General features: G+C 39.5%; 2 protein-coding genes across 2 annotated transcripts; one reads left to right on the forward strand and one right to left on the reverse strand.

Annotated features, from left to right (window-relative positions):
- Positions 1-539: 539 nt before the first annotated feature.
- Positions 540-5,192, reverse strand: LOC306761017 (aquaporin-11-like; the record flags this gene model as incomplete). The annotated part of the gene is made up of 3 exons (XM_079247090.1): positions 540-646; positions 2,673-2,789; positions 4,601-5,192. 3 exons carry the CDS (start codon positions 5,190-5,192, stop codon positions 540-542), a joined length of 816 nt encoding a protein of 271 aa, XP_079103216.1.
- A 13,537-nt stretch (positions 5,193-18,729) lies between these two features.
- On the forward strand, positions 18,730-35,876 carry LOC306761795 (hepatic and glial cell adhesion molecule-like). The gene is made up of 6 exons (XM_079248081.1): positions 18,730-18,858; positions 20,298-20,639; positions 26,717-26,998; positions 31,127-31,220; positions 31,336-31,409; positions 35,736-35,876. The coding sequence occupies exons 1-6, from the start codon at positions 18,732-18,734 to the stop codon at positions 35,750-35,752; spliced, it is 936 nt and encodes a 311-aa protein (XP_079104207.1). The 5' UTR covers positions 18,730-18,731; the 3' UTR covers positions 35,753-35,876.
- The last annotated feature ends 36,213 nt before the right edge of the window (positions 35,877-72,089 follow it).

The raw sequence follows: 72,089 nt of genomic DNA on the forward strand, positions 1-72,089 counted from the left end.
CTGATGCTTTTAGATTTGAGAGAGTAAGTCCATAAACATATCGCCCTGTAGTTTGTCTCGTTTCCTTCTGTTAGCTGTTGCTATGGTAACAATTACCCAGATTTCACCGTACAAGCACAAATTCCTTAAAAAGATATACATCTTATCCCATATTAATAATTGCATAGATGTTAAATACATTTTTCCTCGCAGAAAAAGTGATTAAAGTTTAATTTATTCGATCTATATTTTAGACCTCTTTGATGCACCTTATAGAGGGTCACCCTGGACTGGGATCGAGTCCACATCAGACCTTTCAGATCAGCGAAAAAGTCTCTGGATGTGACTCAGCTAATGGCTCATCTCGAGTAAGATGAAGCCACAGAGGTGAGCAGATGGTATGAAGCTCCTCCGGCCTGTTCATGTTGGACTCCCATCCAGCATAACGATCCAACATTTATCTGGAATACCAAACTTCTGCTTCGTGTATTCTGAGATTCCAACATGAAACTAAAAGATTTCTACGGTAAACCCGAAAAGACATGGCCTTCCTCTCCCTGCTACTGTGTCTTTTGTTTGTGGACAGCAGGGACATCCAGACTGACGGTGCTCTTTCCAGAGAGGAACGGGATGATCTTCTCGAACAGCAGGATGCAGCTTGCCATGCCTGCAGAAACACGTGCACGACACAGGAGGTTATTTAGCTAAAGAGCCTGGAAAATGTGTCCGGTATCAGACTCAAAATGAGCTCACAGATAAAAACTAGAATGAAGGACATCAATCCTGCTATTAAATTATCACACTGCTTTGCTCCTGAGCTTTTAGTGTAAGTGATTTTTTTCCCCAACATTGATTAAAAAAAAAAAAAAAGGAAAAAATCTGTCATTAAACACTTAAAAGAGTCATAACCTGGTATTTTCATGTCTCCACTGTCTTCTAAGTGATTTTAAATAATTGTTTAAAAACTTATTAAACCAAAAAATGCCTTTATTCATTATAAAACTTTTCTTGTGCGATTTTAGCAAGATTTTGATAAACACAGATGTTAGTTTAAATAATGTTAATGAGGTGCGCGCCGATTGATCGCTGGAAGCCCAGCAGCAGAAAGGGGGGCAGCTACGTCCGATGCTAAAAACATCAACAGCAAGTGATAGCAAGCTAACCTGACAGCAGCAGCTTTCTGAATTTAACCACTTATGTATGTTTTATTTTTAAATTAGCATAAGAGTAACATTTCTTTGCAGATAAATACATATATATGTACCCACATAGTCACATATATACATACAAAAATATATACATACACATGTACATACAAACCTACATAAGAAAATAATAAATAAAACAATTTAAAATAAAATATAACCGCAAAATAATGCTAATGTTTAGACATATACATATACCTGAAATTTAAGTAAGTTGTAGGTTTTTTTTTTTTAAATTTCCTACAATACAGGTGATCATATTTCTTGAAATGTTTTAATTCTAAATTGTAGTCTTGCAACAAGATTTATGTTGACTCTGAGCCTGAGAGAGAAGATACCGAGATGGTGGAAGAAGCACGTTTACAACAAACCGTCTCTGAATGGTAAAGTCGTCATTTTAATGTCTGCTCACCTTGCTTTGAAGTCAGACGGCATGTAGACAACGAGGCATATCCTTCATGTTAATATGTCTCAATTTATTCCATTTTTCAAACTACGAATGTACTTTTTTTTTTTTTTTAGAAAAATCCAGAGTTAGAGACGTTAAAAAAAAAAAGAACTAATGTTTACCGCTGCATGATATTTCCCAACCAAACTCACACACACACACCACACCAAACTTACCGGCAGCCAGATAAGCACACACACATTTTACTGCACAAAGCAGCGCGTTTACTTTAGGTTTTATTTACCATCAGTGTTTATCTTAATTAGCCCATTTAGATGTGCTGTTTTAGTCAGGAGTCTGGAAAATTCCTGCATAGCTTTGCAAGTTTTCACATAAATATTTACTCTGTGTCATAATTTTTAAATAAATTCACATGTCCCCTGTGCAGACAGCATACAGATGCACCCGTTTATATACTTTTCATACATGTTGATGTCGATAGAACAAGCATCAAACCGGTTTTATCCTCAGTTGATCTTGACAATGTCTAAAATGTGTAAAACTCTGATCCTGCAGATGTGCTACCTGTGTCCTCTCCAGGACACCTGAATGAAATGGATGTCTCATTACCAGGTTTCTGCAGAGTTGGATGACATGTGCATCGGGGAATTCAGCCATTTAATACAGGTGTGTTGGAGAAAGGACTGCATCTAAACATTGCACAGTGATAAGTCTTCTGAACTGGACTTTGACACTCCTGCTCTGAATCACTTTAGATCAAGATTTTCATAAAACTAGCGTCCTGGACGGCATCCTTTAACCTGTTGATGTTGAAAAACTGGCACAAGCCTTTATTATTTCCAGGCTAAGCTATTGTTACTCATTATCTCAGTGTCCTTTGAGAAATCTGTTCAATCCAACATACTGCTGTGAGATTCCTGACAGGAACCAGCATGAGGTCATAATTCTCCCATTTTCAACCCTCTTCACTTGTTCTTTAAATTAGAACCATTCCTTAAATCTTTCACATCAATTTTACATTTATTCAGTATAAATCAGGGGGAAACAAGCAGTCTAACTGCCTCAACATGGGCTCTTACCTAAAGCAGGTCCAAGCCAGTAAACAAAACTGTACTCCAGGTAAGTGTGGCCGCTGCAGGGGAACTGGATTGAGAAGGCCAAGGCAGGGTTAAAAACAGCTCCTGAAATACTTCCACCTGCACAAAAAGAGAAACAAAACATGTAAACCAGGTTTTCTAAATCTATGTAGTAAATGTAAAGTTGTAACTCATGGAAAAATAAAGGCATCAGCTGAAAGATTGTGGTGGAATTAGAATTAAAAAAATTCCTCCAGAATGGTCCAGACTTTTCTGTCAATAAGACCTGAAGCATCATGATTTTTCTGGTGTGACCCTACAACCAGGTCAGCAGATGTTTAGATGTTTAGATAGATAGATAGATGTTTAGAAAGATAGATGTTTAGATAGATAGATGTTTAGAAAGATAGATGTTTAGATAGATGTTTAGATAGATAGATAGATGTTTAGATAGATGTTTAGATAGATAGATAGATGTTTAGATAGACAGATGTTTAGATAGACAGATGTTTAGATAGATAGAGACAGATGTTTAGATAGATAGAGACAGATGTTTAGATAGATAGATAGATAGATAGATAGATGTTTAGATAGATTGTTTAGACAGATGTTTAGATAGACAGATGTTTAGATAGATAGATGTTTAGATAGATAGATGTTTAGATAGATAGATGTTTAGATAGACAGATAGATGTTTAGATAGATAGATAGATAGATGTTTAGATAGATACAGATGTTTAGATACTTTAGATAGACAAATGTTTAGTTTAGATAGACAGATGTTTAGACAGATGTTTAGATAGATAGATAGATGTTTAGATAGATAGAGACAGATGTTTAGATAGATAGAGACAGATGTTTAGATAGATAGATAGATAGATGTTTAGATAGATTGTTTAGACAGATGTTTAGATAGATAGATGTTTAGATAGATAGATGTTTAGATAGACAGATAGATGTTTAGATAGACAGATAGATGTTTAGATAGACAGATAGATGTTTAGATAGATAGATGTTTAGATAGATAGATAGATGTTTAGATAGATAGAGACAGATGTTTAGATAGATAGATAGATAGATGTTTAGATAGATTGTTTAGACAGATGTTTAGATAGACAGATGTTTAGATAGATAGATGTTTAGATAGATAGATGTTTAGATAGACAGATGTTTAGATAGATAGATAGATGTTTAGATAGACAGATAGATGTTTAGATAGATAGATGTTTAGATAGATAGATAGTTTAGATAGATACAGATGTTTAGATACTTTAGATAGACAAATGTTTAGATAGTTTAGATAGACAGATGTTTAGATAGATAGATGTTTAGATAGATAGATGTTTAGATAGACAGATGTTTAGATACTTTAGACAAATGTTTAGATAGTTTAGATAGACAGATGTTTAGATAGATAGATGTTTAGATATATAGCTAGTTTAGATAGACAGATATTTAGATAGATAGATAGATGTTTAGATAGATAGACAGATAGATAGATGTTTAGATAGATAGATTGATGTTTAGACAGATAGATCGATAGACAGATGTTTAGATAGATAGATAGATGTTTAGATAGATACATACAGATAGATAGATGTATAGATAGATAGATAGGACTTTATGCACCCCTAAAAGGGAAATTCATATTGCCCGGCGACTCAATAACAAACCCTCACTCTTCCACCTCTCACAAGTGCGTATTAGAAATAAATAATTGATCAGGCAGACATATGTTAAAATCACATTAAAAACAACATAAGCCACTCTCTCAGAATGTGCCACTCTCTCTAGTAGATGCATGTACATGTGGGGGTACAATTCAGGAGGTTTTATTAGGCCGTGGGAATAAAAAGATCTCCTGAAACGCTCTGTTCTACAGCGTAGCGAGAGAAGTCCGGGTCACCTGTAACCCTCCCACCTGAACACACCTGTATAAACCACTAATGTGATGACAGCAGCCAAGAAAGGAGCTCTGAGTTTCTCCTCCAGCTTGTGGACGTGCATGGCTGCAGCCTGGACTGTGAACGCGCACGCCAGCTCCACGGCTGCAGCCTCCAGTAAGGTCCCCCCTAAGGGGTCAAAACATCTGAACCCAAATCTCTGGTGCCGAATATGGACGTCGGACAGACCCAGAGACCAGACGGAGGCTGCGACAAACTGCGCGGCGACCGCAGCTCCGAAGTGACAAGCCATGAGGACGGCGGCCGCCTTGATGCTGGTGGTCCCGCGGAAAACGCTCTCCAGAGCCGAGCAGGGGTTGCAGCTCGCCTCCCTGAAACTTAACAAGTGAACCACCGTGATGGTGAAAGTGAGAGTCAAGCTGACCGACGGGTCCAGCCGGGTTGTTTCTCCCAGAAGTTTGAGTTCATGCGTACAACAGCAGAGCTGAAAGGTGGACACCGCTTCCAGCAGGTAAATCCAATAAACTCCCGGGAAAAGCCGCGCTGCTGCTCGCCGAGTCGCCTCGCAGAGAAGCACCGCGGCGGCCAGAACCCCAAGGGAAGCCCACAGCGCCGTCATGTCCTTGGTTCAGCTGTCCACGGTTTCACCTGAAGGAACGAGTTGATCTGGCGATGAAAACAGCTTTTAGTACTTCTGCCCCTTTGCTGTCAGCGTCAAAGTCCAAGTTGATCCACGCGCGCGGCGACGTCAAAGATGCTCATTATGACGCCGGAAGTAGTTCTGCCAAGCCTTCAAAGTAAACAAAACATAGACCTTTATATGAAAGATGGACGGAGCCTCCGGAGATAAAAAGTGAAGCCTATGTGGAAGTGCATAAAACTGCAGTTCCCCCTTCATCCACTAGGGGCTCAACAGAGCAAATCCCCATAGACTCCCATGTTAAAAAGACCAACTTCACAGCAGAAATAAACATGTTTACAGCCTGGTTCAAAAATCCATTTTCCATTTTCTGTGGGGGAAGTGAATGTTTTTCTAACTCGCCTGTTTAAAAGTAATTTAATCTCAAAATTCTGCATATTGAGGGGGCGTGTCCTTTTGATTGACAGGTACCCAATCTCCTGCTTTAAGTTAGAAAAACGTAGAACCGCGGTTTTTAGCCGGTTAACAACGTGACTTAGCTTTAGCCCGCTTACCTCCGTTAGCTGATTAGCTCCCGTTATCTCTGGTTTAGCTTGATTAGAGAAAGCTCGGCGTTCGCTCGATGTCAATCATCCACCATGACGCTCACAGCCTCCATCTCAGCTCCACCTCTTTGTCCATATATGTATTTTCCAGGTGAGACGACGCGCATGCCCCTGCCAAGATGGCGATGGTAGGATCCGCCCACCGAGCTTCAACTCAACTCTTCAGAAACCTATGGGTAACGTCATGGAGGCTACGTCCATCTCTTTATATACAGTCTATGAAATACAACCAGGGGCGCCGCCAGGATTTTTGGGCTGTATGAAAGACAATGGCATAGACCCCACCACTTTTGTTTTTACTTCAATTGCTTCAAGCTGATCAAAAAATAGCTTTTCATGGGAATATTAAAGATCTAGGGCTGTGTTTAACCCTTTATGGGGCAAGTGACTATTTTTGATCACTTTGTTTTCTTTCATATTCAGCATGAAACTTTTTTTGTTTGTGTGTTAATGTAACAACATAATGGAGGTCTTGGTTCATACCAGAAGGACAATTTTAGGTTAAAATGTCTAATTCGAAGGTATTTAATTGAGTGCCCTATAAAGGGTTAAATCACAGTGCATACATCTAAGTAGGTTATTTTAATGTAAATGGTTTATCAGTTTATATTACTGCTGTATGTTATTACAACCTTTGAAAGAAGTATTTATCATTTTTAATGAAAGTTTGATGATTTTCCTATATAGTTTGTACATCTTTTTGGGCCCCTATCAAATCGTGGGGCCCTTAGAATCTTCCAAACTTTCCCCCCATATGGCGCCTCTGAATACAACCAATCAAACTACAAGTTTACGTATCTAGGCAACCGCTACTAACGGCTAGTTTTTAAGCTATTAGTTTAAAACTACAGTGGAGTTCGCAAGAACTGCACTCAAACAAATGAGTATTTCAGTGGTTGGTGTAAAACAATGGAACCCACTTAAAAGCGATTTTAAAAGTTCTTCAAATCCTTCTCAATTTAAATTGAAATATAAAGAGTACATACTAAAACTGTATGCAAAAAACTGATTAAAAAAAAAGAGTATTTCATACCTGTGTTCATTCTTAGTGTTTGCCGTAGATGATGCCATCCAGTTGGTTTACATTGAAATGAGGATGGGGTAGGGTTTATAAGATTAATTCTTCTTCCTACTCCAATTTTCTAGTCTTTTCTTTTTTTTTGCATGAAATGTACTACAATGGTTGTGTAGAAGTTGTTGTAAGTGGAGTATATTTTCTCCTGTTGTCTTATTGGATTTGCCAGTATATTATGGAAAAGAGAAGAGATTAAAAATGTTGAAAAAAGTTTCTTGTACATGAAAACAGCACAGTGTTTTACATATTACACACACACACACACACACACACACACACACACACACAATACAGTCAGTTAATCTGACCTATTTTCTTTTCGGGATCTGATTTACTAAAACTGCATTCTCATTATTAGGGAAATCCAAATTGAACAGTTATGTTCAATAATGAACCAAATGTGATGTTATGTTTAAAAGTTGGATACAAACACAAACATAAACACAGTAAAATAAAACATTTCATTTTAAATCTCCCTTCATGTGGTTTTTCTGTGAAGAGAATAGTTCCACCTAAGTTTGTTGGTATGGTATCTTCATTTGACAATGTGGTTTGTATATAATTTACTTTTAAATTATTTATGGTCATGTTGTCAACGAGCTGGTTTTATTTTGGAGGCTCAAATAGGAAATGGAATTAAATAGTTTGAAATTCCTTGATATTTGAGCTTGTTGTGAAACGGCTTAAAAGCCTGGTACAGATTGGACAGAGGCTCCATTCAACATGAAATCATTCTTGCTCGTGCAGTTGGACGAGTTTTCCAACTAAATCAGCAAGATTCTCAGCAGTGTGTCGAAAGTAGGTGAAACTGTGAGAAAATAATCATTTTTTGCCTTAGATTATCATTTACCAGACTGACTAAAGACATTTAGACCAGTGTTTCTCAAAATGGGGTTTGAAGGAGCTTTTCAGAGTCACCATACAATTGTAAAATATAGGCTTTAGCCTAGTTTTACTGAATAAATTTATGATTTTTACTGGGGTTGTCAAATTTAAACCAGCAATGCAGAGATAAACTTGTAAATTTAGCACTTTAACTTAACACATTTATGCATAAACAACAAAGTTATTACTCATGTCATATTAAAATCTGAGTTTGGCATTATCTCTGCAAGAGAAGCTGATTTTGGCCATTTAGGTGCTTTGTCACAGCAGTAAAATGAACCCACTAAAACCAACTTTGTCTTCTATTTATGAATAAATGGATGCAGGAGCTCTTCCAGTTTGGAGGGGCCATGGCTGGGCTTGCCACTATTGACCTTATATGAAAGATGGACGGAGCATCTGGCGGTAAAAAGTGAAGCCGATGCAGAAGTGCATAAAATTGCAGTTCCCCCTTCATCCACTAGGGACTCCAAAACAGAGCAAATCCACCTGGACTCCCATGTTAAAAAGACCAACTTCAAAGCAGTAATAAACATGTTTACAGCCTGGTACAACAAACCATTTTAGGTTTAATAGATCAGGTTTACCTTCATGACATCTGTGGGGAGTACATTTTTTTCTAATCCCTCCGTTTAAAAGTAGAAGTCTTCTCAAAATTTGACTTTTTTAGCGGCGTGTCCTTTTGATTGACCCGATCTCATGCTTTACAGCATTTGTTTGTGCATAAGTAAACAAACAATTGACTGCTGGGGTGTTAATACAATGCACTAAGTCCAGTTTGATTACACAAATTAAAGCTGGATAAGTTAAAAAAAAAAAAAAAAAAAATCAAATGAACAAAAGGTAATGCAGACATTAATTAGAAGCATGGTCTACACAGACCAGTATAATTAAATATTGATATTAAAATGAGTTGTTGTTGTTATATTATTAATATAAATAATGAGGAACATGGTCTACAAAGACCAGTATAATTAAATATTGATATTAAAATGAAATATTAAAACCAGGCAAAATTTCTATCTCCTGGGGATCTTATAGACCAAGATCCTTCCTCAATCCTGATTTAAAAATTGCTTGCAAAGCATTAGCAAGACGTTTAGATAAATTGGTGCCACAATTGGTACATTGTGATAAGAATGGCATTGTTCAAGGAGGATATGGTTTTCATAGTATCCGTCATGTTTTTAATTCTATTTTTGAAACCTCTGGTCACATGGATGCTGCTATTTAGTCCCTTCATGCAGAAAAAGCTTTTGACAAGATAAAATGGCCTTACTTGTTTGAGACCCTTCAAAGATTTGACATAAAAAATTACATTTCTTAATTAGATTAAATTACTTTATGCAGCTACAGTATTAAAAAATTATAATTATCTACATCCTTTAAACTTCACAGAGGTACCAGACACGGTTGTCCCTTGTCGCTTCTGTTGTTCACATTGGCGATTGAGCTTCTTGCATTAGCGATCCGAATCCATATTGGTATTAAAGGCATAAAAATAATGGATATGGAGCAGCAAGTTGCTCTGTGTACTGATGACGTAGCATCGTTCTAATCCAACCTGAAACAAACAATTACTGCCCTGTTGGACTTAATACAACATTATGGCAATTTTTCAGGTTATAAAATTAACTTTTCAAAATCAGTAACCCTATATCTGAACAAAGACAAGCAAATAAACCCTCCAGTACAAACCCCATTTGTGGTTTCAACCTTTTTAACTTATCTTGGTGTTAAAATGACCTCTACAGTTGACGACTTTGTCAACAATAACTAAATTAATCTTACTAATAAAGTCACTCGGCTGATAAATATATGGAAAAGTTTTACTATTTCATTAACTGGACAAATAAATATATTAAAAATTCCAATTTATCATCATTTTTTTTAAATCTCTTCCAATCCATTCCACTTGCTCCACCAGCTTCACTCTTTAACTTACTGAATAAATTCTTTTCTGATTTTATATGGAAATAAATTAAACCTCCCAGGATTTGACTTTCTCTGTTACAATTTCCATAGGAAAGAGGAGAATATACCAATTTTTTGTGGTATTGCTGGGCACCCCAAACTAGAGCTGGAATGTTCTAGTTTGAGAAAGAACACCCTCCAGCTAGGATTTCAATAGAAACACATTGTATTAATATTCCTCCAAACCTTTATATATATATACTCAGCTAATAAACGCAAACTACTGAAAATACTACAAACTCTTTTCTCAGAAACACACTATCAGTTTGGCACACCTCTCTTGCTTTTTTGGGAGAGGTTTCTGAACTTTCTCAATTTTCTCTTATATTTGGAAAGAAGCAGGGCCGGATTAAAAGTGCAGAGGCCCCTGGGCCCTGAGTGTTCCAGAGGCCCCCTTCCCCATCGCAACATTGTAAAAATTGTGAATTATATACACTGTGAAACGACATTTCTAACATCTCTCAGCCAGTGGTACCAATACAATAGACACTGTGGTGTAACTATCTGGCTTTTATGTACATTTTGTTTCATGTCCAAACTGCTGGTGTATGCCCTACGTGGGCCCCAGGTGGGCGTTGGTCCCTGGGCCTGTGCCCATAATGCCCATTGGATAAACTGGCCAGGATAATGAAGATTCCTGGCAGAGCAGACTCGGGGTTTAAAATTTGGGCATCGTAGGGTACAGCAAAGATGGCAGATATGTATAATGATAACATGACCCTAATATCATTTAAAGAGATCAAAGCTAAATTTGGTGTCCCAACATAACATTTGCAGCTTAGGAGGTTTATTCTTTGCAAACGGAAAAATGATCTGTCACTTCCCTCTTGGTCCTCTCTTGGTAATGGCACTTTGAGGTCTTTGCTTTCTAAAGGGCAAGTCTCTGTTTTATAAAAGCTTTTTCTGAGTGCATCCAAAGAATCTTCATCACGTATAAGCATTGAGAACAGATTTGCAGGTTGCCTTAACAGCTTAAGATGGTCACAAGCTTGTTTTATGGCTCAGACACAATCAATAAATACAAACTCAAAATTGTTGAAATTTAAATGGGTTCGCAGACTGTACATAACACTGGTGAAACTGCAATACTTTCATCCTAACATACTGATACTTGCTCGAAATGTACTCCACTGCATGTGGGAATGTCAACATATTTTTTCATTCAGGGGTAAAATCATGAAGATTGTCACTCAAATTAAGTTGGCAAGGAAGTTTCTATAAATCCAAAGATGAGTCCTTTAACATTTACCCAAAGGAATTCACTGTTTCAAAATGTTCAGTTTTTATTAAACATTTTTCTGGAAAAAAAAAAGAATTGCAATGTAACTAACTGCACTGTTTCACAATGGCTGAAAGGAATGACTTTTTCTCCTCTCGATTTGGAAAAGCAAAGTCATATACAGACTGAACTGAACTAAGAACAAACTGGACTGGTTTAATGAAATATGCACTCTCTTTTATAACTTTCTGGAGAAGAATAATATCTCTGTTGATGGTTGGTTGGATAGTATAAATTAAGTGAATTAGTTATTTGTATAATGTGCCCTGTTCATGTTGTGTTTGATTTGTCATTTGTCAATATAATAAATAAATTTTGAATTAAAAACATGAACAATTTATTAATGATGTGTGTGACCAGAGAATTTTTGTAATTAATTAAAAAAAAAAAAAAAAAATCTTTAGCTTCTGCCTCCAATAATCTAACATGTTTAAGGTCCACTGGAGATGAGGAGCCACATTTTTATTGTTGTTTTAATCAGAGTTACATTTTAAAATTATAGTTGTTTTTTCTTTTTTCCTGAAAATAGGGTAATGCTGAGGAGTTTATGTCTGCTAGTCAGGAGGAGTTTTTCTGTACTGTGTAAGTTTTGTTGAGTATCACACATGGATAAATTATAATGCCCAGCTTTCCAATGCAATGAAATGAAAAATGCGTTATTAATCCCCAAAGGGAAATTCAATATTGTAGTATATAATAATAACTAATTTGAGGAGGACCTGAAGAAGCCTCTCACTGAACACACTTTGTTGTTTCTTTACTGTGTTGTGGAGAGGGTGTGAAGAATCCTCCATCATCTTCATCAGCTTGTGCAGCATTCTTCTTTGGACAATCAGCTCCAGCGGCTCCAGAGTTACTCCAAGCACAGAACCAGCTTTCTTGATCAGTTTGTTGATTCTTTTCAAGTCTCTGGTTCTGATACTACTATCCCAGCAGATGGCTGCAAAGCTGATTGCACTCTCCACAACAGACTTATAGAAGATAAGCAACATCTTGTTGCAGACGTTAAACCATCTCAGCTTCCTTAAGAAGTACAGTCTGCTCTGACCTTTCATGTAGATGTAGTATAGCAGTGTTGCATTTCCAGTCGAGTTTGTTGTCCAGCTGAACTCCAAGATACTGGTATTCCTCCACCACCTCCACCTCCTCTCCCAGGATGGAAACAGTGCTTTGTTTATTCTTCTTTCTCCTGAAGTCAACAATTATCTTGTTTTGTTTTTCTGGTATTTATTATAAGATGATTGTCACCGCACCATTTAACAAACTGACTGACCAGTTCTCTGTACTCTGCTTCTTGTCCATCCCTGATACACCCCACAACTGCAGAGTCATCAGAGTATTTCTGCAGATGACAGGACTCAGAGTTGTACTGGAAGTCTGAGGTGTACAGCGTGAATAGGAATGGTGAGAGTACAGTTCCTTGTGGTGCACCAGTGCTGCTGACCTCCATCTCAGACACACAACCTTTCAGTCTCAAAAACTGTGGTCTGTTTGTGAGGTAGTCATAGATCCAGGTGGTTGTGGAGGTATCCACCTGGAATTTATGGAGCTTCTCACATAACAAAGCAGGCTGAATGGTATTAAAAGCACTTGAGAAATGAAAGAACATGACCCTCAGAGTGCTGCCTGAATGGTCCAGATGAGAGTGTGCTCTCTGGAGCAGGTATATGATGGCATCTTCAACCCCAAGTCCATTACGATATGCAAACTGTAATGGGTCCTGAAAGGTGTTTTCTTGCTTGTTGAGGTAAGCCAGTAAGAGTCTCTCCAGGACTTTCATGATGTGAGATGTCAGGGCAACTGGTCTGTAGTCACTTGGTTCAGCTGGTTGTGTTTTTTAGGCACTGGAACAAGTCAGGAGGTTTTCCACAGCACTGGGACTCTATTTTGTCTCAGACTGGTGTTGAAAAGGTGCTGGAGAATCGGACATAGTTGTTTTGAGCAGGTCTTGAGAACTCTGGGACTGACACCATCTGGACCTGCAGCCTTGTTCTGGTTCAGTTTCTCAAGTTGCTTCATGACCTGATTGCAGGAGAAAAACAAGGTGGAGGTCTCAGGATGTCCTGATGTGGAGGGAGATGAAGCTGTGTTCTGGTCCATCACTGAGCTGCAGGGTGACAGATTGGAGGCGTGACAGGAAAGCAGTGGGCTTATGGAGGGTGTGTGGTCTGTTGGGCTATGTAGGGAGTGAACTGAACCTGTTGAAGAATATGTTCAGCTCATTAGCTCTGTCCAGACCTCCATCAGGCTGGTCCTCATTTAACTTGAAGCCGGTGATCTTTTTCATTCTAGACCACACATCCCTCACGTTATTCTGCTGGAGCTGACTTTCTAACTTCTTCCTGTAGTCCTCCTTGCACTTCTTAGTCTGTGTTTTAAGTCATTTTTGTGTTTCCCTCAATAACTCCCTGTCTCTATCCCTAAAGGCTTTCTTTTTGATGTTCAGCAGGTTTTTCAGGTCCCTGGTGATCTAGGGTTTGTTATTGGGGAAGCACCTCACTGCTCTTGTTGGGTCGATGCTGTCCACACAGAAGTTTATGTAATCTGTCACACACTCAGTCATGGCGTTGATGTTGTCTAGATGAGGTTTACAGAGGACGTTCCAGTCTGTAGCCTCAAAGAACTCCTCTAAGAGCATCTTCAGCTTCAGCAGACCAGATTTTGATAGTTTTTGTGATGACCGGTTGCTGCTGAACAATGGGCTTGTAGGTGGAGGTGAGAAGAACCAGATTATGGTCAGATCTTCCTAAAGGAGGCAGGGCAGAACAACTGGATCCATTATTCATATTTGCATAAAATACGTCCAAGATCTTATTTTTGCTGGTGGAGCAGCTGACATACTGCTGGAATGTTGGAAGAGTTGCAGAGAGGGAGACGTTGTTGAAGTCTCCGGAGATCGCCATGAATGAGTTTGGACACTGTTTGCAGCCGGGCAACGACGGAGCTGATGACGTCACAGGCTGTGTCTGGTGCGATACCAGGTATTATATAAACTGCTACCAGAATAACACAGGTAAACTCTCTGGGTAAATAATATGGACGGAAGCTCACAGCTAACGGTTCGATGTCCCTTGTGCATATCTTCTCCTTGACAGTAACATGTCCAGGATGACACCAACGCTGGTTAACCAGCACTGCAATTCCACCACCCTTTAGCTTTTGGCTGTGTTGTCTACTGCGGTCTGCACGAACCGTTTTAAAGCCCGGTACAGACACATTACAGTCAGGGATGTGTTCATGCAGCCATGTCTCGGTGAAGCACATAATACTGCACTCTCTGTATTCTTTCTGAGACCTTGTTAGCATCTTGAGCTCGTCCGTTTTGTTAGCTAGCGATCTCACATTACCCATTAAGACGGTCGGGAGAAATGGTTTAAATCCCCATCGCTTTTTCCGCTCTCTGACTCCCGCTCTGCATCCTCTTCTCTTTCTTTTCAACTCCATCGGGATTTGATGTGTTGTTTCGCTGATAATCCTGATTTGGGAGAGGTTAATCAGTTGATCCAGATTGTAAACAAGTCTTTCGTTGCCATGGAGACTCATCATAACAAGGCTTGAAAGAGCAAAAATATGCAGAAAAATCTTCCTTGCAACACACCCTCCGAACCGGCATGAAATCCTCAGAAAAAAAAAACAGCCTAATTTGAGGCAATATTAAATATTATATTAAATGCCAGCAAAACAAACAAGATAATTGTTGACTTCAGGAGGAACAAGAATAAACAAAGCACTATTACCATCTTGGGAGAGGAGGTGGAGGTGGTGGAGGAATACAAGTATCTTGGAGTTCAGCTGGACAACAAACTGGACTGGAAATGCAACACTGCTATACTACATCTACAAGAAAGGTCAGCGCAGACTGTACTTCTTAAGGAAGCTGAGATCGTTGAACGTCTGCAACAAGATGTTGCATATCTTCTATAAGTCTGTTGTGGAGAGTGCAATCAGCTTTGCAGCCATCTGCTGGGATAGTAGCATCAGAACCAGAGACTTGAAAAGAATCAACAAACTGATCAAGAAAGCTGGTTCTGTGCTTGGAGTAACTCTGGAGCCGCTGGAGCTGATTGTCCAAAGAAGAATGCTGCACAAGCTGATGAAGATGATGGAGGATTCTTCACACCCTCTCCACAACACAGTGATGAAACAACAAAGTGTGTTCAGTGAGAGGCTTCTTCAGGTCCGATGCAAGACTGAAAGATACAGAAGATCATTCCTGCCAGCAGCCATCAGCCTCCAGAACAAGACCTCCTCAAATCAGTTATTATTATATACTACAATACTGAATTTCCCTTCGGGGATTAATAAAGTATTTTTCATTTCTTTCATTTCATTTCATTTCATTAGACTTAACAGACCAGAAAATAAAATAAGTGAACCTGACACTAGAACTTTTATGTAAGAACCAGTTTCCTTGTTTATATTTGATTTTTTGTCTTCGTTTAAATTTTTGAACCAAAACATGAGTTGTCATGACCATATAAGGTAATTGGCGATGAAGTCAGCAACCATTGCGTTTGCAGTCACGTGTTGATAAACGGAACGCTGGGAATAGGCAGCTAAGCAGCTGTCAGACAATCCCACACTCCCTCGGAGACGTGAAGGGTCGCCAGGTCTTTTATAATTATCATTATTGGTCACCAATATAGAGTTCCCTCCTTTTAAAGCAGTGAAATAGATTTATTTAGGGAATGAAGAGGCCTTCAAATTGGTATGTTGCTACATGGTGCAATAAAGCTAACCAATAATAGGTTTTATTTAATAAATTAATTTTTTATTTTTTTTTATTTTTTTTTTTTTACCACAAAAGCAATTGAATTTATAAAATATAAAGTAGATAGTAGTAGGCCCACTTCAAGAACTGGTCTAAAAGCTGAAGTTGCTGCTAGTTAGCATGCCGGTTAGCATGGATATGTTTACTTATCGTTTCTCCGTCAAGTTAGCTCCGTAGCAACAAGGATACAAAAGGAAATGAAGATCATTCATTCATAGATTCATTGTCTGTACCGCTTAGTCCAGTTCAGGGTGGTGGGGAAGCTGGAGTCTATCCCAGCAATTAGCAGGCGAGAGGCAGGACACATCCTGGACGCGTCGCCGGTCCATCGCAGGTATTTGCTTGCCTTTAGAAAAGCTGCTGAGCTTCAATTTCAAAGCAGAACACAGCTTTGCTTCAAAGCCGAACTGCTATGACGTCAATGTTAAACGGGCCAATCGAAACGCTTCTCAGATCTCCGTCCGTCTTTTCTTTTCGTTTATTTATTTATTTAGGTGGGGGGGAGGAGGGTGTTTATTTTCTTTTAGCTTTTCATATTGTCTTTTTTTCAGTTTTTTTTTTTTTTTGTTAAATCAGAAAAAAACTCCATCAGCTGACCATGACAACAGTCGGGACTGCACTTTTTATAAGAAGGATGTCATCAGGTCACAGCCCGCTTCTGGTTGCAATGGTTAACTTTGTAAGCATGGCCACCAAAAGTCATTTTAATTTAGGAGGCATTTGATGACACATGTAGTCTGGTTAGTATGTGTGCGTTAAATGAGTGTGTAAACATGTTATATTTGCGCATGCAGCTTATTTATTTATTCATTAAATTAAAAAGCCTTCTGAATATGTGGCACGTGTGAAGCGGACGATGTCCTCCACCTTCCTTGCAACTGTGCTTGGATGGGGTGGGTTGATGTTCTGACCATTTCTAACCTCTAGATGGCACTACTTCTACAATAACTGATATTGGGTAAAACATTGACCTCCAGATGTTTACTGGCTCGTAAGCCAGTGATGTTGCTCAGTACTGGAACATCTGGGAACTCTGGTTCAACAGAACAGTTTTACTCCTAAATCTGGTTAAAGAGGAACCAGGCATGTAACTATTAATGATTATTCTGTCCAGTATTTTTAATCTTATCTGTTTGCTTGTTTGGACAATCTGTGATAATGTTTTATGTCTTCTTGATCTGCCTGGAAACTAGCCGCTTGCTAATTCTGGCATATTTACGTTTTTATGTCTTTTATGACATGAAAAATACTTTTTTAATACTTTATTAATCCCAAAAGGGAAATTCGATGAATTCAATTACCAATTCAATATATAATATGTAATCTATATAATTCAATATAATTCAATTAATGATAAATTAAAATGCATTGTCCCTGCAGTAAATACATTTAAAAAGAGTGAATGTGAATTGTACAGTGTAAGTTTACAAAAACTGTTGAATTAGTTAAAAATACACATTTGACATGAGCAGGCACACACACGTTAGTGCATGTTGGTTCCCGTTAAAGGAAATTAAAATCATCAGGAACATGTTGAGCAAACCTGATGCGTAAACTAAAATCTCTCTTCTACAAGATACTTTAGTCAGCAGTTCATCTGATTTAATATTTTATCTCAACAGTTTAAGTTATTTTTAGATCTGTTTTCTTACTTTAGCCGTGTTTTTTCTTGTTTTTCTTTTTGTTTCCTCCCTCGGAGGGAACAATGGATGTGACCTTGGGGCGGATATACATTTGTGTTTCAGCCACTGAAATCCTCCCTCCACTTGTACTTTCGTACTGCCCAGGCATCAAATTTTTCCATGCTGGAGCTGGGACTCCTTAGAGAATATTCTCTAAGGCCAGTACTTGTACACTGCAAAAACTCAGCCTCAAAAAACAAGAAAAAAATATACATAAATTAGGTAAATGTTGCTTAAAATAAGAAAAATCATCTGCCAAAAGAACAAGAACATTTGGCTTGTCAAGACTTCCCAAAACAAGTAAAAATACTCTTAAAACAAGAGGAATTCTCTGGCATAAAAACTAAGAATTATCTTACCTTTTGAAAATAAGCATATGTGTACTCGTTTTAAAATTTTTAATCTTACTTAGATTTCAGTTTTTGCATGCGCTAACCCCTGGATAACACTTCCTCTGCCTGTGTACTCAGGGATACTACAGTGTCCCCCATTGGGATTTATTTTGAATTTTGAGTCTTTCTTGATGTTTCTGGTCTTTATTTTGACAGTATACCATTGCTCTTTTTCCTAAGTCCCTTCCTGTCCTGAAGTTTCAGATGCAGAAGTAAAATTCTAATAGAACTACTCCAAAAGCCTAAAACAGTGTATTAAATGTGTTTTTATTTAGTATTGGTTCCTACAATATTTTTCTACATACTGCAAAAATGCCCTTTAAGTACCTACATGGTGTGGTGAGACAGGTCTTCCCAGGTGAAAACGTTTAGTGCGGCTCTCCTGACAAATCCCATCCGGCTTCATTTGGAATAAAAAGGTAGTGGCTTCAACTAGTATTATCACGCTGAACGCACCTGTGTGCATGTCCCCGTAAATGCTGACCATGTCCATCCCTTTCTGAGCACAGTGTAGCATCTTCGGATGGAAGCCTTCATCTCAATATGACACAAAATCTCTAAGGAAAATTAGCATATTTGCAACACTTTGTAACAATTACACCATGTAGAATTAAAGCAGTGCTAATAAGGTAGAAGAGGATTCACAGGTGCATCAGGTGAATGTATACCTGTTTGTATATCACATCGTTTGAGTTTTTCTAACATGATGTAAAAAGCTAATAACTCACTAAATGGATATGCAGACACAAACACTTTTGTCCTGCGTTGCAGTGGCTTCTGGGAACAACATGTACCCAGACCCAGCACGGTCTGAATGAATGACTGTGTCCTCCGTCCTACCCAGAGTGACAAATCATGCTGACTTGTCCGGGAAAGCAACAAAGCTTGAGCCCCAAGATGCAGGCAGAGACACACACTTCTCCAAAAACCACAAAAATTCACTGGATTTTCTTGCTTCTTTATTGTGGTTTCTTCAATGCGGGTATGTAGCACTTTATAACGTCATTTTCTGCAAGCTGATAAATAACTAAGAAGAGTAAATAAGGTTAATTTCATAGCGTGCAAAATGTGTTTATTTAACAAATGACGCATATTTTTTCTAATAAGTGTGCTTAATATTGTTGCTGGCTTTGGAAACATTTCAAAACGACAAATCAAATTAATTTTTCAACCAGATTTGCTTCTTATTGATGTTGTCTTGCTAAACTAAAGGAAAAAGGAATGCTATACATGATGTATGTGGTACAGGAAAGTTTATTTTTACAAGGGCAGTTTAACAACAGTGATTTGATGAGCACCACAGAGACATATAAACATTAGAAAAAGCATAAAATAATATTTTAAAAAAGAGAGAAAATGAAAAGAACAATTAAAAACAGCATTAACACTGTTAAATGACTGAAGCAGCTATTATAAGTGGGTTGTTGGGTGTAAAAGACAATATAACAGGCATGTTATCTTTATTTATTCTTTTAAATATTCATTCTTTCTATGAAAAAAACCCATAAAGGCTTGATACAGTGTATTATTGTTGCAGAATTTACATAGTTTGTGCACTTTTTGCATTGTACAGTCTGTTTAAAAAAAAAAAAAGCATTGAAACAGACAAATGCTTTTTTGTCTGTTTCAATTTGTTGTTGGTGGTATTTGTTGTTGGGGTATAGGACTGTATCAGACTGTGTGGGTGTTTTTCCAGAGTACTGCACACCCTTTGTAAGTAATTCCATAATCGTCCCTACTGGCTGCACCAGAACAAGTGTTGTCAGATGTTTTCAGCTGTGCATGTGTGCCATCGCTGTCTTGCTTGTGTCGTGGTTCGCAGCAGAGTCACTGAGCTACTCTGTTTTTGCAAGGCTAGCATGGCATCCGTATAGCTCCAAGCGCTCTTTTCATTAACTGCCAAGAAGGAAATTTTAACAAACAACCCCACTTTTGTTTGTTCGTGCTGGGTCATCCCTAACAAAGCGCATGGCAGTGTGGGTCCAGTTCTACTGCAGTCTAATGTGTCTACATCACAGTTTCTCTTTAAGTTTTGTTGGATCTACGGCAGATTATAACCCCCAACATTTGTTCACGACTGTTCATGAAGCTACAGATACGATAGTTTGCCTCAGAGTTACGTTAACATCTGATTATTCACAAGTGATTAATCATAGAAGGACAGTGCAGTGACTGAATGAACAAACTGAGGCTCTTAATAGAATTTTGTTACCAATTACTTTGTTAAAAATGGTCATTTAACTGGAGTTTCTACTCGTACCAGTTATGGTAGATGTACTCCAGCTTAATGCATTTTAATGAAACAGCTTAAATATTCAGATTACTGTTCAATGTGCCATGCTGTGCTCAGATCTGCAGATCTGCAGAGACGCAGATCTGGGAGCTTGTGGGATGATTTAGCATGTGTATATCTGTGTGCAGGTGAGGTGCTGGCAGTAAATATGACCATCCCTAACACTCTGATCAGAGGAGCAGTTGGAGGTGAAGCCCTTCTCTCGGTCCGGTATAACAGCTTCAGCTTTGACCCACCCGTCATCAAGTGGCAGCTCAGGAGGGAAAAGTTGGTCACCGTTGTCCAGTCCATTGGAACGGACATCATTGGAACGCTGAGGCCTGAGTATCGTGACCGCATCCTGGTGTTTGAGAATGGTACTCTGCTTCTCCACAACCTCCGGCTGTCTGATGATGGAGTTTATGATGTGGAGATCTCCATCACCGATGATACCTTTCCAGGAGAGGGGAGCATAACGCTCACAGTGGATGGTACGCATATAACCACTTTATACAGTTTTATAAGCTTTCAACCACATTTCACTGTCTTCAGTTTCCCCCAGCAACCATGCAAACACTAAATCTGGTTCTTGACTTCACTCAGATTTAAGATTTAAAGTTGACTGAGGGTTATAGTTTAATCAATTATATTGTCAGAGTTAATAACCAAATACATAAAAAAAAAAAACCAACGTGTTAATAAAAAAGTGTAGCACATTTTAAGGGCTGATCTGAAACAAGTCTGATAAGAGGAAGGAACCATGTCTGCTGCTCGTCACTTCATTTTTGTCTCAGTTTACAGAGAAATCCTGACTGAAAGACGTTATAACTCCCATTTCCATTACATCTTGCTGTCTTTCACACAGAGTGTAAAAACATTCCACATTATCCCAAACAATGCAGAATTGTTCCACATTCCTGAAACGTTGTGAAGTCAGCTTGCTTACTGTGCACATTTGCAGCTCTTACACGTCCACGGAGGTATTTTTTCCTTGGCAGATGTGGCTTCTGTTCTGCTTGTTGGTGGGAGAAGCAATGCTGGGAATTTCATGAGTTCACTACAGTCCATTAATCATTTGGCTTTGCTGCTGGCAAGTTTGTTGCATAGATGGACACATAAGACTTTCCCATGTGGGTTACGGTGCAGATGTCCAGTAACATCATGAATATTCATCAGTATGTTCATACATTGTTGGAAATATTTGCATTTTTCCTTTCGTTACAAATATAGTTTAATATGTTTATGGTGTTATTTTCTTACTTGCCACTTGTCGGCTCAAAGTGGAATAATGTGTTTTGAATCTTTATATTGTATATTGGTTGGGTAAGAACAAACAAAACATTGAACTAAACATTGTGATGTGCTGATGTTCATGTCTCGTACACAGAAACTGTTCCAGTCAAAATGATAGACCATAAACATTTAGCCATTTTCCAGTTTAGACAGCAACACTGTCCAGTTTTCTACTGAACCTGAGATCATTTTATGAAAATTACTGTAATGCAATTTCAAATATCTTCACACCTAAACAAAATAACATGAATGAGTGGTTTAAACAGTTGGATGTCATCAATGCTCCTCTGGCTGATCAATTTAATGACAATATCTTAATTTCATTTTGATTATACCTTTAAATAATAACATTATGTTTAATTTAATTTGTAAAAATTTGGTTTTCAAACAAATGCAGTTGGAATAAATATATCATGATGTGTTTTTTATGTGTAGTCTTTAGTTTATGTTTCCTGTTTTAGTTAATAGATTTTCTTGTTTTAGCTCCCTTGTGAATTTTTCCTGCTTTGCTTCCCGTTCATTAACTCACCTCAGGATTTCCTCATTTACTTCACCGTCTCCTCATCAGTCTCAGTGTATCTGTACTCCTCTGTCCTCAGTTTCCTTTGTCAGATCTTTGTCATGTTACCTCCGTCCAGTCCATTTGTTCGTTCTGGATTAAACTATTTTTTTTTTTATTGTGTCTTCCTCCCCATCCTGCATTTGGGTCCCAACATCTCCACAAACCCTGACAAAACAGAAATGTGTATACAAAGCAGTTACAGGGCTGACATGGATCTCTGAGTTAAACCACAGACAGAAGCTGCAGAATGAATATATATTCAAAATAAATAATTAAAACAACCGTATAAACATTTATTAATGCCAAAACTAACAAGTAGAAGAGGAACACATTTAATAAGGATTACCTAGAAACCAGAAAGATTATCTAATGATTAATTAATGGTCAGTTATTCATGAAATTGCAGGAAGCTTAATCAGGACTTAATGACTCATTTATGAATAATTATACATTAATTATTCCTTCTGGATGAATTTTTTTGCCTTTTTTTCCAGATTAACAAAATCTGTAACAAGTCAGTTTTACTGTTTGCTTAAAGGTTAATCTTGATTATACCATGGTCTGGGTGAATACTCGATTCTGATTGGCTGCAGGTTGTCGTTTAAAAAGTAATACTGGATACCAGTTAAAAAAAAGTTCCGTCAAAAAGCCTAATAGTTCTAAATCAGTGCGCTGGCTCAAGCCGCAGTTGGTAACCCTGGCAACAGAAATGTTAGCGACAAACGGGCAGAAAGAATATCTGGACTGACAACGTCAGACATCACATAAACATGATAAACATCCTCCTCGATTTCCTTCATATTGTGAAGAAATATGCATTTCAGGCAGAAAATAATCACATTTTTACTGGGATCCGTTAAGAGGTGGAGGACGGCACTTCCGTTCAACATTTTCATATTTCAGACTCGATCACCTGACGGTGGCGCGCACACACACACACACACACACACACACACACACACACACACACACACACACACACACACACACACACACACTTTCACGTTCATACACACTGAGCTCCCCACAATTACCCCTGGCCGCAGTGTGCGGACTGAGGCGCATTATCATACCCCATGATGCGCCCACGTTGAGGCGCATCATTGGGTATTTGTTGCAATAGTATCTGCTGCCGAACGACCAACAGGTGCTCTCAAAGTCAGTTACCTTGGAAACGCCACAACAAAAGACATTACATTGTCTGCTCTGCCCTTTCTTGTGAAAAACAATATTTTAACAGCAAAAATAACATTAGTAATTGATCTTATATTATTTCCTTTGTGAGTGACCATGGTAAAAGTGGATTAATGCCCTCCGAGGTTTCCATTATCAGAAATTAATGGACTTCGAGGAGGCCCCCGCATCTTCCATTAATTTCTGATAATGGACACCTCGTCGGGCATTATCCCTTACTTAACAGTCGTTGCAAAGCAGAGAAGAGAAAACTCAAAATGAGTGACGAATCTTTAACTAAGCATCATTAAGTTATAATTAGTTAGCATTTATTAGCACTTTATTCTAGTGTATCATTTGCTGAAGTTAGGTGCAAACTTTACATTGAGCACATTGTGCATAAATGAATAAAATCAAATTGGGGGATGGGTGGGTTTGTGTGTGTGTGGATGCTGGAGTCAGTTCCAGCATCGGTTTGGAAGCTGCCACCGTAGTTGAACCTGGAGACTGTGTCGGTGTCAGAACCGACTCCAGCATCCTGTACTGGCACCGTGTTGAAGCTACAGCTGGACAAGCATGTTTAAGTTCAACAAATTTCTGTTTTTCAGCTTCCTAAATACTTATTTTAAGTAAAACAAAATAAAGCTTTTTAATTTCCTTATTAGCAGAGGTGGGAACTCCTGGTCCAGAAAGTAAAAGTCTTGTCCGGCAGCTATTCTGACCAGTCACCAAACCAGTTGAATTTAATGAGCAGAGTTTATTTGCCAGGTAAACCTGCCTGTTAGTGAAAACACCTGTTCTAAATGTACAGGTAGATCCAACAACAAGGCAGGACTTTTACTTTCTGGACCAGGAATTGCCACCTCTGCTTATTAGTCGCTTGAACAGAGGTTGAGAGGACAGACTGAATGTGTTTCCACAGCTGGCTTAGCAACAGTCAGCAGCTGTCTGGGATCACAGTGATGAGGATCAGGTGTGTCACACCTTCCCAGGAGGTATATACTGAGTAAAGTGCACACAGAAGACCTGAGAAAAATCAGTTTAAAACAAAAAGTTGTAAAACTGGAGAAAACAGGCGCCTGTTCATTCCCTCTGAAATGGAAACTGCTGTGGCTTTTAGACGTGTAATTCATCCAACAGGACATGGATCATGGAGGACACTTTTAGTTTACACCGACAAAAACACAACATTGAGTAGACTCAAAGAGATGAATCAAATAAAAACTGAAATATAAAAAACATACACAACTCTTCTCTCTCAAACCAATTTCTTGTTTCTAAAACTGTACTGACTGGACTGGTGAGCTATCCAGCTTGTACCCCACCTTTCGCCCAAAGAGTGCTGGGATAGGCTCCAGCTTCCCTGTGACCTTTTATTGGATTAAGCGGTTAGGATGATGAATGAATAAATAAAACTGTAATTAGCAAGATATGATCAACATAAAACCCAGGTTACGTCAGTGAAAAATGTTTGCTCGTATACTGCCATCCAGTTATTTAGGCTGAAACAAATGATTCTTTCTCATGTGTTTACTCCATTCTTTACTTTTCTTTGTTTCTCCGCTCATTATTCTCCTTAGCATTTTACATCTTTCCTTTTTAGATTGCTGGTAACTGTCGGCCAAGGCCGGATTATCCTATGGGCATTATGGGCACGGGCCCAGGGGCCCACACCCACGCCCACGTAGGCCATACAGCAGCGGTTTGGACATGAAACAAAATGTACATAAAAGCCAGAGAGTTCCACCAAAGTGTCCAGTGTGTTGCTGGTACCACTGGCTGAAAGATGTTTGAAATGTCATTTCACTGTGTTTCATTCACAATTTTGCGGTGGGGAAGGGGGGCCTGTGGGACACTCTGGCCCAGGGGCCTGTGCACTTTTAATCCGGCCATGCCGTCGGCTGTCTATATTTTCATACGTGTGTTACATCTGCTCATGTTTTTCACAGTTATGGCAGATAAAGAAAAGAAAGAACTATTTCAGCTCATAAAGGAGGTAAAAAAAAGTTCATGTTTATAGGAAACTTACAGGAGTGATGTAAGGAGATCATTTACTCTAGTATATAGGATACCATCCTGTAGATTAGAGAAAACATTTAAGAAATGCGAGAACAAAATACTTGGTTCTTTAAAAAGAAAAATACAAAATACTTTTAATTTTTTTTTAAATTTAACACATAAATTTAGACAGAGCAAAATCCAAGTCACTTAACTGTTATCACAACTAAAAAATGGTCTTTAAACATACCCAAAGAAATGTGGGCAGAAAAAAAGCTTTTGTCGTAGTAGATTAAACTTAACCCCAAAAGCCCAGTCAGTGTGAACATAGCTTCAAAGCTACTTTGTCATAAAAAAAACCCTTACTTTATAAACAGGTTAGCTTTAAATAAACCAGAGCAGTTATTTTATAGCCATGTGCCATCTTCGTATTCACATTACTACAAGCAGGAGTACTTTATGTACTGCTAGCTCAAACTTACGTGTGTTTTTATTATTAAATGACAAAAAAAAGTGTTTACTTTTTGTTTCTACAACATAAAATGGAGAATTTGTAGCATTAAAGCAACCGCTTTTCTTTGCTAAGTACTTTTATCCTTTCAAATGTTCCTTCTCTCAGGAAGTAGCAGTCTTCTTTCATTAGTGGTGTCATGATGTGTTATTTTGTGTTTCTCCTTAGTTCTGGTTTCATGTTTTGGTTTGTAGTTTTCCTTGTTTAGTTCTCTGACGTCTAGGTTCCTGTTCATTAGTTTAACCTGGTTTGATTTTCTGATTAGTTTAACCTGGTTTGATTTTCTAATTAGTTTCACCTGGTTTGATTTTCTGATTAGTTTAACCTGGTTTGATTTTCTAATTAGTTTCACCTGTGTATCGTTGTGTTCTGTATATTTCTACCCTTCAGTTTTTGTCTTGAGTTGCGGGTTCATTTTGTTAGTTTTGCCCTCGCTTATGTTCACGGCATTAAATTACATCTGATTTCTGCATCCTGGCTTCCCGACTCCTGCATTTGGGCCCACATCCCCACTGCCACCTTGACAAGTGGCTCCAACAGGGCAAAACGTTCAATAAAACAGGTTGCTGTTTGTTGTGCTGGTGCAAATAGGATGGTTAGTTAGTGTGGATTACTTAAATGTATTCTTGTAAGAAAATTATGTAACCCATAATAAACATGCTATAAGCCATCAATCTGGTCCTCAAGGGCTGGTGTCCTGCAGTTTTCCAAATGACCCCACTGCAACATACCTGATTCAAATCAATGTGTATTTAGCAGACGTGTGCAGAGCTGGTCTGAGTCTGTCAGGCGTTTTCCAGCAGAGACAACTGGAAAACCTGCAGGGATCCGGCTCTGCAGGACCTTTACTTTTGTGTATATATTTATATATTTATCAATCTCACGTTCATCTCATAAACATAAACATTAAACGTCAACCCCCACAGGTTTTATAATTTGAATGTTACTTTTTGCTCGATGCGGCTAAATAAATTTTTTTTTGTGATTTACATGTGTCCTCATATGCTGTTTCTCTTGTCACCTTTACTCAGAGCCTATATCCAGGCCCTACATCCACATGGAGTCTTCATCGGTCCTGGAGCTCAGTGAACATGTCGTGCTAAACTGTTCCCATGACAACGGGACCAAGACAACATACAGGTGGTTCAAAGGTGGAAAGCCCCTCAGCAATCAGACAAGGTTCTTGTTGTCACCTGATCAACAGCTGTTGACCATTACACGGGTGCTGATGGGAGATGACGACATCTACAGCTGCCTGGTGGAGAATCCTGTGGGCAATATGACAAGCCTGCCTATCAGACTGGCTGTGTACAGTAAGTTATAAGATGTCTTCAGTACAGGAAGCATTAAACACATCAAGGGCAGAAAAATGACTGGTTGATCTGCTCTCAATATGCCAAAAAACACTGTAGAAAAACTGTGATTGGGCGTAATTACTTCCTTATGTCTACAGCTAAAACTAGCAGCTGTTTGAAGCAATATGTAAGCATTGAACACATCTCAAAGCACAAGCCATCTATCCTCTGAAAAACAAATCATGCTGCTGCTAAGGGGTTTAAATTTTAGTTATAGTCATTTTAGTTTAGCATCATGCCGACAGAAGTTTGTTAGTACAGAATTACAACATGCAGACCATAAAAAAGGTGGAAGAACTGGTTTTACCAGTTTCGTTTTAAGCATTATGCTTAGTATTTGACCAGGGGCACCGCTAGGAATTTGGGGCCCCATGAAGTACAATGACATATGCCCCCCCACCCCCATTCCCCCTCTACATTGCTTATTATATAGAGGTGGGGCCATGTGACCCATATGACTGGACATGTGGACAACAAACACTTACAGGCTGTTTTTCTTTCATAGTGATCATTATATTATTATTTATATCATATCATTATATCGTCATTATATCGTTATTTTTGTCAAAAATATTTTGTTTCAATTTTTTGGAATGGTAAATAAAGAGGAATTACCTGAACACAATGATGGACAGGGAGGGGAAAGGTTATGAGATGGGGCTGCTGCTGGCTCACATGTTTGAAGGACAAGGAATTCATTTAAAGTAAATTTCATGCTAAACATATACTAGCACTTATCAAATGCTGGTTAACCCACTGAGGTCTATGGCATTTTCCTCTTGCCTTGTCTGGTTGGTTGTACGTGAATGTTTTCTGGCTTAAACCGCTCGGCCGCTGGATAAGCCACAGACACATGTTGGGTTCATTACAAAGGCTTAAAAGTCCTATTTTTATTTTAAAAGAAATTTAACTATCATTTTCTCTTTTGGAAATAGACGCACAGGAGTACCCAGTGGTGTAATCCAGGGTATACGCGGGTATATAGAGTATACTCACTTCTAAACACCTTGTGATGCTGCTTTTACAATTACAAACGTCTCGACACATGTAATTAACCAGCAGCCGAACAAAGGTTAACAATGCTATCTGCATCTGCATTAACTTTAGCCTGAACATAGACATAATAAAGATATATATGCATATATATATGTCTTTGAGCCTGCCTCTCTCTAGTCTATGTGCCAGTATTGGTTTAGTCATTTCATAACTCTTCTTCCCTGAAACCAAAGATGTGACAATGAAGAAATATACTGTTGGATTTTTGAGTTAAATTAAATAAAGTAGTTTTACATGTAACTTTTTCTGAAAGGGTTTGTCTGGGCTACTTTTATTTTTCCTGTTATTAGAAAAAAAGACAAAAAATTGAGAGTATGCCCACTCCTTGAGGGACCACTACACCACTGGGAGTACCCAGTACGATGCGCAGGTCAGGTTTTTCCGACCCTTGGAAACTCTAAAAATGCAAGTGAAGGTGTATTTAATGACTCCTACCTACCACTTAATTCAGGGGTGTCAAACTCCAGTCCTCAAGGGCTGGTATCTGACAGGTTTTTGTTGTTTCCCTGCTCCAACACACCTGATTCAAATCAAATGGATCCTTGTTAACCTATTCATTCATGTTGTCCAGGTGTGTTGGAGCATAGATTAAACAAAAACCTGCAGGCCCTCGATGACTGGAGTTTGACACGTGACTTAATTAAAGTGAAAATTTTTTACCTGACTTGTGGGCAATCCCCACACCTGCCCATTCATCACTGTTACCCAGCATAATCAATAGGGGTGGGAAAATCGGGATTTTTTTGCTTCACAATTTTAAAATGGATTTTTTGTTAAAAAATCAATTAAAAAAAAAAAAAAAAATCCATTACAAAATTTTTGTCATTTTTATTGTTTTTATTGATCTTTTTACTTGTCTTCTTGGGCATTATAGCAGCAGAATGATGGTCTGGTTACTGGGTTGTTTTTTCCCTTCTTAAAATCAAGAAAAATGAAAAGGTTTTAATAATTTATTTTCTTTTTAATCTACAAAAATCAGCAATATCAAAGAATTGTGAGAATCGCAATTTAAATCAAATCGGCACCCAAAAAATCAGAATTGATTTGAATTGGGACAAAAGCGAATCATCACAGCCCTAATAATCAATGATGCCTCCAACCTCAGAGGGAGGACAGGATTAAGGTAGCCTGCAGATAGTTAGTTTATGTCCCCCTTTGCTCAAACTATAGAGGAAACACCTTTTAGGAGAATAACTGGGTCACATTTTGGCACAATTCATTGAAAATCAGAATTTCCTTTCTTTTTAGTGAATGATAGGTTAATGTGCTGCTCACGTTCTTGCAAAATGCTGCAGATGTGCAGAGATAGGACCAACCCATCTCATGCAGTTTAACAGGGGTGGTTTAACATAAAAAATATATTTCTAATAAAGGTTTAATAAATCTTTTTTTACATATCTTTTTGGGGCCCTATCAAGTTGTGGGCCATTGGACTCTTCCCAATTTATACAGCACTCCTCCATGCGACTATCACTTCTGTTTTCTCCCTTTTCCTCTCTTTAGCCAGCAGTTTCCCTCTTTAATGAGAGAATTATAGTTCTGTTTAAGCACACCAACATCTTGAGGCAAACAAATGGGCTTGCAATAGTCTCAGTCACATGGGGACCAGCAAACGTAGGAGCCAGTTTTCTCAAAGTGGGTCTCAGGGGAATGTCCTTAGCTGCCAGCTAGACCTGTTGGCCAGGGCTGCAGGACATTTTTCATAAAATAAAAGCAATATTTCTGAGTTTCGACAATAACAATTGCAATTTGCAGGTGTTTCCACTGAACAGTGTTTCGTGCATAAGCCTCGAGATTTAGCAAGAATCATATACCATTATTTTTGGGTTTTCTATTTGCTGTGAATTTGCTACAGCTTTTCGAAACTTTACTCTCTAATTTTCTTTTCTAAAACTCTAAAATTCACTGTTGTTTGTTCTGCACCGCACCATCTTTACCGGAAAAGAACTGCTCATGACCCCCCCACGTCATGTCCGGGGACACGATAATGCACAAAAAAAGTGTTTCCATTACACTTTTGCTATATATTTCTATATGGAAACAACTCAAAAACCACTTCATGAGAGCTTAAAAACTTTTTAGTGATATTAAACCCTTTTTTTGAGATTTGAGTGTTTTCATTAGTGTGTATTTTTTTTAATTGCGATATGTAGTTTTTGTGCAATTCTAGATGTAATGGAAACGCACTGAGAGTGAGATTTATTGCTGGTGGTGACTACAGGGCAAGACGTTCCAGGACTAATATGCAGGAGGAGGCCAAATTACCACAACAGAGTTGGACAATCTGACAGAGTTTGGAGCTCCTGTAGGTCCTTAATAAGGAAGCCCCTGATGAGGGCAGATATGAAGCAGCTGTACCTGCAGGAGCCAATCAGGCGCCACCATTAATTTCCTGGAAGCTGCTCCACTCCACTTAAGACTCAAGACAAACGACCCCTTGGAGGCAAATTAGAAATATTTCTCACCCACATGAACATTTTGAGGATAATGCAGGATTTAGAAAACTTATCTGTTCAAAACCATTAAATGAGAACAATCAGGAAAAAAAAAAAGAAAAAAAGGAAATCTGGACTTACAAGAGTCTGAACAGTGCCCCAGGATGAACAAGATGAAAAGAAAATGTCTTGCATGTAGATCGTATAGTAAGCAAATAACTTAAATAAACACAATCATTTCTGGACATGTGACAGTGCTGTAATGTATTGGTTTGATGATGGTGTCACATGTGCACTCATTATGGTAATGGACATGAATACCTGAATTTCATGGTGGTCCATAAGTTTTTGTGCATAATTTTCCACTCAGATTGTTAAACACAACTTCAGCATGTCCCAACAGGAAAGGCTAAATGACAATAAAAGCAGCACATCCTCACTGGACAACAGTCTGTTGTTTACACACATATTTCTGAAATATACTGTATGTTCTGTATTTATTATTGACAATCTGCATTTATAAAAGTTACTATAAACAAGCTTGTCCATTATCATTTTACTATCGTGTTTTTCATTGGTATTGGTATCTTATCAGGAAGAAGTTCCCTCTATATCATCCTAACCACTGGTGGGATCTTCCTCCTAATCACCTTGGTGACAGTATGTGCCTGCTGGACTCCTTCTAAAAAGTGAGACCTGATCTTTAACTTCAAGTCAACTTTTAATAGAACAAAGATACTTTAAAAAGGTAGTCATGAAAAATAATTAAACAACCATTAAAAAGTATGCGTTTTGTGATCTTAGATCAAGACAGCAACCCAGAAAGCGTCTCTCCAGGATTCATGACCACACTCATCATATGCCAGTCAATCACAATGGTAAAGTTTTGTCTTTTTACATGACTGACTATGATTAGTACATACTAATTGATGTGAGAATGATGTGTAAAATTAATTGACGTCAACCAAAACTAACTGAATGACACTTAATACTTCCCCAATATTGAGGTTATTTGTTCAGTATGAATAAAATAATCAGGTATCATTCATTAATTGTTACTTTTCTGTGGGGAGGAATGTCTTCCTGCAACGCTGTTGCAGCTGAGCTGAATAAGGCTCAAGCATCACTTGATCCTTTACCAGTTTGTTCAGACTTCCAGAAGATAATTGACATGTTGTCAGGGATAATGGTGGATCTAAACGTTTAGAAGAGGAAGAATGTTCCACTGTAAGCTCCATTTATCAGGTCACCTCCATCAATGGCAGAAAAAAAACGAAGAATTTTCTAAATAAATTGCATCGACAAATCGGCTGACATACCCTGTCCTGCCATCTGGATTACTCTGTCAATAACATCAAACTCACTGATCCACAACATTTCTGTCTCCTGTACTCATAAAAACATGTGTTCCTGTTATTAATATGCTTTTGAAAAAGGGTTTTCTTTTTAACACAAGTTGATTTTAATATGATGTGGATTTAAACTGCAGACCTGGATGTTATATATGTTTTACTGATTAAGTCATGACAGCACACCAGTTATAGTTTAATATTTTTCAGTTTTCTCATTTTTACCCTTTTCTTTAGTTCCAGTTTCCAGAGTTGGGTTTTGTTAGTTTCAGCTAACTTTTCCTCTTGTTCATTGTTGAATGTTTACATTTAGTTTAGATTTGAAACACTTTGCATTGCAAAGGAAGTGAAAACCATGAAAATGATATTCATTTTAATTAGACTCACACCTCATGCCACATTTTAAAAAATATTGTTGATCAATGTGGCATCGTGTCATTATGTGAGTGGTCATGTGATTGTTAAAGTCTGAGTGTGTGAGAATTATTCCCATCTAGCAGTGCGCTAATTGAAGGTCAGGTCAGGTAACTTTATACCCATAGATAGAATTGGTTTGCTGCTTGGAGTTGGCTCATGACATCAAAACACACAACACCACGAATTGAACTGAACTGAATGCAAACAATTGTGCAGTAATCTCTGGTGCTTTGCCATTTTAGCGCATTATTACCACTACCACAGAGTCATAAATATGAAAATATCAACATCTTGCATAAGTTCAGTGTCCCATCAAGTCATAGGGTACAGCACAACACATAATACTGTATATTTAGATGCAGATAAGTTACAGACAAGCCGTTCATGTATTTGGTACCAAGCTAATGCTAACAGCTGCTAAGAGCCCCTTGAAAAGTCATCTGAAATAGATGAAGCACAAGGAAAAACTGAAAAAATGTAGCTGAAAGAAGCACATGGTGGCCTGCTGGCATGACTTCTGAGAAGAGTACCAGCAACTTAAAACTGCTGCAATATAGCTTTTCCTCCAACAAATTAGCATCTCTGTCATTTCATACAGCAAGTAACAGTAAATGATCCGACTCAAACGGGAGGATAAAGTAGTTGCTGGACTACCTGCTCTGTTTTTAACAATAATGCGACAATAAACGTCTCTGTTAGGCTGAATTAGCAAAGCCAGGCCACTGAATTAGCATAGCCAGGCCACTGAATTAGCATACCCAGGCAACTAAACCTGTAGCTTCCCACAGGCAACATGACACCGTGACACTCACAAAAAACAACACAAAACAAAAACTGCCTCAAAAACATTACTACAAACTATAATTTTGAGTATCAAATGAAGCAGTAACTTTGGCACAACTCATGTCAATAATTCATTGTTATAAAAACATCAGCATTAGCCTTTAGCTTTTGTTACATTGCAGAAGTACTGCTTCCGATTGAACAGTGCATGAAAACCATCAAACTAAACCAGGCCAGTTGTTACTTGTTCTGTTACTTCTCTGATATTTACATGAATTATAGGAAATGTATTTATTGCATGCAAACCAGCTCAACTTGCGTGAAATGTTTAGGGAGTCAAGTTAGCTTTGGTCTGTAGCTGATTAGCTTCAACTAGCCGTGTTTAGCTTCTACTTAACAGCAAAATAAAGACACAGATGTATGCTTTAACATTCTGCAGCCCATCAGGAACTTACTGCCATGGTTTTGAATAAATGCTGGCTGAAATATGTGAAAAAGTACATCTCATTTCAGTATGTTTGCACAGAGTTTGTTCTCTTTAAACTTCTCCCAGGTGTCTGTATAGGCTCTTCTCTCTTTTACTATTTGAGTTAGAAAGTCCTATTCAAAAACATCCCTTTACCTTCGAGGCAGATCTCTTTCCTCTTACTGGCGAGTCGAAGTGTCTTTTCTTTTGTTTTATATTCCTGGAAATAGATTATTATAGATCTTGGACTTGACTCTTGTGGTGGCGCTGATCCTGAGTGGTGTGTCAGGAGAGGACAGCTTGGGTTTAATAAGCTTCTCAATAACAGTGAGTATGTTGTCATATTCAGACCTCTCAGGAATTCTGTGGACAAGTATTTTGTTCCAGAGGGATCTCGCCTCCAGGTCAGTGAGCAGAAGGTGGACGCTGTCTGGATTTCTGGGGTGTGGTAAATTAGTTGAAATCAGCATATTGATTTTCCACATCAGCCACACTCAGTTTTACTTCTCTTCAACTCTGTTGTTTCTTGTAGGTCGTTGCCAATAAAGCTGAGTTTCTGATTAATTTCTTCTCCAAAGTCTTACAGATCGTTCTTCCTTATACCTAAGGTCTTGGCGTGAAGGGATTTTATATCTAAGATAATGTCAGCTTGAAGAGCCTCCATGTTTTTGCGTTTAACCTGGTCTTTAGCAGCATTGTTTCTGAGAGTGAGTTGCTGTCCAGGTTTTGGTTCTTTTGCAATTTTCCTTCTGATGCTGGCAGGACAAGACATCTATGGTTTACAAATATATATACAGTACCAGTCAAAGGTTTGGACACACCTTCTCACTTTGTGGTTTTTCTTTATTTTTTTTATTTTCTTAATTGCAAAGTACAACTAAAATGAAAGTGGAAAAACACACTACAGGCTGATCCAACTTTGATGTAATGTCCTTTAAACAAGTCAAAATGAGGCTCAGTAGTGTGTGTGGCCTCCGCGTGTCTGTATGACCTCCCTACAACGCCTGGGCATGCTTCTGATGAGGTGACTTGTGTTCTCCTGAGGGATCTCCTCAGGATCTCCTCCCCAGACTTGGGTGGCAGAGCCGCACCATTTGTAATTAACAAAATTAATTGACATTTACAATGACATTGCTTGCTAAAACCAAAAATGCCACTCATTTACATTCTAAACACTACTTTAGTGGTTTAAGTAGCTAAAAACCACCTTTGTGATAACATGGAAAACTCCTTAGATCTTCATTTGTAGGCCTAACCCATGTGCATAACGTGCCAGATTAGTGGTGGGCCATTTCGGTCCTTGAGGGCTGCTGTCCTGCAAGTGTTCAGAGTTTCTTTGCAGCTACACACCTGACTTAAATCAGTGGGTAATCAGCAGACATGTGCAGAGTTTGGAAATAAGGGTTGTGTCCAGATGTCCAGCCTATTCTCTACATAGTGCCCAATACAGTGCTCATGCCATTTTCTAGGGTCATCCGAATGTCCATAGCAACATAGAAATAATAAAATACATTAAAAGAAAATATTTGTTCACACAGGTTTGGATTGGGACTGGCAAGCTGTCCAGGGTGTACCCTGCCTGTCGCCCAAAGCCGGCTGGGATAGGCTCCAGCTTCCCCGTGACCCTGAATTGGAATAAGCGGTTCGGAAAATGAATGAATGAATGAAAGGTTTGGATTGGACGACGTGGTGGTTGCCGTAGTGACAGTTGGTAGTCACCTGATCTGCAACGTAGCGAAAATAGCCAGCTTCGTGTCCGAATTGCCAACAGAATGAGTTAACCATATAGTGTGCTATATAGTGTAGTGCTATGTCGTAAATATGAATAATGTGGGCATTCGGACACAACCTAATGCCGCACAAGTCTGCTTATTAAGTTTGATGTGTGTCAGGTGTGTTGCAAACTCCTAACACTTGCAGGACTGCAAGTGCAAATCGAGGACTGGATTTACCCACCCCTGTGCCTGATGATTTTGCTACTCATTTTGCTAACTCATTGATTGCAAGGGCTTATAAAAGATACATTTAATGGCAAATAAGAAAAACACTTGAATAAGTATTGTAACCTGTGTAAAGCCATAGTATGCCTTGATACTAAGAAATCATTCCACACAATACAACTATACAATTTACAACATAAAGTTAGTTAGTAATGAATGGATTTAGTGTAATGTGCTCCTGTCTTGCAGGATCCTTCCATGGATGACTTCCAGCTACAGCACTGGATCTCCTTCTGAACCTGACAGCCTGCCATGTTATGCCACTTCCCGAATGAACACTAGTTCTCTTACCCAACCATATGGGTTTCCTGTCCAGGTTTCATACTGCCAACGAGCGTGTGCAACTGATTGCTGACTGCAGGCAATGGAGGCAGCTGGTTGCTGATGGTGGCAGGCGTTGGCTGACGCCTGATTTACATGTATGCCTTCCCGTGGTGCAAAGTGGCAACAGGTTTTAGCTCTCTGGCCTGGTGCTTGTTGAACTCTGTACAACACAGCAAATAGGCAGTTACACCATCCTAATATGTACTACTCCTGACTTGTGCCCCTTGCTGACAAAGTGGTTCGGGTGCCTGACTTGTTTTGACCAAGTTACTGACAGTTAGGTGCCACAATAGCAACAACTATGACCGGTCCCTTGGAAGGAAGAGCTCTCTCAGTGGCTGGGACAGGAGTATCAAGGCCAACCAGACTTTCATAATTAAAAATACATAACCAGTCAGGAATTTAGGTTCGGTTTACACCAAAACACTCACTGCAAAATGAAAACTGGGGCGGGGGGGGGTGCATTTTCACAACAACAGAATGACAAATGTTATGGAGCACCGAAACTGCCAAAAATTAAAAATACAGAAATGCAGAAAATGGCTCAACAATATGCGAACAAATTTTACAAAAGAGCAATATTTTTCCATGAAGAAACTTGAACAACCTTTCATAAAGGTATATTTCTTTTGTCATTTGTAACTGTTTCAGTTGAACTTTGTGCTTTGTGTAAGTCCAGACTGAGCTGAAACCCACCCACCCCACCCTGCAGACAGAATGTAATTTCAGGATCACTCCACTGCTTAAAATAATTCATTATTAACATTGTTATATATATATATATATATATATATATATATATATATGTGTGTAGACCTCAATAAATGTATTTATTAAACTAGTGATGCCAATTAGCTTGTGAGCTTAGGCTTACCCAAGCTGCAACCTCAGACGGTTAAAATTGAAGTTTTGGCGGAAGTGTCAAAAATTTCAGTCCCCCCTTTATCCACTAGGGGCTCCATAACAAAGCAAATCCCCATAGACTCCCACGTTAAAAAGACCAACTTCACAGCAGAAATAAACATGTTTACAGCCTGGTAAAAAAAAAATGAAAAAAAAAAAGAAAAGCATTTTAGGTTTAATAGGTCAAGTTTACCTTCATGACAACTGTAACGAAGGACTCCTCGAGACAGATACGATTTTTCAACAAGTTATTCACCAACAGGTAAATATTGATCATCTCACCAAGCTGATGGTGAAGCAGCTTAAGGGGGTGATCCGAGAAACAGGCAAAGGGTCAAACCAAGATGTCAAGCCGAGGAACTCCAAGAGACGAGGAGGGATCAGAACCAGGAAGTCAAGCCACCTAGAATCCAGAGACAGGCAGGGGTCAGAACCAGGGAATCAATCCGAGAACGATCTTCGGGGTTGGTGAGTGAGTCAGGGCCTGGGAAGGGCCAGATAGAAAAGGCTGCGAGCAGTTACGATGTCCGACAATGAATGACTGGAGAGCTGCTGTTTATGTAGCTGGATGGTTGAATGAATGACAGGTGAGAATGATCAGTAATCAGGAGACTGGCTGCGAGGGAAGCTGGCTGGAGTAGGTGTGTCTATGACAGAGGCTAGTGCGGGTGTAACAACAACTGTTGTTGTTGGGGCAATGAATTTCTTTCTAAGTCCTCCGCTGAAAAATTTCCTCTCAAAATTTGGCATTATTAGGGACGCGTCCTTTTGATTGACAGGTACCACATATCCTGCTTCAAGAAGAAGATATGTAGAACAACAGTTTTTAGCTGGTTAACAGTGTGACCTAGCTTTAGCCCGCCTAACTCCGTTAGCTCGTCCGCTCCAGATTAGCCTGGATAGATCTTAGCTACAGGCAGGTTGGAGTTCGCTAGATGTCAATCATCCCCCCTCTCAGCTCTACCTCTTTCCCCATTTTTGTATTTTCTCTATTGGCAATAACCCCAAGGTGTTCCCCAATGTGCCTAATGGAGTTTGAGAGTTTAGTATGAGTGTGCACTTGAATCAGGGATTAAAAGTGCACAGGCCCCTGGGTCCAGAGTGTTCCAGTGGCCCCTATCCCCACTGCAACATTGTGAAAATTGTGAATAATACACTGTGAAACGAAATTTCTAACATCTCTCAGTCAGTGGTACCAATAGCAATACAATAGACACTGTGGTGTAACTATCTGGCTTTCATGTACATTTTGTTTCATGTCCAAACTGCTGGTGTTTGCCCTACTTGGGCCTCACATGGGCCCCAAGTAAGACCCTGGGTCTGTGCCCATAATGCCCATTGGATAATTCACTTGAATGATGTGGCAAGTAGTGTAAAGTGCTTTGAGTGGTTGGCATGACTGGCAAAGCTGTACTATATAAGTACAAGCCCTATTTATCATTTATCATATTAATCTGTTTCTTGAGCTATTTTTTTGTATTTATTTTTAATTTAGGCAGTTTTGGTCTCCCGTAAACTATCTTCATGCAGGGGAAAATGCAAATAGGACCAGAAATAATAATATTGTGCACATGCCAAGGCTTTAGTAGGCAGTAAAACTTTCTAGCTACACACCTAAAGTGTGCGCCACTTCTTCCTAACACTGGGAAACAACACAACAACAGAGGCATTGCGTGCTAACCGCTAGGTAATCTGGCTCATGTGAACTCTGTGTCTGTGCTGAAGGCATAAATGTTCTAACCTAATCAGGTTTGGCTTCAACAGACCAAATAAATGACAAGGTTTCAGCAGCACAAACATGGCACAAAAGTCTGCCATTGTTGTTGTGCTTTTTGCAGGTTTTGAAAGGTCTGAATGAACAAATGCAACTCAACGTGAGACGTAGGTGTCACTCAAAGATTGCAGTTCAAGTTTACACTGACAGGACATTCTGGAGGCTGTTGTCAAATGTTTGAGGATTTATTCACTCAAATCTCTGGTGCAGTGTAAACGAGACACCAAACATTTGCATTTTAGTTGCGTTTTTAAAGAAAAAAATAATACAAAACCAATTTTCACTATTTATTTGAAGGGGAAACAGCAGTGGAAGAAGTCCATCTCATTTATCCTCTCATTTCCCACAGGTTACTGTACTGATAGCAGCGACTTTGTGTTTGTTTGTATTTAATACAAAATGAAAAAACTAATAATCACATCAAATATTGTTAATTTTCGTCCATTAATCTTTTATAAGTGTAGTTTTTGAATGACTCCAATAATTCTTAACATTTTCAACTAAAAAAAGAAAAAAAGCTGAATTTGTTTATTTCCTGACAGGGCTGAAAAAGGCAGAGAGCCCAGATATGGCTGTAGTGAGCCGATCCGAACCGAGCCGAATGAGCCTCTGAATCTGCAATCCACTATAAACTGGGTTGTATGGCGTTTGCCCCTTTCTGCTTCTCAGCATGTCGCCAACATAAAGTTTACAGGAATATTTTTTACACACCATGACTTTCTGCAGTTATTTTTATTCTATTTTATAAGGACATTTTGCATTAATAAACATGACTATAAATATACCAGAGCTACCTAAATGGCTATTTTACATCTGGAGTCCTTGGACGAGGAGAAATATAATGTCCACGTTAGTGTGCGACACAATTACTTCTGCTGATCAGCCGACTGAGAAAAGTCTTAAGGTGAGGCAGACAGAACTCTGTCAGAACCTTAAGGTGGAGGGTGCTTGTTGTTGTGCAAACCAAATCTAATAAAATTTATTTCTTAAGATCTTTTCATGCACAGAGCAACACAAAGTATTATACATCATGAAAACAATTTAAACATATCAAAAAGCTTTCTTCCACACACAGTCACACATACACACTGCCACAGAGCACATTACACACGCCAACACCATTTAGCATAAACATGAACTCCCATCCCTCATTATTATCTCTGAACTGAATGTAGATATAAAATTATCATCAGGATTAAAATATCTGCTGCTGTGAGGCTTCTCACTAGTAGCCAGCCCACTCTTGGCCACAGGGGGCACCAACACAGGGACCACTCAGCTCAGGGAACGCCAAGATCCACCGCACAGCCACAAGGCTGCAGTGCAGGACCCCCACATCCACCCAGACTGGGGCAGTTACCACGGCAACAACCCTGTAGATTGAGCAGGCAAAGCAACCGATGTAAAGGATCACCAAGAGGAGATCACTGGAGTTCAAAAGTAAAAATCAGACAAATAAACTTAAAAGCTATGAGAACAGATAAGACCAACAAGAATAAAGATAGATAAAGAACTGCATGGTAATAATTAATTTAAATAAAATGAAGTTAATAGAAAATGCGCTTGAATGAACCAAAACATTAACAACAGACCAACATAAGCAGGTAGTATTTAAAATCATTAGAAAATATATAATTAAAAAGCTAAGCTTTAAAGGTAGGTCTTGAGCCTTTCCTTAAAAACATCACCAGATCCTGCATCTCTGAGGTTCTCTGACGGGCTTCACCACATTCGGCTACAACTAGCAGGTCAAGTGCACTAAAATGGCTTGCTTATTGTATGCTCTGTTCTGCTAACATCAAACACCATGGAACATGAAAGGAAACCTTCTTTAGACATCAACTCTTTGAGACTCAGAGACTTTTAACAGTACAAAAAAAATCAGGAGGACTTTAACAGATTTTTTTGTGGAGAAATAAATGCACTTAGACTTAATATACTAATAAACGTAAAACCACAAATGAAGAGCACTGCAAGAAAGGAAGGGGCTGCAGTTTGACATGGAGATTCAAGATTTAAGATCTTTATTGTCATTGTTCAAACACAAAGAAATATAAAAGGCTTTTTTTTTTTTTTTTTTAGAAATAAAGATACATCCAAAAGATAAAAACACCTCTACATTTCCAACCACTCTGTATTTAGGACTAGGATTTGAATCAGAAAGGTTGATGTGAATGTGTCGTGTTTTTTTTTTTGGGGGGGGTTTTAATGTTCCTTTTCCAGAAGAGCCGTTGTTGGGCTCCTTCATCAGATATGAAGTGTTCACAGTCCAGGGGAGGTCCCAGGAGGTGTGGATACACTTCATGCTGTCCACATGCTCTACCGCCTGCCCATGTATATGAAGAGGAGCATGCTCAGACTTCCTGGACGTCCCTTAATCTACTCTGACCTGCCTTGTCTTGTTGATGTTTAGAACAAGATTGTTCGTGGAACACCATTTTGTAAGACTGTGCACCTCTTCTCTGTAGTGTGTCATTGTTGACACAAGACCCACCACAGGGGTATATTTAGTCTGCCAATGTGACAGATTACAGATTGTAAAAGTAGTTGATGTATTGTGCATATTTGGAAAAGTTGATAATGGATTTGCAGGAGTGAAAAGGTTAAAAATGTACATTTTATAATTGCATTGTTCATAATTGCCACAACTGGGAAAATTCAATACAATACAAAAGGTATCAGTAATGTGTGCAAATATTTACAATTCGGTAGGAGTTTGATGATTGCATGCTCGATTACTTTTCAACGGCAGGGAATTGTGTTGTGTGTTCGCACAGTGATGACGTGTTCTTCCTTAATAAAAGTGAAATGGAGTGAAGACGTCGTCTGCGTCTCCTTTCTTTATTTACTAAGAAATAACCACTTACCTCTCCCAAACTGTGAGAGGGCGCAACACCAATTTTACAACCATGCTGGTGGGGTGGATGGTGGCGTAGTCCTGTCTGAGGAAGGTGAAGCATACAGGACTGCGCACACAACCCTGCAGCGTTCCAGTGTTGAGGATCGGTAATGATGTTGACTTTCCTATTGCTACCACATGAGGCCTGTTGGTGAGGAAGTCACTGATCCAGGCGCACTGATGTGGACCCCACTATAAGCCAGTTTGTCCCTGCCCTGTAGGTTTTTAGCAGGGACTTAACTGTGCTGTCCACCCATGGCTTCTGATTGGGAAAAACCCTTATTGTCTTTATGAGTAAAATAGGAGCAGTCCTGTGAAGCTGAGGAAGCCTCCTGAGTCCAAACCTGAATGGTTCTGGTGGTGGGTTTGGTCTTGCAGATCAGAGGTCTGGAAGCACGGGTCAACTCCGCAGCAAAGTGATCTGACATTGCGAGGTGAGCAGTTGCTGCAGCCTTATAACCTCCGGGGATATAATACATCTGGTCAAGTATATTAAAATCTCCCATCAAAAAGCTTATGAAGTTGTGGAGTTCGGGAAGGACACAGTGGTGTAGTCCAGGATATACGCGGGTACATGGAATATATCCACTTCTTGAGGGACCACTACACCACTGGGAGGATAGATTTGAATTCCACGTGGTTAAAGTCCCTGGCCACAATCACAGCCGTCTCTGCTGTTCATCTTGCCAATGACAAGGCAGTTAAGCTCCACCAGCGCTAACTTAGCATTAGCTCATCAAGGGAGCCTATCAATCAATCAATCAAAACTTTATTTATTTATTTATTTATCTTGTACAGGCAAGTTCAGCGTCTTTAGTTTTAATGGTAGCAACATAGGGGCACAATCAGAGTCTGGTGCTCCTGCAGGTCCTTAAGAAAGAAGCTCCTGATGAGGGCAGATAGGATGCAGCTGCGCCTGCTGGAGCCAGTCAGGCTTTCCCTCCACCTAAGACACAACCAGAGCAATCATGCCAGTTATGAGCTCCCTCTGAATGAATGTCCACACTAAGAAGTAGTCATGTCAAGTTCTAATGCTTGTTTTCCGATCTTCCTTATCAAATATCTGCATATTGCATCAACAAAGCCACGCTGGTTGTTGAACATCATGCAGGACTTTTATAAATTCTCTTGGATTCTACATGATGGTGTCTCAGGTGAGTTTTGGGAATCATGTTGTTCAAGTAGAGTAAATTAACCATAAAAATAGATTTTTAAAAAAATCATCAAAATGTGCACAATATTTGCAAAACAACTTCCTGGGGTTTTAAAAACAAAAAGTTCTGCTTCAGCTGTGCCAAACCCAAAAAAAGTCCAACAATAATGAGAGGGTCTTGGCCGCAGACAGGAAAATGAGGTGGGGCTGAATGTCCAACCACCGCCCACTCAACATTTTGATTGGTGGCCATTGCTGACCCTAACCCTAACACCCATTTCCCGTCTAACCACGTCCATTTGACATCCAACTCCGCCCAATATCCAGCCTCGCCGCATTCTCCAGGCTGCAGCTGGTGTTTTTTGTGGGAATAATTGCAAAAGTGAAAAAATAAAGAAAACCAAAAAGTAACTTCTGTTCTTTTTTACATGTAGCATAAAAATTTTCCCCAACATGTGAGTGTAAAGTGGGTTTTGTTTAATGTGCAGCAATGTTGTGTGTGAAGTGTATAATATGATGTTTTTCTGGACCTGCAATAAAAATGGAACTGTTCTTATGCATTCTGTGAAAACATACAGTAGCTTCATACTTTCCTGCACACTGGTGACTTTTAAAGTTAACTCATTGTCCACATATCAGGACATATTTTCCTCAGAAACTATTTTGTATACCAGAAAAACTTTTGTGTAGTTATTATGCTTCTGCAGGTGTTTTTCCTCTCATGTTGGTAAATGGAGATGTGTATCTACTGCAGCAGACTTAACTGATACCAAACTGATGGTTTAGTTACATCTGGTTTTTGCTTATCTGTCGTGATGCACTGGGAGAGTTCATGCTGAGACAGATAACCTCCACTAAAACCACAACAGAATATAAAAAGTTATCGCCACTTTTCGTTTTGGTAGGCTTTTACCGTGTCAACAAAACAAGAAGGGAATGCAAATTCTGCTTGTTAGAAGAGGCAGCAATGTAGAACAACCAGCTAGAGGTTTTGTCCCCTTTGAAACTCTTCTTGTTCGCGCAAGCAGCTGAAAACAGAACAGGGACAGAAGCACCACGGCTATGTTCAAACCACGTGGATCAGAAGCAAGCAGATGCATCATTGCAGTATGTGTCTGAGTTTTGTTTGTAGCTTTGTAACAAGACAGTGTAACTCCCAGTGGAATGTCATGCATCAAGTTATCATTTGTGGTATAACATCAGAATGGTCTCACCATCCCAGTAAGCAGCTTGTCACATGACTGTCCATACATCTCTAAATCAGCTCTGCATGGACCAGCCAGGTGGCAAAGGTGCATAGCATACAGTTATGATGTGTTAGTGGTACCAGTATTTGTGTGCATGCGGGCTCTGAGATACAAATAATGTTTTTTTTCTTGGTGTGTGATTTGAGTCACATTCAGCCTCTTCCTCTCCGGGCTCAGAGAGGGAGATTTCCCTAGCATGTTGTGCCAGTAGAGGTGGGAAATTAGTAATGAATACATGTTAGACATAAGTGCCTGATGCAAGGTATGCAGCCGCAGCCACACAGTTAACTACAGACGTGGGTAAAATTGTCACTAGGGATGCACCGATCGACTTTTTGGGAGTTCCGATCCGATAGATATCTGAAATTTGAATATCTGCCGATACGGATATTTGCCAATACCAAATCTGTTTATGTGAACATTATTGTGACTATGGTTATTATTGCCGTTATAACTGTGTAAGATTTCATCAGGTTGTAATAAATGACCCATCCTTTCTGAAGTTACCTCACCAATACAAATATGAGAACATTTATCACGAATAAGCACAGAGACCCAAATGCGTGGCTCCAATTTAATAGTCTTCACAGAAAACACAGGCAGGCTGAACCTGAACACGAACAAAGACAGAAGTCAAAAACCCCCAAAATGCACACAGACAAGAAGACACATAAAATACACGGAGCGAGTGTGATTACCTGAACACGAACAAAGACAATCTGGCAAGGACAGAGGAAACACACAGACACTAAATACTAACGAGGGCGGGAAGGACAAGTAGACACAGGTGGGACATGAGGGGCGGAGCAGGTAATCACACAGGCAAAGACACAGTGAGCAGGGTAGGGATCTGAAACGAGAAACAGGTAAGTGATACAAAATAAAACAGGAAGTGCTTGGAAAATAAGACTTAAGTGCCACCAGACATGACACATTACAGATCTAGCAATTTCAACAAGTTTTATTCTGATTCGGCACATTTTACCTAAATACAACTATAAATGTGTGGTTTGGAAACAAAGATCTCACTTTTAGTGTAACAAAAAATGTTACAATTTAACATTCAAGGCATTTAATTCTTATAAAACACGTCCGAAGCATGTCATCACACACGTCTGTGCTGACTTGACTAGTGTGGTATCGGTACACTTTTATTAATGCCAAGTAGGAGTACACATGCTTGTATTGAGCCGTGTCAGTACCCTTCGGTTAATGAAAGGAAAAAAGTCACAATGTTACAGAAATAACTTGAATCTGACAAAAGTAATAAGTAAAAAAAAGGTGCAGAAGTCTCATTGACAGTTGCAGGAAACGTTTGATTGGCTCAAATGGTTCTGCAAAAAAATAAGTTGAGAGTACCGTCATTTTTCTCTAAACGTTCTTCGTGACTTTAGTTTTTTAATATAAGTCTGTTGAATCATGGTTTTTTGTTTATTATTACTTTAGTCGGATTCAAGTAATTTCAATGACCTTTGTGAGTTTCTTTCTTTGATTGAAGGGTATTTGTCCATGTCTGTACTGCTAGCAGACAAAGAAAAACATCACAAGTTTTCTGTTTTCCAAACATCCCATCAAACATGTTGTTTAAAGTGTTTCCAATGCGAGAGTGTTCAGGCCAGAGGTGCTCTGGTTACACAAACACCTGCAGCTGTGTTGAAGCGATACGTAGCAATCCTGAGAGAACTTGGCACACACACCACCTCTATCAGCTACGAGAAAATCAATAGATAGATAGATAGATAAATAGATTCAAGATTCAATCTATTTATTGTCCTCAATGGGAAACTTGATTTACAGACAGGTTCTTCAAAAATCACACAATAAATCCAGTCACTCACAACAACCATAAATAAAACAATTTAAAAACCATTTAAAAAGAATAAAAAAAAAACACTTAAAAGGGAGAAAAGTTATCTGAGCCTATTTAAGAGTGTCATGGCAGTATTTTCAGTCTTGGGGCTTTAACTCTGAGGCCAGAGGGAAGCAGTTCAGGCTTTGTGTAAAGGGTGGTTCTGGTTTCCCACTACCCGCTGCTCACATACAGCAGGCAGTGCAGGACTGTGGGGTTATTATTTTGCTGGCCTCCTTCACCACCCTGTTTAGCTTGGTGGAGTCTTTTATTGTGACACCTCCAAACCAAGAAATAAAAGAGAATATAAGACAGATTCAATAAAAGACTTATAGTAAAGAGTCATCATTTTTTTCTCCACATTAAAAGCCTGTAGCTTCCTGTTGGTGGCTCTTCTTGGTCACTGCTTACATATTTATATCAAATTCCAATGTGTTATCCAAAACCATACCAAGATATTTATACTGTTCCACCTGCTCAATAACTTTATTTATTATGGTCTGTTGTGTGGAGTGAGATGACTTCCTGACACCCATAAGCATATCTTTGGTTTCATCAGTGTTTGGGTGCAGATGTGCTCCATTGCACCATCCAGCAAAGTCTTCCACCACCGGTCCATGTCCATCCTCCTCACCATGCAGCAGACTCACAATAACCGTGTCATCTGCAAATTTCAGGATGTGCCTGTTCACATGCTGACTTCTGCATTTGTTGGTGGACAGAATGAACAGCAGAGGTGACAGGACGCATCCCTGAGGAGAGCCAGTGGAGGAGAACTGCCATTCTGACATTGTGCCATTCACTCTGAGGCCTGTCTGTCATAAAGTCTAAAATCCACTGTACTTAAATCAATATTAAAATCATTAACTCAACTCAACTCAACTTTATTTATATAGCACTTTCACACAGCGCCAGCTGCAACAAAGTGCTGAACAATAAAAACATACAGTGAGATTTTAACAATAGAAGTTAAGGGAATAAAAGATAAAACAATAAAAGCAGTCGTAGTAGTAAAATAAATTAAAACATTAAAACAGAAACAATAAAGCAGTACATAAGAGGGAATAGAAAAGCACAATCTCAAACAGGATAAAATAAAATTAAGCAAACTCTGTATTAAGCTATCAGGTTGGATGGTATTAAAAGCAGATGAAAAATCAACAAATAAAAGTCTGACGCGTGTCCCAGGACCCTCAAGATGTCTCAACAGCATTCAACTCGTGGAAACATTGATTAGTTTTATCAGGTGTGCTTGAGACGACACCAGATTTGCTTATGTGGACTTCAGGGGGTGAATAATTTTGAGACTGCAGTGATCATTGAAAGTGTCCTTTTCTGTTGAAATGGGAGATACCACTTGTGTTGAGCTATTTAAATGGTTCTTGTTTACATAGAGCTATTAATTAGTGCTATTATAGATGAAAATTGTTACAGGGCAATGATTAAAATAAAGCATCATCCTAGCTGAAAAATATGTTGATTCATACTGAAGAGATATTAGAGGTTCTGCGAACTGATGTGAACCTGTAGGTTGAAAAGAAGATTATATGAGACTGAAAAAGAAAAACATAAAAAACATAGAACAAGATGAGACGCAGTGACAGCCTTTCACCACTAGACGGTGCTGTCGCTCGCCAAGTCTCCACTGTCTCAGTTGACTCATCAGGTAATAAATAAAGGTTTAAAAAAATGGTGTGATGAGATTCTTTAGGTTTTTGAAAACATTTAGACCTCATGCAGACGATGTGTTAGTGATGAGGATGATTAGTGAGGAGAAAAAAGTTATTTGAATGGGTGTTGCTGTAACACTGACTGTGCTTCTGCCACACCATGATGGTTTAAATATTCACCGTCAGAGGGATCAGAAACACGTTTGCAAGTTGAAAAAGAAGGATTATAGGTTATTTATCCATTAATTATAACTAGATGTGGTCATTTGATGAAACTAGAAATACTTTTATCAGGAAACTTGCAGTTTAGGTTAAAATGGGGATTTTTGAGACGATTAAGAAAAAATATACTTAATTTTGACTGTGTGAGAAAAAACTGAATTAATTTTCATTGTGTTTGTAGAAGAATATCTGAATAAAGAGATAAAGAAAATGTAGAAAGCCATGAAAAAGAGCTTTTACTTCAACAATCCACATTCACAGGTAATAAAACACTAAAATCATGACAAGCATGAGTTTGTAGTAGTTTAGGAGTTGTAGTTTAGAAAGTGTGCTGTACTTTTCAGTTGTGTTGCAGTTTAGGAGGTGTGTTGTAGTTTAGAGATGTGTTGCAGTTTAGGAGGTGTGTTGTAGTTTAGAGATGTGTTGTAGTTTAGGAGGTGTGTTGTAGTTTTGGTGGTGTGTTGTAGTTTATACGGTGTCTTGTAGTTTGGGAGTTGTGTTGTAGTTTAGAAAGTGCTTTGTACTTTTCAGTTGTGTTGTAGTTTTGTAAGTGTGTTGTAGTTTAGGCGGTGTGTTTTAATTTAGGAGGTGTCTTGTAGTTTAGGAGGTGTGTTGTAGTTTGGAAAGTATGTTGTAGTTGAGGGGTGTTTTGTAGTTTAGAAGGTGTCTTGTAGTTTAGGAGGTGTCTTGTAGTTTAGGAGGTGTGTTGTAGTTTGGAAAGTATGTTGTAGTTTAGAGGTGTTTTCTAGTTTAGAAGGTGTCTTGTAGTTTAGGAGGTGTCTTGTAGTTTGGGAGTTGTGTTGTAGTTTAGGAAGTGCACTGTACTTTTCAGTTGTGTTGTAGTTTTGTAAGTGTGTTGTAGTTTAGGCGGTGTGTTGTAGTTTGGAAAGTATGTTGTAGTTGAGGGGTGTTTTGTAGTTTAGAAGGTGTCTTGTAGTTTAGAAGGTGTCTTGTAGTTTGGGAGTTGTGTTGTAGTTTAGGAAGTGCACTGTACTTTTCAGTTCTGTTGTAGTTTTGTAAGTCTGTTGTAGTTTAGGAGGTGTGTTGTAGAGTATGAATTGTGTTGTAATTTAGAAAGTGTGTTGTAGTTTAGGAGGTGTGTTGTAGTTTAGAAAGTGTGCTGTACTTTTCAGTGCATTCACATCAGGATAGTCCACTAGACTTGGTCCGATTGGGGTCTCGGCTCAGTTGTAGGGGGGGGGGGGGGGGGGGGTGGGGGGGTGTATCCACTCAGACCAAGATCGTGTTCATGCTGTACTTTGGTCAAACGTGTCATACCATCAGAGTAAGGTATCCACATTCTCACCAAAGGTGGCGCTGCACTAGTATTCAGCAAAAGAGAGGACAAGACCTGCGTGAAGAAAAAAAAACTCTGTTCTAACTTAATCATGGACATGAAACTATCGCCGTTTTGGGTTTTTATTGTGTCTTATGCAAGTTTACAGCAGAAATACACTGCAACAAAGGACGCAGTATGAACAACGGACGAGGCAGAGGACCATTAACGCCAGCGCTATGTATTTACCCACAATGCAATGCTCAAATCCAGGAAGACACTTTTTTTGTAGTCCACTTCCTGTTGTTGGTTCGCTTGTAGCAGACCTAGACATGTTTGTAGTCAGACTGGGTCCACTAATTTGATCCGAATCAAAATTTGTTTGGTGCGTCACATTGCCCCAAACGGAGTAGACTTTCCGCGTGTTACCCAGGTAGTTACACCCACTTATTTTTTTGCCTTAAAGTGTTTTATCTGCTATAATCAGGTTGAGCAAATTCTTGGTCTGACCACAAGGTGTCGTAGAGAGGTATCACTCCTAATTCATTTAAATGTTGACCATAAACTTTCAACTGAGAACCTGTTCGTTAAAATAAGGTGGACTCAGGTCGGAAACTCAACTTAAGGCCGGTTTTACAGTGGTTCTGCACAAAAAGGTTGAGGCCACTCGCTCAGCTTTGAATCATTTGTTGACTCAGAAAGCTGAGGCCAGTGTTTTTTATGCTAGACACAGATTCTTTGAAATGGGAGATAAACCAGGACGGCTCCTGGCACGGTTGGCAGCAGGCAGACAAGACATTCAAGCTATATCATCCTTGAAAGATGAGAATGGTCAAACTCACTATGAAAGTACAAAGTTAGTAAAAATAATGGAACATTTTTATCAGAAAATATATTCATCAGAGACATCAATATCACCAAATGCTACTTCTGAGTTCTTGGAAACTCTCAATTTGCCTTCTTTAACAGATGAGGATCAGGCTGCCCTTGGAGGGCCAATAACAAAAGAAGAAGTGATTAATGCAATAAAATCTCTTCAAAGTGGAAAAGTAGGTGGGCCTGACGGATATGGTCCCGAGTTTTACAAGACTTTCCAAGACCAACTTGTTCAACCGCTTCTAAATATGTACCGGCATGCGGCAGGATTGGGCACCTTCCCTACTACATTGTACTCAGCAAATATCTCTTTAATATTAAAAAAAGGTAAACCAGCAGATCAGTGTAGCTCATATCGTCCAATTAGTTTGATAAATGTAGATAGCAAGGTTTTCTCAAAAATATTATCAAGAAGATTAGAGAAATATTTACCAACCCTCATCAGGTCGGAGCAAACAGGGTTTATTAAAAATCGACTCTCATTTAGTAATATGCGAAAGCTCATGAACATCATTGAATACTCCAACGTCACTAAAACAAAAGGTCTGGTCATATTGCTTGACGCTGAAAAAGCGTTTGACCGTGTGGAGTGGCCATATTTATTTGCAGTTATGGAGAAATTTGGTCTGGGGGACGGCTTTATTGCCCTAATTAAGTTGTTATATAATTCTCCCAAAGCTTGTGTTATTGTAAATGGTATTAAATCGACTGAGTTTAAACTGAGTAGATCCACGCGCCAAGGGGACCCGATTTCTCCATTAATTTTTGCATTGGCAATTGAGCCTTTGGCTGAGGCCATTCGAAGTCATAGTTCCATTTCTGGATACCAAATTGGAGGGTCTGAATATAAAATTGTGTTATATGCTGACGATGTTTTGCTGTTTATCACTAATCCTGAGAAGTCTGTTTCAGCTGTAATGTCAGTTATAAAATCATTTGGGTCTCTTTCAGGTTATAAAGTTAATTTTGATAAAACAATTGCCATGCCATTAGGAAATTGTAACAAGATTGATAATTTCCCATTTTCTTGGTCTGACACTGGGTTCATATATTTAGGTATTCATATTTCGCCAAATATTAGGACTATTCTTAGGAAAAATTTTGAGGTGGTTCATAAGAAAGTTAAAGGAGATCTCACTAGATGGGCGGAGCTCCCAGTGTCCTGGATGGGCAGGATAAATTTAATTAAAATGAATGTGTTACCACGTCTTCTATACCCTTTACAAATGCTTCCAATATATTTAACAAAAAAGGTGATAAAGGATATTGAGAGGGACTTGTCAAAATTTATATGGAGAGGGAAAAAGCCCAGATTAAGTTTTAAAACTTTGCAGTTACCCAAAGATGGGGGTGGACTCGCTCTTCCTAATATTATGTATTACAACTGGTCTTGTCATTGTAGAATTCTCCATGACTGGGTACATGCTTATTTGAAGGGAAAAGGAAATCCCCTTGAATCATGGGCGTGTACTCCCTATTCATTAATAAGTGAACTTATGAGAAAGAAGAAGGTAACACAGACTAATGTGTTGATTTACAATACTATAAAAGTTTGGCGAGATATGAATAAACATACATCTTATATTTCCAACCTCTATTACTTGACACCTTTAATGAATAATATTGATTTTCCCCCAGGGGTTAAAAGTGCTGTTTTTCAAAGATGGTACAGTGCTGGAATAAGAGTAGTTGGTGACTTATTTGAAGGTAATATCCTTTTGTCTTTTGTACAGGTACAGAGTAAATATGGTATTTCTCAAAAGGACTTTTTTGCATATTTACAAATTAGACATTTTGTTCAAGTAAATTTTGGACTTACTCAAGGAACAATGTTGCCAGGACCCATCGAGAAATTTATACTGGATCTTAATGTGAAGAAGTCCATCATTAAGCAGTCGTGTGCAAATTTACAGGAATATGCTGGACATCATCTTGGAAAGTTGATTGATCGATGGGAGGAGGATCTTCAGTGCCACTATGATGAGACTGACTGGAAAGATTGTATTCGATTTACTCATTCATTATTTCTTAGCAATAAATACAAAGAAATTCAGTATAAAATATTACATAGGCAGCACAGGACTCCGGTCTTCCTGAACAAGATAGACTCACTAAGGTCCCCCTTATGTACTAAATGTAAAATTACTGATGGGACGTATTTACATTGTCTATGGAGCTGTCCAAAGATATCGAAGTATTGGACTTGTGTAACAAAAGAAATAAGTGCTATATTGAAGAGAAGAATCTGCAAAGACCCGGGTCAGTTTCTTTTGGGGCTGCCGTCTTCTAATAAGTTTGCAGATAGAAAACAATTTATGTTAGTAAATAAGCTTTTATTTTTAGCACGGAAGTGTATTTTATTCAATTGGATAAAAGATAAACCACCAACTGTTACTCAGTGGTATAAAGAAATTTTTCAAGTTTTACCTATGGAAAGACTGAGTGCAAAGTTGAATGGTAATGATGACCGTTTTTTTGATTTATGGCGTCCCTTCTTGGACTACTTACCCGGAGACTTGAGCGGTGTCCTTCGGAGAGGTACAGGCCTGAAGTGGAGTGCTTTGGGTCTATCTAAATGAATATGTGATGTTACGTTTGTGACAGATGGAGGTATTTATTTTTTCTATTTTTGTGATATTTTTGTTTTTTTTTTAATATTGCTCAGACTGCTCATCGTTCAGTGTTATGTTTTGTATTTATTTTTTCATTTGTGTTGTTTTGTTTTGTTATATTAAAATTCAATAAAATATATTTACAAAAAAAAAAAATAAGGTGGACAGCTGCGGCGGTTTTTTTTAGCGTACAGAAATGAGGTAGGAGTGGTCATCTTACCTTCACACTATCTTTGCACTCATCCCTGCTACGTGCCCTGCTTGCCGCAGCGTGACTTTTTCTGAGAGCGAACACTCTAGCTGGTTCGGATGAGAAGCTAAAATATAAAGCCAGAAAGTCTCCCAAGGATACGAAGTGTGGAATTATTGATAACGTGGAGCTGTGATTCTATATATGATTGGGTGAAATACTGATTTTGGAAGATAAATATCCTGGTGAGTTAACTGCAGCCACACTGCTGTGTGTTAGCATGCTAAAGAAAAGTTAGCGTCAAAGAAATCGTTAACTGAATGTTATGTTAAGGGAAATTTGTTGTATAAATACCTTGCACCTTGATCAAAACCAGCCAGGATCAGAAATTAATAAGGATGAACATGCCGATTGTACAATATTGTAGTCATGTCTGTTTAAAATGTATTTTGTGATTTTTCCGTATGCAAGATTATCTTCTGTTAGTTGATGCTGGCCTGCTAAGTGCCACACACGTGCTCAACCAGCATATATTTTCCCCGTTGTTATGTTGGTGTGAGAAAATATTTATTTTGAGTTAAATCACACTGCTGGAGCATAAAATTTATTTTAATTTCATAATTTCAGTTGTAGTTTAAGAAACAGAGGACATGGTTAATAAGATATTACACAATTTCATGTTGGTATAGATTACAGTGATTTAAAATTTGTTTAAAGGACATTAATTATGGACTTGGGAAAGGTAAAATTCCTGTGCATCTGTGCAGGCTGGTTTTTTTTTTTTTTTGTGGAGTTCTCAGTTGGTCTTTGGCTGCGAGCCATCCAGCGTCTTCTGCTCTGGTCCATCTGCATCCTTCCCATCTCTGCTCAACTTCTTCTCCCTTCATCAAAGGACCGATCCACATCACCACGGTCTATCCCTGCAGCAACAACATCTCTGGACACTCTTTGTGAGAGAGGGTGGTAGGACAGTCGGAGTGCACTCAGTTTTTGTGTCTTTTATATACTTTTTATGGTTCCCTGAGATCTCAGAGGGTTGATTTTTGTTATGGAACTAATTGCAAATTGTAAAAGTTGGTAACGGAACCCAGGAACAAACTGTGCCTCATAAACCTCCTGTGATTGTTGTACTTGATGTTGAAGTATTATAATACATTCGCCCTTCTTTGTACCCTAATTCTTGTTTGTGCATCATTTGGGGTGGTTATTAAAGGTTTACTTTAACAGTTAATAGGTAAGAAAGGTAAACGACAGCCAATCTCCTCCTTGAATCTAGAATAAAAGACACCCCCTTGCTCTTCATAGTAATTATCACTTTATAACGGTGACAGAGGCAAGGGAGCATTACACAGTGGCGAGCCAGCCAGGAGATTGTCAAATTAATTTAGATTCCACCCCAAATATTTAAGTTAAGTGATTCATTTGTTTTTCAAACTGCACACTAAGTGTAAAATGGATCTTTGTAACCAGTTTGATTTACATGGACCTAGTTGTCTTTATGTAACAGGCATTGATGAGGCATACACTGCTGAAAATATAACTGACTTTTTCAAGGTAAATGGAGATATTGTAAAAGTGGTGAGAGTCCCTGATGATCCCGATCAGCCAAAGGGACGAGCCCTTATAGAATACTCATCAGATCGAACAATATCGAGACTTGACCCTGCAAACCTTGGCAATCTGCAAAGCCCTGATGACCCCACTGTCATTTGGCAAGTCAGAACCATTCGTGGGATGAACCAAGAGGAGTTAGGTAGAGAGTTAGCCCTGAAGTGCTTGGCTGAACTGAGCACCCTTGCTGGAAACAGTAAGGCAGGCTTTTGGGATACACTTCAACAAGGAATGCAACATGTCCCCCCTGATTTCCTTTCCCCACAAAGTCCTGATACTCATCTTCAGCCTCCCGAAGAGAACGTTCCTCCATCTAGCAAAGACAGCAGGGCCTGTGATGAATATCAGCCTGATAGCCCAGCACAAAGAAGATCAAACCCAGCACCTGGTACGCTCCCATTTACTAACCCACTGAGTCCCCCTGTTCTTAATGAAGATACAATGAACCCACCACAAGTCCAAAAAGTCATTGTAGAGCATTTCATCCGCAATGAAGCAACTCCATTGGGCTACAGCCAAAGCAGGGTTAGGACATTCTCTGGACGATTGCCAAAACCAAACGGTGAGGTGGATTATGATGCCTGGCGCACGCAAGTTGACCTTCTTTTATCTGACACTTCCTTGTCTGACTCTCAGAAAGTGCGAAGGATTTTAGAGAGCCTGCTTTGCCCAGCGGCTGATATTGTTAAGCCACTCGGAACAAATGCAATTCCAAGGGCTTATCTAACTCAGCTGGATTCAACATTTGGAGTAGTGCAGGATGGTGAGGAGCTCTTTGCTACGTTCTTGGGCTCTAATCAAAATTCTGGGGAGAAACCTTCATCTTATTTGAACCGTCTCCAAACCCTTCTCAGCAGAGCAATTTCTAGAGGGGGAGTGTCGTCTGTAGAGTCTGACAAATACTTGCTCCGACAATTCTGCCGTGGTTGCTGGGACCAAAGTTTACTAATTAGCCTCCAACTTGAGCATAAAAAAAAACAATCCTCCATCTTTCCCAGAATTGCTGTTGCTTTTGAGAACAGAAGAGGACCTATGTCCTTACCTCAGCCAAGCTTGATGCTGCAGGGATACCGCTGGTTGGCTGCCCTGTCGACCTTCAGATTCTCCATCAAGTATCGAGCAGGACATTCTAACAGAGATGCAGTCTGTCTAGACGACGACAAGCCGCACCCCAGAAAGATGAACAATTCTTGCAGGAAAAGGAAAGGATTAGTGACATGGTGAGGCACATCTTAGAAGGGGAGAACCAAGATATTTCAAGTGATGTTATCTCCGCAGCGTGTCAGCATCACTCTGCAAATCCATCAAACCGTCCCATTCTCTCTTGCTTTGGATGCTTCCTCCTTACTCGATTTCTTTGCTGACCAAGGCCAAACTACCTTACCTGGAATGACAAAAGACAGTTGGCGTAGAGCACAAAGACCCATTGATCTGGAAAGTCATCACCATGGTGGAAAACACTCAAAGGCCGAGCTTCAAAACACTCGCTTCCGAACATCCTGAAGTCAAGTTGCTTGTCAGAGAACGGAACAAGCTGGAACTCCAGGAAGGAATCCTTTACAGAAGATCCTTTGATAGAGGAAATGTGATCTATCAGCTGGTTTTGCCTGTACAGTATAGGGACAGAGCCCTCCAAGGTTTGCATGACGACATTGGCCATCTGGGACCTGAGCGTGTGTTGAGCCTCGTCCGTGCCAGGTTCTATTGGCCAAAGATGCAGGAGTCCATTAGAAAGAAATGCCAGACCCGTGAAAGGTGTTTCAGGCGAAAAGCTCAGCCCCAGAGAGCAGCACCCTTGGTTACCATCAAAACAACTTATCCATTGGAATTGGTCTGTGTGGATTACTTGTCCCTTGAGCCTGACAACCATGATACCAGGAACATTTTGGTCATTACTGACCATTTTACCAAGCTTGCAGTCGCTGTGCCAACCAAAGATCAAAAGGCCAAAGCTCTCTGGGAGAACTTCCTCATCCATTATGGATTCCCCAGTCGACTACATAGTGATCAGGGAAGAGACTTTGAATCCCACATAATCAAGGGCCTTTGTTCTCTGATTGGAGCAAAAAAAGTGCGGACCACGCCCTATCACCCCCAGGGGAACCCTGTTGAGCGCTTCAATAGGACATTGTTGAGCATGCTTGGGACCCTGGAGGAAAAAGATAAACAACACGGGAGAGACTATGTTAAACCCCTGGTTCACGCGTACAACTGCACGAGGAACGATACAACTGGATATTCACCATATGAACTCATGTTTGGCAGGCAGGCAGCCAATTCTCCCAGTTGATCTTATCTTGGGCATTAACCCTCCGGCTGAGACTCATAAAACTCATTCAGATTAGGTTGACGGGGTCAAATGCATGGGTTTTTAAATTGAGTTGTTTTATCGCATGTGTTTTTAACTTTGCCGTGCCACTAACCCCCCTGGAGGGCTAATGAGCTCAACCCTATTAAGTGGGAACACCTGTGAGTGTCTGGGTAGACTATTTAAAAGGGAGCAACAGGTGTGACAGAGAGAAGAGGAGCAGGACAAGGAAGGAGACAGAGCTCCTGAAAAATGGATGATGGCGGCGGCGACGACGACAACAACGACAAGGAAGGGACCGCTGAGGGGCCAGTGACGACTAGTCCCACCGCGGCTTGGTGGTGGCTAGGCGGAGCCTGAAGTGCAGCAGCCGGTCTGGACCCTATGGCGCAGCTACTCAGTCCTGGGCCTACGGATATTCCTGGCCCAGGACCAAGCGTGAGTAAAAAGGCTAAGTTTAGGGTCCGGAGGGAGAGGCTGGCTGCAGGGCCAGGCAGGAGGATTCCCCTCTTAATATTGTAGACTGCTGTGTATATGCCTCTCTGCATGTCCTGAGACGTGATGCCGCTGAATGGAAGGCTGAGAGACTGGATCCGTCGCTGCAGAGAGGAGGACCACCCTAAGCCCTAAGTGGACATTTTAGAGGACTGGGGTTTTATTATTTTAACCTTTTAACCTTTTTAATTTCTATCTTGTTTTTAATAAACTGTTTTTTTTTATTTTTTATTGAGATTTAGTTTGGTTGACTCTGCTCCCCCTGATTTTTAAAAGAACCAAGGTGGCCAGGAGGACCCTATTTTACCTGTTTTTATTTTCTTTATTTATTTTGTTTTAACATGCCCTGGCCACCATTACACTTGCATTTAACAAGGAGAAGATATTCGTGGCTGCAGATGGAAAAAGCATGTCTCTCTACATGCCAGATGGACGTACGAGACATCTTCTAGACTTGTTGGAACTGTGCTACAAGCCATCTAAGCTGATGTTTCTGCATGTCAGAAGCATTTAATAGCAGTTTAGATATAACTGGATTGACTTCACCAATCTTCTAACGCCACCATCAGTTCATCATGTTGTGTTTGTTGTAACATGCAGATAGTACACTCCCCTCCCCCAGCACACACACATATGCAGATGGTCCCTACCGCTCCCATGGACACCATATGGGCTGATCACACACCTAAGGGTATTAGCTGTGTTTTAGTCTGAGTGTGTTGCAGTGTCGTAACCTGCTCTTCCCATGTTGACACTTCCATGAGTAATGGCTATACAATAAAAGTGCAATGGCTTCATGTGGGTTAAAGTCCACAGTAAATTAACACCATGAGGGTTCAGTCTGGTGCTCAAAGCCAACATCATCGCATCAAAATGAAATGACAAAGCAAAGGCAACTTCATTTGTACATCACCTTTCATGTACAAGACAGTTCAAAGTGATTTACATTAAACATTAAAGGCATTACAAGGATTTATTTCCACATAATACTGTCAGGATATTTAGAGAATTGGATAAAAGAAAACAAATACTTCTTTAGGAATTTATCAATCACTATTTATTTTGGATGCTTCATTCAATATTTTTCTATTTTAAATTATATTTTAGCTTGACTCTCTCAGCCGTCACACAGGTGCTGTGTGGCGCCTTGGTTTTCAACAGATGGATCATTACAAATAATCATTTACTAATCTCATAAATAAGTCTATGTATGTTGAATATTAACCTGCTGTTGAAGACTGAAAGTCTAAAGCAGCGGTTCTCATATGAGGTAAATCAGCGGGGTCCGTACGAACAAAAAGAACATTTGTTCCATCTTTTCTTCCATCATAGATGTGGTTTCAGAGCCCAGTGGTCAGGACAACTACAAACATATGGAAATGTATGCACTGGACTTTAAAATAACTTCTAGATGCATGAAAGTTTCTCTGATCATGATTTAAACCTGGGTTTATCTTTTACCTGGAATGAAACTTTGCTGGTTTCATAGATTCATTCTCATCTGGAAGTTAGAATTAAATATGTAAAATGAAGACAATATGGAAATAAGATACAAGAAAAATATTTTTTTAAAATGTCTATAAACATAAAAATATAAAATATGAATATGTTTTATGATAAAACAAACTATATTATGTATAAAGTAAATTAAATTTATTTCTAAATGTATACAAATCAGTTTCTGTACTTTAAATAAAACATTAATTCATTTTACATATATATTTAAGTAAATATGTAATTAAAATGAAATTACGTAAATTTGCAAATAAGCAAAATATTGTTGAGACTTCCATTTTCTCCAGAAGTTTCAAGTTGTTAATAATTTTATGAAATGTACACATCTTTAACCCCTTAACTGTCGGTTACATAACATGGCATTATATTGTTTACATATATAAACATGATGACCGTAAAACTTATTCTGACTCTTTTATTATAATGCACAGTAGAAAAAATAAGCTTTTAGTGTGTTTTTCCATCACCTGCTGAATTTCATTAATACTGATAGTAAATATGAATATACAACAAGATTCCTCTCGATGCCACCTTTCATTAGAGTCTCATTGATGACTGTATGTTGAAGTGTTCTGGAGTTATAGCTTATTGAAGTTGGAGTCTCCAAAGTGGCCATTTGGAGACTCCAAATGGCCACTTTGGGGAGTCCATGAACATACTTACAGTAATAATAATAATAATAATAATAATAATAATAATAATAATTGTGGCTGCTATTGTTACCAAATTTTAACTTGTCACAGGAAAGGCTTCAGGCTGCAGCTCCATCTGATTTTCCAGTCCATATCTCCATCTCTCCATGTGCAGCATGTTGACAAAGTAGAAGAGAAATTCAGACGAGGGAAAAAAATAGAAATTTCCTTGTGTTCCAACTTCAGTAACTTTATGCTGGTTACAGTTACAATACATTTGAAAGTTCAGGGTAAAACTTTAGAGTGTTTTCTTTAAAAAGAGACCATGCTTTTGAATCTACTCCAAAGGGTTCAAGAACAGCGTCTACTTTAATTTGGGTATGTCTTTTTCAGGCGTATTAAGGGGTTAACTCTGTTTGCTTTCAGCTGCAGGTGAAGTTCTGGTGGTCCTGTTGGGTTTTGCTATTGGGTAAAGCCTGAGCCACTCCAGCCACCCCCTTCTGTAACACCAGAGGTGGTGATTCTGGTGGGACCCTGTGACCAGACCTGGTTCCCGTCCCCTAAACCAGGCATCACAAACCTGGAGAGGCAAAAACTCTCATATATGACGTTTTATTTTGAGGAATCTGGTGAAAATTAAGCCAGTTCTTTCTGTGCAGCCATTTCAGACGGTAATCCATGTCTCTGTGACCACGAGGCTTGATTACTATCGTGCTGCTGCACAGCTTTTAACTGGCATGTGCAAACATGAGCACATTGCACCCATTTTGACCTCATTTCACTGGCTGCAGATTCATTTTAGGTTTCACTAGTAGAATCTTTTTATTTGCTATGAAATCCCTAAACAGTCTGCTCCACCCTGCTCTGGAGTCACTGCACCCATATGAGATACAACAAGATAAGGCTTTATTGTCCTTTTACAGGTAAATTAAAATGCCACAACAGTTATTATATTTTGCATTGGAACCAAACTTTTGTACAAACACATGATTTGTTTTACCGCCCAGGAAGAAAAGCTGTTCTTTGATCTGTTTGTGTGGCTTTGGTTGCTTCTGAGGACCAGAAAGGGAGAGGTCACTGGGAATCTTCTGCCAACGTCTCAGATGAGCTGAGGGAGATCTGAGAGGACTGCGGTTTGCTGTTCCTGCCTCCAAACTGGAAAACCTGCCACCACATGAAGCCTACTTCTCTGAAATTGCGTCTGTTCTCCTTCACCTGTAAAACCTTGTGAGACGCTGATTTCATGAAGCTGTTTTTCTTTTTTCACTCTTCCTGTTTTTATCTTATCTCTTGTTTTATTCTTTACAGCTGCATGTTGTGTCATTCTGACGCAGTTTTATTCAGCATCCTGATCCTCTGCTGTTCATTTTAAAGTGCTAAAAAATTAAGTTGGCGAATGAGTTACAATAAATGACGCTTGGGACCATATTTCTGATCGGATCAGCCAGACTTGAACCGTCTAACAACACCATCTGGCGGTCTGGGGTCAAGAAGGAAGAAATTTTTAGTAAAACAAGTTTATTATGTCAATCTCACTTTCCCAGTCATGATTCTTTTCCTCTACACACATTCCCTACACTCCTTTTACATCTTTTGATTGATGATTTAATGGAAAATACTGCGCCCTGCCTTGATGATGTTCAGTGAACAGGCAATAAAGAGCGAGCCATAAAAACAAAATAAAACTGATGAGGAAGAATAAACAACTTAGTTACAGGGAGGAGCTTTTATATCAACACCTGGACTTTAACCAGGCAGCTTTAATGTAGTTAAATTGTAATGGCATTAAAACCTGCCAGTAGATTATGATTTTAATAAAAGAAAAGAAACTGTTCTTAAATATATTTATTAAATACAGTGTTTAATTTTCTAAAAATCCAGAGTAAAGTCAACCCAGCTTATTCACCTGCATCTTGCACTGAAGCTGCAGCACACCCTTCAGAACCACTTTGTGCAAAATCACAGCAAATTACAACAAAATCTGACCAACACAAGCTGTTTGAAGTCACAGATGCACATTAACAGATTAGTTTTCACACATGCATGACCGTCTCACCCACTTGTGTCTGCAGAAGCAGAAAGCCTCCCTGCAAAGACGAGTATGCAAATATTAAATAGCTTCTATTTTACAGCAGAAAAGGTTTTGATCAGCTTACACAAATCAACAGTCAAAGAGATTTTTGTGTCTTCCTCTTGGCCCCTCATCTTCATTTTGGTTTTACTCAGATTTGGGCCTTTCAGACAAAATGATTTTCTTTCCGTCCACTCGTTAGGAAACTCCTGAAAATGGGATGATAGATGTTGGGGGTTACAGTGTGGACCATTTCAGTCTTTATTTGGTGGGAGCTGGTCTCAGATCTTGTTGGTATACTTCAGCAGACCATAGATGCCTCCACCTGAAACAAACACAATGCAAGATTGAAGAAATGAAACGTGAGATAATCGAAGCAACCGAGAAGAATAAAATAATCGTGGTAAAAAACAAAACAAAACAATAAAATATGATGTAATTAGATGATAAAAAAGAATGAGCAGGTCAAGTCATGTGATGTTACAGGTGTTTGTTCATATTCAGGGTGACAGTGGGTGCAGTCTGATCCGTCATCACTGCATGACGTTCATTTCATTCCTATTTGCAACTTCCTGTTCAGCAGACTGGAGACGGAACGTTTCCAACATAAATGTGGCTGATGTAAGAAGAGAATGAATAAATAAAAGCCTCCATAAATGGTTGTTAGTTAAAACGACAAAGCAAACATTTTGTACAAAAGGAAAGTTAAGAGTTTACGTTTGGCTGCAAATTCTGTCTCACATGAATCATATTAGTCCAGTTTTATTCTCTCTGAGATGTGAGACTTACACGTTTACAGGGGTTTATGGGAATTTATATTATATCTCCATTAAAATCTTATTTATATGTACATTTATAGGTGTTTTAAATTTTTTCCCCTTTACTTTGAACCTGTAAATAATTCTCCCATCTTTCTTACGACTCTGGTTACAACGTGCTGAAGACAAAAGTCAGAAAAAACGTCTCATCGCTACGTTAACCATCACTGTGTCCTTCTTACAGGTGAAAGTGAAGAAACTGGTTTCTGTTTGTTGACTAAACTCACCCAGTAAAGCGACTCCACCGATGCTGCCGATGACAATGCCAGCGATGGCTCCTGATGACAGCCCGCCTGATGAGCCGTCTGGGGTGGTTGGGATGGTCATCCCTGTGTGGGGATCCGTTGTTGGGTCACCTGTTACAGGTGTGCCTGTTACAGGTGTGCCTGTTACAGGTGTGCCTGTTACAGGTGTGTCCGATACATGAGTTGGATTAGATTCTGCTGATGGAGCTGATGTGGGCTCAGAAGAAGTTTGTGCTCCACACAGAATCGCTTTAAGTAAAAAGAAAAACAGAGAACGGTTGAAGTTAAGTCATGAAAATGTTCCCTGTATGACGACACATCCATGTTTTATTCAAGAGTAGAAGCAAACGTTATCGATGCGTTCGGCAGTAGTCTAAAGATAACAGGATAAGATCTCTTAACAGAGAAATGATTGATGAAACCTCTGGTCTAACAGCTCTAAAAGTCCGAACGTGTTTATGACTGATCAAACGGTTTCGACATATCAGTTTATGACTTTTATTAATCGCCACCTTTGGTCCAAGTCATCAAAAAATTATCCAGCATTGCCTCAAACCACCAAACTTAACTTTTCTTAAGGTATAAATAAATATATTCAACATTTTCCCCTTTTGTCTAATATGATTAACTGTCATCTTAATCAATACCAACTAAAGATTAGCCAAGAGGTTTTAAAAAAAATCTTAACACTTCTTCATCTAACCAGCTGGAAGAGGTTTTATCAGGAAATGTGAGACAGATTCTCCACAGCAGAGCATCAGTTTCACTTTAGAAACAAGTAAAAAGCACTTTGAGCTTCTTAAATGAGTAATTCATCATTTTCCGAGTCTAAAAGGTCCAGAATTTGTCCAAAATCTTTCCAGAATTTGACTAAACTTGTGAAAAATTAGATTTCTCTTGTTTACCTGTAGCAAGAAGGCAAAGGGCCCCGATAAGAAGTTTCTTTTGCATTGTAGTCGAGTAGCAGAACCGCAAAAACAGCGATTAAACGAAACCAGGATCTTCTCTGCTGCTGTTGAAGAACACACACACACACACACACACACACACACAGATTCAGTAATTTTTCACAAACTAATGTCCTGGATCAGGTGCAAGTAGCCTAAAAATCTTGATGAAAAAGTGAAGAGACAGCAGCAACTACTCCACGCTGCGAGGAGAGCGAAGCGACTCACCTGCGAGGCTGATGATGACGATGATGACTTTCTTCTTTTTGCTGTAAGACCAGAGGATATTCAGCTTTTATGACCTTCTTATCTCACCATCCCGCTGCCTCTGCTGCACCTCCCTTCTGTGTGCTTTTGTGTTGTAACATGTCATCAAAGTTCAGGACAAGGAACATATTGATTCTAATAGATGTTCATTGATACTAAAGGGTTGCATTTGGTTATCGCGACATGCAATTTACTGCACATTTATGGAGCACGGGTCAGGAAGAACATGTCCTCTTCCATGCAGGTGGGGAAAGTGTGGAAAGAGCCACGGTTTAAAAAACGAAGACCTTTAAATTTCACCTTATGTCCTGAAATACAGTCAATACCTGATGAAAGCATGTTGTTAGCATGTCAGCGAGAAAAGAGAGGACAAAAAAAACTGACTGGAAAAAGTTAAGTTAACAACCTGATGGAGGCAGTCATATGTCCAGCAGCTCAGCCTTCTCTCAACTGGAACAAAGAAACCAGCACCATTAATCTCACCTAAAGAAAAGCCACAAACGTCGTGCTCCAGGTTTATGCCCTCTGTGTCTTTAGCTGGACTCAGCAGCTGTAGTTACACCCTGGCAGCTGGAAATAAGGAAAACTCAGGCAACACAGGCTGATAAAAATATGGTTACCTTGTGTTTACTCAGCCTGGCGAGCCGTCCAGCAGATTGGAGGAAAACACACGGTCACCATGGCAAAGCAGCGGGACGTTAGCCTGTCAGCATCGTAGCAACACAAAATATCTGCAGCTGAAGAACGTACTTAAAAGTTGTCAATGAGTAACTTGTAAATTTTATTTACAGTAGCTTATAAAAAGGCATTTATTTGGAATTCATGTCGGTATTTCAGGTATTTAGGCCTCATATTTTAGCATGCAGTTGTGCAATAACCAAACTGCACCTGGTCACAGAGCTCAGACGTCACATTCGAAGCTGAAGTCTTTAAGGTTTTTTTGATCTGCATCATGGAGTCGTAGAAATGTTGGTGAACATCTGAGTTGTCTGGATTTGTTAAACTTTCATTTTACCTTTGTCTCAGTCAATCTGCTGCAGAGCGGAGTTTCAGTTCAAAGATTCATTTTTCAGTTTCAGACGCACAAATACAAGCTTGGTTGGTTTCTGTTGGTTTCATGATCTGCACTCATCATCCACATCATCATCAAGTCCACCTTCTGCTGGGTCAGACCTCCTATTTCCTTCAGAACTGCATTATTCTTGGTATCACAATGAGAATCTCCCGTTCCACCACGTCCCAAAGCTGCTCTGCTGGACTGAGATCTGGTGACTGTGGAGGCCGTTGGAGGACAGTGAACTCATCGTCATGGTGGAGATGATGTGAGCTTTGTGACATGGTGCATCATCCTGCTGGAAGTTTCCATCAGAAGATGCTACACTGTGCTCAGAAAGGGATGGACATGGTCAGCAGCAGGACTCAGGTAGGCTGTGCTGGTTAAACCATGTCATACTGGTACTAAGGGGACCAAAGTGGGACCAGAAAACCTCCCCCCACCATTCCACCAGCAGCAGCCTGAAGCCTTGATCCTGACGGCAGGATGGATCCATGTTGTCATGATGTTTCCAGCAGATTCTGATCCTACCATGTGAATGTGGAGCTGAACTGGAGACTCATCAGACCAGTTTCTCCATCTTCTATTGTCCAGTTCTGGTGAGTCTGTGTGAATTGTAGCCTCAGTTTCCTGTTCTTACTGACAGGAGGGAACCCGCTGTGGTCTTCTGCTGCTGGAGACCATCTGCTTCCAGGCTGGACGTGTTGTGTGTTCAGAGATGATGTTCTGCAGATCTTGGATGGAACCAGTGCTTATTATAATGACTAAATGTGCTCATTTTCTGCTGTGTGATTGACTCATTTGTGTTAAAAGCGATTGAATAAACCCGATGACTTGGCTTCTGAGTGTGTCTGTACTTCGGATTGTTTTGTTGGTAAACCTTCAACTCAAGTATAAAGGCTTGATAACATCGGGTACAGCTCACCTTGTAGTCTTCAGTTCTTCACCCAGAAACAAACTGATTTCCCGCCTGCACAAACAACTTTGGTTTCTTTGGTCCATAAAATATTCTCTTTAAGAAACATCAAACGTTTTTACCCGTAACTTTGATTTAATTTAAATCCTGAATCGTCACTCAGAGTCCTTCTTAGTTCAGTGTTTAATCGCAACTTTAACTGTAGAAGTAAAGTTTAAACATTAATAATAATAACTAGATAAATCTGCTGCTGGAGACCATCTGCTTCCAGGCTGGACGTGTTGTGTGTTCAGAGATGATGTATCTTGGTTGGAACCAGTGCTTACTGGACGTCCTGTTTTCTCTTTATCATCTCCAGTCTGCTAATGCAGAGAAAACAAAGACTAAACTAAACAAACTAAAAAACTAAACAGTAAAATTGCATTTCAGACATTGTTGTCATTCATTCATGTTTCTCTGGTTTAGGGTCATGAGGCTTGTTGACCTCTGGTCCCTGTCTCTCTATCCCCAGGAAGGTCCCACATGGCCGCTCTTCCTCTTTCTGGTCCTGATGGAGGGTTTTTGAAGAGCTTTGGTGATTGAAAAACATACTGAGGGTAATGGAGACACAGCTTCCATCTTCCTATCAAACCTTCATGTATTTTTCATCTGATGAGTGCGTCATAGTGATTCAGTTCATTTATGACTCAAACAAGCCGTGAAATGAACTAAATGTGTCATCTATGAGTCACAAGATACGACTGACAAGCTGCATTATTCTGACATGTTAGGAGGCGGTGTGTGGACCAATCGCTGCATTTAGCCTAAGCGATTTAAAGTGACCGGCAGCAGCTTTCGTCTTTAACACTAACAAAAAGCTGGTTGTGAACAGCCTGATCACATTTACATCAGTCATCAATTATTATTTTACATATTTATTTTGAGGGAAATACATTAAATGTTCTTATTAATCTTCTAAAAAGAGCCTAACACAAAAGAATAATCCTTATCCAACATATTTATTTATGTATTCATCCAAGCACTTCACAAGATGATCGACATCTAAGTCCACACAAGGAAAAACACGAAGAAATTAAAACCGCAAGCGGTGATATAGGCCCTCGCACCATGGCGCCACTCGGCATAATGCCACCGCCTCCCCTGCCAACATCCTTCCCATGCCTCTCTCAACCTAAAGTGCAGCCAGACTGCACTTCAGGCCATTTAGGCCTTATGAAGGATCACTTCCTGTCACCAAGGGGCGGGGCTAATTCATAATCTAATTATTGCCATGCACAAATGTGAAGGATATGCCTGGCATCATCTGTAGCAAATTTGGTGCAGGTTGGTTGTTTTTTGTGGGAGTTATGTCAGTTTTCCTTTTCATTGCATCACATCTGCTTTGCTGCCCCGCCTCTCCTAAACGATATCCCCTATTAAAAGAAATAGCACAACTTTTAATCACACATGTCTCTTGAGCATCCTGACTCATTTGGGTTAAAGTTAGATAAAATTCTTAGCAGGACTTCCTCAAAATGCATGGCAAAGAAAATGACAGAAATGACCCCAAAAATGGCACCTTTTTCAAAATGGCCGACTTCCTGTTTGATTTAGCCCATATGTCCAAGAGACTTTTCTGAAGGTGCTGGGAGTGTCTACAAGTGTCCCGAATCATATCCATGTCAGTCGATGTAGTGGGCGGGGCTGATTAATTAAAATATTGTAGGGGGCGCTATGGAGCCATTTACTATCTTCTCCACTATATTGTAATTTTACTCTATTAAGGGCATAACTTTCATGACTCATGGCAAGTATGGTGAAGATCAACAATTTCATGGCTTTGTTACAGATACTTCCTGGTTCACGATATCAGACACTTGTTGTTGCCAAGGGGTGGGGCTAATTCATAGTCCCATTATTGCATTGTAGATTTTGTTCATCTTGGGACTGGCATCAAATGTGTCGATTCCTGTGCTGATATGTTGTTTTATGTGGGAGTTTTAGCAATAAGTCTTTGTTAATGAGACATCAAACTTTGAGGGCCCGCCCCTCCTAAACTAAATCTTCTATTAGAAGAAATAACACAACTTTAAATCACACATGCCTCCTGAGCATCCTGTGCAAGTTGGGTGTCAGTTGGACAATATCCCTAGGAGGAGTTGTTTAAAATGCATGGCAAAGAAATGACCCCAAAAATGGCACCTTTTTCAAAATGGCCGACTTCCTGTTGAATTTAGCCCATATGTCCAAGAGACTTTTTTGAAGGTACTGGAAGGTTCTCCAACTGTGCTGAATTTTATCCATGTCGGTCCATGTAGTGGGCGGGGCTGATTGATTGAAATTTTGTAGGGGGCGCTATGGAGGCATGCTCCATTTATTCCATAATGTTTCAATGGGGCTTAGTTCAGGGCCTTACTGTCATCAGTCATGGCAAGTTTGGTGGTGGTCCAAGGTTCCATGGCTTGGTCACAGGTACTTCCTGTTTCATGGCGTTGGACCGCCATTCGCCATGTCCCGTTTAGCGTAGCGACTCGACGTTTTTATTGTGGCATCATGAAAGGGTTTGACATGTTTTGGAGGAGTCTCAAGTGTTTGGGATCATTTGCTTAGAAGCATGACCCTCAAACGTGGAAAAAACCACTTCCTGTTATAGGTGGGCGGGGCTTAGGTCTACACCAGCAATGGTCACATTAATCTGTTCAGGACTGATCCCTTATTAATCCCTATAAATTTTAGGGTGATCAGATCAAAATTGACAATTTTATAGTGATTTATGATGTCACGCCGCCGCATGGAACTTTGCCATGGCGTCACGGGCACGCCGTGCAGCGTAGAGCAACGTCCTTTACCAGATCTCTTCACCAACATGTTTTGTGATGCCTGAGTGAATTTGGGCCATGTGGTGTCCACCAAGCCAGAGTTATGGGTGTGTGAGCAAAAAACAACACTTTCGACCTCCAGGGGGCGTGGCTATTTCATAATCAAAATATTGGCATATAGAACTCTGTAGGAGGGGACTGCCATCATATCTAGCAAATTTGGTGCAGAAATGTTGCTTTATGTGGGAGTTATATCCGTTTAATTTTTCATGGCGAGACATCAAACCTTGAGGCCCCGCCCCTCGTAAACTAAGTCTCCTATTAGAAGAAATAACACAACATTTAATCACACATGCCTCCTGAACATCCTGAGCAATTTGTGGCTCAGTGGGATAAAAGCTCTAGGACGAGTTCGTTAAAATGCGAGGTGCTAAAACGCCAAAATATTGACTTTGACCTAAAATGGCCGCCTTCCTGTCGACATTTCACCATGACATTAAGAGGATTTTTTGTTTGCCCTGTCATGCAGATCATGTGTATGAATTTTCATAAAGATTAACGACATGCAGTGGCGGGGCACCTAAAATAGGTGGCGCTCTCATTCAGTTTCGCCCAAACATTCTGGAGCACCTCAAAATATCAAATTTTTCGTATTCCCTTGGGGGGGTACGCAAAATTTGGTGAGTTTTCGAGCACGTTCAGGCCTCCAAAAAAGCCATTTAAAAGTGAGGAGAATAATAATAATAATCATAAACGCTAGAAATACAATAGGCCTTCGCACCGCCAAGGTGCTCGGGCCTAATGACAAAATAAACGTGCTGAATTGTGAAGTTCGTCAGAGATTTGATTTTAATAATTAGTGAATTTTTATTATTCTTTTAATCTCATTATGTATACGTTAACTCATTGTCTTACAGATATGAGTATTTCATGACTCTCCTTTGAACCCATTAATTGCAGACAAGTTGTGCATGTTTATGTCCTGCAGGAGTGGTAGCAGGTCAAAGAAAGCTGCAGACTTTGACACCTGGAGGTTCAGGTCTAGATTTATGATCATTTCCTGACTTCTAACCTGAATAAAACTTGGGAAATTCTTTTGGTGAAAAGAGTTTGAGAGTTTCAAGAATATCTTTGCTGTGGGTGACATGTAGCTTCCAGTCCAACTGAGAGGAACCATGGATCCATTTTTTTAATCTTCTTATTTGTGTGTTACACGAAACTTTTCTTAAAATTTTAATTTTTATATTCTGTGTTTTATCTTTCTATGTTCTTTTATGTGCTTGTTGTAATGTCTTCCCTGTTTTTATCTTGTCATTTATTGTGTACAGCATCATTGAGTGCTTAAAAAAGCACTTTATAAATAATACGTATTATTATATTTATAAACTTGTTTTGGAAGCAGCATTTTTCTTTTTCATCTGTGAAATATGATCAGAATCTGAAGCAGTTTGAGTATGGCACTGAGAAACATTCATCCCAACTAAGCTTGAATACAGCAGTCCAGTTTGAACTGGTTTCCAACCAATCAGTTCACTTTAAACCTATTTCCGCATCTGTCTTTGGCTTCTTGTTATTTGAAATAGGAATGAAAACTCTTGTAATAACATGCAGCCAAGGCGCCATCTTATCTGAAAAATGTTGTGTTAAATCACCGCAACAGAGCTCTTTGTTCCCACAATCCTGGAAAGGCTGATCTGAGACTCTCCAGCTCCCAGTTTGTGTTTTTTATTTAACATTATTCTCATGAATGGGGACATCTTTGTAAAAGCTGTACCTTCCTGTTTGTAGAAAAGATCAACATGTGACGTTTCTAAGAGCTTTCATGCTGTTTTATTCTGTCCATCCTGAAGAAATTAGCTTAAACTCAAACATCACGACAAGTACTTCATTTTAACAGACAGTAAACTACTCAAAACAGCCTCATAGCTGCTGGTCTAAAAACATCCTAAATGCAAACAGGAGATTCAACCAGCAGGCCTACACATGGACTGATCTCATGTCCGCAGCTACCAGTCTGACTTGCATTGTGGGAAAAGTAGGAAACAGGACAAGTAAAGAAATCTTCAGAAGTCCTCATCATGCCGCCATGACTGTAATATTTACCTAGACTTGACCATGAGACCTTTTATGCTCTGAGTAAACACAATTTACCTTGTTCTTCTGCTAATCTGAGATGGCACAGCTTTGTTTGTTCATCTGGCTACACATCGGCAAGGCTCTGGAAGCAGACCAAATTACTCAGGTGATGGAAGCAGAAGACAGATGGAGAGCTGGAGAGTGTGTTGCATAACTGTGATTGTGAGAAGGAATTGTTGTTTGTTTCCGTGTGATGGCCCTGAAGTGGACTGGATGGATGGACGGGCTGACGGACGGGCGGACGGATGGATGGAGGCATGGATGGATGGACGGACTGATGGATGGATAGACTGATGGACGGATGGGTGGACTGATGGATGGATGGATGGATAGACTGATGGACGGATGGATGGATGGATGTTTGGAAGGACGGACGGACGGACAGATGGATGGATGGATAGGCTGATGGACGGATGGGTGGATGGATGAATGGATGGATGTTTGGATGGATGGATGGACAGAAGGATTGATGGATGGACGGATGGACGGACGGACGGACAGATGGATGGATGGATGGATAGGCTGATGGACGGATGGGTGGATGGATGAATGGATGGATGTTTGGATGGATGGATGGACAGAAGGATTGATGGATGGACGGATGGATGGACGGACGGACAGATGGATGGATGGATTAACTTTCACCCCCACTACTTCACACTACAGTTTGAGCTGAAGATCTTGATCTGATGAAGCTAAAATCACCATTTGACCAGCAACAACCCTGTGGTTCTCCAGCCAGGCATCCACTTCGCCCTCCATCATGGGAACCCAGCATGCACTGTGAACATGTTGGGTTCCCACATGTTTGACTGATGACAGAATGTGGACACAGCCGCCCCCAACAACCACTGTGCAAGAACTGGTCCAGTGTTCCACCACCAGATGAACCAGGACTGATCCCTGCGGTGGAACAATCAGCTGGAGCCGCCTGTCCAGGATGTTGGGACAGAGGCAGAGCTGATTTTCAGCATATGAAGAATCAACAGGTGATGGAATAATATATACAGAACTCATTGAACACCCTCATAAGACTTCCATTAATGATCAACTCATTCACGTTCATGCTGTTCTTCAGGCTGTTTGTGTGTTTTGGAGCAGAACTTTGGATAGTTGTGTATAAAAGGCCGTTTACAGCTTCTAAATCAGCCAAATATTAACAGCATATCAAAGACCTAAAAATAAGGTTGGCATGTGTGTGTGGAATAAAACTGATATCAAACCAATTTTATAGGTTCATTGATAGTTAGATATTGATGTTATAAATACCAATAGCATAGAATCCAGTCAAACAGCATAGAAAACAAGTGGTCTTATGTGATTTTGGTGATATCTACCAACACTGTCCCAACATACCGTAATGTTTCCTTTGTGAGTATTTTAATATTGTTGTAAAAAATGTTATAACCACCCAAAACGACTCTAAATACACCACACCTCTACAAGCTGTAAAACTATTGAGAACAATTTCGTGGCAGTAAAAGCGTAAATCCGCTGTGATGCAAAGCAAAACTGAACTTTGGGTCACATAGTTGAAGGAAAGTGGATCCACCTTTTCCTGATGCTCCCTGAAGGTTCTTAATTCACTGTGCTTCCTGAGTTTTCATGTTTTGTCTGTTACAGACGAGCTTTGCAGGGGAGAAGATGCTGATGTTCTTACCTCAAAACCACCAGAAACACTTATTTTCTGCTTTTCATATTTTCATGCTTTCAATAAATACTGCAGAAATATCGA

This window comes from Telmatherina bonti, assembly GCF_933228915.1.
Source record: "Telmatherina bonti genome assembly, chromosome: 10".
Lineage (NCBI taxonomy): Eukaryota > Metazoa > Chordata > Actinopteri > Atheriniformes > Telmatherinidae > Telmatherina > Telmatherina bonti.

Bases quoted from the DNA above. Each gene is read 5' to 3' on its own strand.
- LOC306761795 (XM_079248081.1), top strand. From the start codon at position 18,732: ATGCTGACTTGTCCGGGAAAGCAACAAAGCTTGAGCCCCAAGATGCAG. The intron at 20,640-26,716 runs GTACGCATATAA...ACCTTTACTCAG, and splicing joins CATAACGCTCACAGTGGATG to AGCCTATATCCAGGCCCTAC. The intron at 26,999-31,126 runs GTAAGTTATAAG...GTATCTTATCAG, and splicing joins TATCAGACTGGCTGTGTACA to GAAGAAGTTCCCTCTATATC.